We start from the raw sequence: 72,089 nt of genomic DNA on the forward strand, positions 1-72,089 counted from the left end.
TTAATTTGACAGACTGGTGGTTGGAGGTGCGGCAGTTGGTGTACAGGGAGAAGGGCATAGAAGAAAGAACACAGCCCTGAGGGGAGCTCGTGCTGATGGTCCGGGAGTCCAAGACATTCTTCCCCAGCCTCACTGGTTGCTTCCTGTCCGTCAGGAAGTCAGTGATCCACCGGCAGATGGGATCAGGCACATTCATCTGGGAAAGCAATCCTTGAAGAAGGTCTGAAAGGATGGTGTTGAAGGTAGAGCTGAAGTCCACAAACAGGATCCTAGCATAGATTCTGCAGGACAAAGTGTAGGGCCATGTTGATGGCATCGTCTACAGACCTGTTGGCTCTGTATGCAAACTGCAGGGGGTCCAGGAGGGGGGCCGTGAGGGTCTTAAGATAGGAGAGAACCAGGCGCTCAAAAGACTTCCTGACCAGATGTCAGAGCCACAGGTCTGTAGTCTTTTCGTCCAGTGATCTTTGGCTTCTTGAAAGCTATATATGATATAAAAATTATATAAAAACTGTTAATCAGCAAAAGAAATGATATCATAGTTCTTGTGTTGATATTTTGATACCATGGTAGCATTTACAGGATATTGTTTTGTAGTGATATTATACAGAAAAGAGTTACTCAATAAGGCCCATTTACTAGTTGTTTTTCTCTTTCTCTCTGACCCAAGAATTGATGTGTAAAACTCACAGGCTGGTACCCCAAGGTCGAAAATACCACAGAGACGAGACCACTTCCTTACTCCCATCCTCCCTTCTTTATCTCTTAGAAAAAGGCTCGTTAAAGGCCAGGTGGTTTGTTTCAGAATTCACTAATGAAAGAACTCTGTATTCTATGTCTAGGAGTGTATTTTGCTGGAATGATCATAAATTGTAGCTGAACTGATAAACTACACAAAGGATACTTCTTTGCTCACAAGGCAGGAAGACGTTTCCTTATTTGGTCTGTACCGGTTTGAACTGAGAACTTGCTGACACACGAACCTTTTTTTCCTCTATATAAGCTGTTTTGTACTGAATAAACCTTTGAGTTGATTTTGGAAGAGCAACCTGAAGCAGTCTGTGTTTCCTTGTTCTCCCAAGCTACTCCCGGCGCTGTAACTAACCCAGCTGAACGGCATACTTGAGTGTTACTTTGAATAATTAGGAATCTAATAAAGAAAGGACAGAACTCTGCTTATTGGTGCTCGTGCCTTGGAGGGAAACCGGGACGGAGATTTTCTCTTCAGTTCTTATAAAGAAAGCCTCTATCAATCAAACACCAGCAGTGTAGCAATGTTGTTCACTTACACTGTATATAAAACACTGATTTTGGCTACATCCAGTTTTTACTGTATTATAAACATTTTTTACCATGAAGAGTAAAGTGTTTGGCATTTTTGTCATTGTTATTGAGCTCAGAGATCAGGCCCAGCCCAGTATCTACCTGGTTATGAGCAAGGAGCTGGAGGTGATAACTCAACAATAACCAGGCCATGCATGCATGGATGGATGCATGGATGGATCAGTTTGTAGGCTGTGTGTGGTCAGCAGCAGGCTGCTGGGTGTGGACCAAGAGGGAAAGCCCAGCATGTGAAACCCATCAGCAGAAGGCCAGAACAAAGGTGCACAGACAAACGCAGCCCAGACACTCAGGCAGGACGAGTAAAATAAATGGCAGCAAACACAGTATGATGTGGTAAAATGTGCTTTCTTTCACAAACAGATAGCACAAACAAGAATCACAAGAATCTCCTTTGTGGTTCTTGTTTTTCTTTTGAGTACATTAATAAAAAGTTGAAATAAAGTGGCAATAAAATTCATGCACTGAAGACCACACGAAACCCTAATTCACCCTACTACCTGTTGCCTTCACATTCCATTTGCATCCCTTGTCCACAGAATCAAAAATGACCCTTCTTCACTAAAGATCGAACATAAAGCAATTGCATTTTAAATGGAAGCCCATTTTGCATTAAGAAACACTATCAGCAATCAGAAATTGTGTATATCAGAGTTCTCTGTTTTTACTGTCCTGAAAACTGCATTAATTCAGTGGATGCGGTTAGGTTCAAAACAACGTAATATAAGAGGGCAACCAATTCAATCTAAGAGGGATCCAATTTTTATCCATTCATGTACCAGCTACTGGCTTTTTGCTGTTATGTTCTCATATCGCGTGAGAGTTTATTTGCCAGGTGTCAGAAGTCTAATAATAAAGCTCCGGCACAACGTGGTCGAAGTTACCCGCATATCGGATCGCATCATGTCAGTGAAGATCGACGCCGACCCGACCGTCCTACGGATTATCTCCTGCTATGCACCACAGACCAACTGCCCCGACGAGGAGAAGACAGAATTCTGGCGCGCCCTCGACGACCACCTGCAAACGATTAGCCCTGAGGAACACGTGGCGGTAGGCGGCGACCTAAATGGACATGTAGGCAAGGGGAGAGACGGATATCACCGATTCCATGGCGGCCAAGGATTTGGGACCAGAAACGACGACGGTTGCCGGGTACTGGACTACGCAGAGGCCCACGATCTTGCCGTGACCAACACCTTCTTCAAAAAGAAGCCGGCACACCTCATCACGTACTCCAGCGGCGGCAGAGACACCCAAATCGACTACTGGCTAGTCACGAACGTAAAAGTCATACCATCAACCAATATTGGCCCTCAACATCGGCTACTTGTGATGGATCTCCGACTCAACCTTGGCCAACGACGACGAAGAACACCAACCACGACGGTGGAGAAGATCAAGTGGTCGCGCCTCCCTGAGGGATCCAATTTTTATCCATTCATGTACCAGCTACTGGCTTTTTGCTGTTATGTTCTCATATCGCGTGAGAGTTTATTTGCCAGGTGTCAGAAGTCTAATAATGAATAAAGTTCAGGATATGCTTAAAAACTCACCTCAGTATAGCCGTCATCAGAAGGAAGTGCGCTTCACTGACTCATCAACTTGTCTCAGGCTTTCCACAAAGTTTCACAGTTGACCTTAAAGTAAGATGCTGCAAGCTTACCTTGCAGTGTATTCCTTTTTAAGGTCTAAAGACCTTAAAGTGCGCTATAGATTGAAGTGATTTGAACTGACAACAGGGCTAATTCAGCACTTCAAGTTAACATCAATAAAAGTTTTTAAATTTATTCTGATTTCCGTTTGTTTTCATTGCCTGTGCTATCTGTTATTTAGTTCAAATTGTGGGTAGATAATGCTGTGCTGTCATGTGACCTGTTCTCTCATGTGTGCCTTTCTCTTGTTTTGTATGTATTTCTCGTTTGTTATTTATTCCTATTTTATTCCTGCAATTGGTATGGAATTCATTTAAAAAAAAAAAAAGATCAGTGTTTTGAAATTAGATGTGATGAAGATGTGACCTTAATTTACAAAATCAACATCATGTTGGATTCAATGAGACATGAAACTAGTGCATGAAACAGGTCTCAGTAAATGTTCTCATAGACTGCAATACACTGCCCCCTGCTGGTCATTATAAAGTCTGCAGATGTCATTTGACATGAATGTCATATTTGTGAAACAAAATAAAGGACTCTGTAAAATAAATGAAAATCAAATATTTATATACAGAATATTTATGTACAAATGCTGAAAAAGACATTTGAACAAGATGCACACCCAGTAAAATGTAAAAAAAAAAAGAAAAGTCAGTTTTATCATGTGACTATCATGCTGTCATTTCTGCACAATGCACTTTACACCAGATCAAAATAAAACACTGTGAGGTCGTTCTAACCGGAAGCCCAGAGAGCGTCGACAATGCAGCACAATGCCCTGAAGCATCAGCATCAAAATATACTTCAAGTACCAAAAAGTACTCATTGTGCAGAATGCCCTATTTTTGAATAGCTGGACATTTTAATTACTTTATCACCAGCTGTGACTACAGCTGATAATCAACCATGTTTCATAGGGATGTGACTACATTTAGAAATGTCACGCATTTTTAGGTATAAAGCAAAAGATGCAATGAAATAAATAAGCTATCACATATTAATCCAAATGAATTCACTGAAATACATCTGCACATTTCTGCAGCCTGACTTATTACACACGTGAACACAGTACACATTTGTTTACTGCAAGCTTGTTTCAGAGATATGATGCAGTTAAATCTGTATGCGTCTGTTTCCTTGTAGTGTTAGTAGAGATGGTGAACCTGACACAATCCTGTGTTTAGTGTGAAGGAAACCAGTTAACAGCCGGTTTAGTGAAATTCTCTTGAACACATGGAAAACTCATCGTCGTCTCGAAGTGAGCAGCTGAAGCGTCCCGTGTGATCAGAGGTCCTCGTCGTCCTCGCTCACCACGACGTCGAGCTCTTTGTCTTTCCGTACGACGCTCTCGGTGATGAACTCCTTCTGCTGCTCCTCCAGCTCACGCAGCTCCGCCTGCAGGCGCTCCAGGTGGAGCACTCGCCGGTTCCTCAGCAGCCGGCTGGGGAATGGGTTCATGTCGTTGAAGGCGATGCTGGTCAGCTTCCTGCATGGACACACGCAGGTGGAAAGGACTCGATCACCAACACAGAGGAACTGGAAACTGATCAGCTTGAGTGTTTCTGTTTTATGCTGCTTGATACTTCAGGTACTGCAGTTTGAGCAGGAAATACTGGACTGACTGGACCACATGTATCCGAGAGCTGCAGATACTTAAAAATCTTTAAATCGTTGTTACTGTGATCAGGGAAATTTAAACTTCCATCCATCCATCCATCCATCCATTCGCTACCGCTTATCCTTTTCAGGGTCGCAGGGGGCACTGGAGCCTATCCCAGCTGTCATAGGGCAAGAGGCGGGGTACACCCTGGACAGTTCGCCAGTCTGTCGCAGGGCTAACACACAAGGACAGACAACCATTCATACTCACATTCACTCGCAAATTTAAACTTCTCACAAAATTTCAGTAAAAAGGGTTTGAAGCTCAAAGATTCAACAGCTACATCCACTACACTTCTGAGAGTGTAACAGCTCGTAGATTAAGGCGGGTGGAGGCGAGTGCGTACCTGGCATTGGAGACGGTCTTTGTGAAGAAGCGTAGGTACTGGTAGATCTCCACGCTGTCGTGAATCTTCAGGATGTCGTCCTCTTTGTATTTGAACAGAGCCAGAGTGTATCTGAAGATCACCTGCAGCACAGACACGCATTTCATAACAGGACACTCACGCCACACAATTAATTGGAAACTTTGAGGAGGTGAGTCATAAAATTACTCTTTCAGTTGTGGTGCAGTTGGGCCCTTTACTCATTACAGCTCTGATCGATTTCCAATAAGCCACTTGGTTCCTCAGTTGCCAGATAATATTAACTTACTTGGTAGTTGAGCTTTAAGTTTAAATTAAACTTTTGGGTTGGATCTACGTGGCTGAAGCTGTTGTCAGCATTTATCCCTGTGTGGTATATATTTCTGTGTCTGAACTGTGATTTTATTTCCTGAGACAAACGATGTAAAAGCTGTGCTGCATTTGTCACATTGCAGAAACAAGCCCAAAGCCATTGTCCCGCTCATCGTCTGGATTTACGCTGTTTGTGGTAGACTGTGAGGTCGTTACTAGAATTATCTGCTTTCCCACTCCTATTTCATGTCACATGACAGTTCCCCATGCTTAGTAAACAATGTCTTATTACTCCTAAAATGTAAATAAAGACATCTAAAGGTGAAAACAAAATCATTTTTGTTTCCATGGACACTACTGTGGTGCATTCAAGTGTTGTCTGCATTTCTGTCATGGTGTGTTCGGGTGTATGGTACCTTGGTACCCTCATACAGGAAGGCGTCCCACAGAGGCATCAGGATGTCGCTCGGCAGACTCTCCACAAAAACCACCAGGAACCAGTTGAAGGTGACCAGAGAGACGTCAATGTTGTGATCCTCAAAGTGAGATGCCAGGCGAGGAAGCTTCTCCGCCATGAAGTCCTTCAGCACGCGCTGGTCCGCCTGAGCACAAAGACTCACAGAGATCAGCCTCACTGATCACTAAAACAGATCACAGCAGGCAAGCAGGTGAGTGTGTCTGCTGACCTGAGAGGCCACCAGATTCTTGGTGTAGTAGTCCTGAGGCATGATGGCTTCCACCACTGCCACCAGACACCAGAAGGCATCTTCTTCACTTTGGAGGACCAGCAGAGCGAGGGCCGCTAACCTGTGGACATTCATGGAAGGTGAGGTTCTGCCTGGAAGGCGGGCCCACATAAGAACTCAGATATAAAATTTATATTTTTGTTCTGACCTGTTTAGTCCCTGGCAGTAGCCAATGGCAGGGTTATGCCAGGAGAAGGCCAGAAGGATGCGGCGGAGCTGCTGGAGGGCGGGGCTGGACGGCGAAGAGAAGTGCTGATTGGTCGTCAGGGTTCGGTGAAGGTCCAGCTGGACCTGCCTGGAGGCAGGATTAGGAGCTGTCCGACTCTTCTCACACAGCTGGAAACAGAACAGGATTACTGAGTGCTCGCCAGCATTCCCAACAGGAAGAAGGAGGAGCCACCTGTGCTCAGGTGCGGATAAAGCACTCTCTCTCTCTACAGCTGTACCTGCTGATAGCGTTGCGGGTGGCGCTCTTGGCTTGTCAAAGTTCTGGCTCGGACCAAACAGCGCCACACTCTCTGCCGATACTCCCGAGGGACGCCTTCACGCACCAGAATTTTGAGCTCAGGTGTGATGATGAAGTCATCGTTGGACCTGCCTGCAAGGTACTGAGCCCAGCGGCTCAGCAGGGGGTGCTCTAGACACTCCTACAGGGACAAACGAGATCGCCAGTTACTGAACATCGTAGCTCTTGATCAAAACTGGAAAAAGTTTCTTTGTAGGAAACTGCTTTCCGGTTTTGGACTGTCGGTCGGCTCTGAACAGGACATGATGGGCAAATAATATAAAACATAATTAATAAATAGCATTAAACATACAAAATAATGTTGATTATGACTATAAAGACTAAATCTTTAATAGGGGACATGTAACCACGGTAACTTCTGACCCCACTTCCGCCAGTCCCTTTATTGTGGCGGGAATGAACCCTGTATAAGTTCCGGGTCAATCAGCTGCATGTCCCTGCTCCTCTGGCTGCTGTTGTCCCTGTGGTTGGCGTACTTGTCAGATATCGACAAAGTTTACACTACAGACCAGTTGACAGCGTGCAATAACCCGGCCGATTCATCCATCTTTACACTACCTTACAATCGACGAGGTCTTCACCTCCTGCCGGACAGGTTTCCACTGACCAGCAAGGGGCACGACCGCGTCAAAGCCAGACTGGACCAACTCCAAGAGTATAACTCACAGCCCATGATCTCAACCCACCACAAATACAAAGGGTTGTTGTTGAGCATGTGGTCCGAAACCCAGACATAGGCACCACAACTTCACTACGTCTCCGTGCTTTTTCAGGAAGGATTCCTAAGCCAAGTAGTGAAGCAGATTTTGAATCATGGCGTTCCCAAATTGATCTACTGCTTGCCGACCCCAGTTTGTCAGCTCTATACGTCGCCAGACGTATTATAGAGAGCCTGTTGTCACCTGCTGCTGATTTGGTTAAAGGTCTAAGTCCCAACACATTGCCTTCAGTCATACTAAGTGTACTTGACTCCGCTTTTGGAACAGTTCAAGATGGTGAAGAATTGTATGCTCAATACTTAAATATTCTTCAAAATCCAGGTGAACGACCATCCGCTTACCTCCAAAGATTGCAGCTAACCCTCAGCACTGTTGTAAAGCAAGGAGGACTTGCAGCTGCTGACATGAATAAACATCTGCTGAAGCAGTTTTGTCGTGGGTGTTGGGATAACACTATACTAACCAAGTTACAATTAGAACGGCAAAAGGACAACCCACCACCTTTCTCTGACTTATTGTTGTCGTTACGGACAGAAGAAGACAGACAAATTGCTAAGGAGTCACTTATGAAAAAATACATCGGTTCATCAAAACAAAAAGCCAACATCCAATCCCAAAGCACTTGTTCTTGTTGGCATTCTACAGCCAATGAAGAGCTAAAAGAAATGAAAAAACAACTCCAAACCCTCCAACAGCAAATGTCCCAACTTTTGTCCCGAAAAAGTCCAACCGAGTCAAAGTTTAAGCCATGACAAAACAAGTCCAGTCATTCTTCACCTCAGTCAAATACCAAACCCAAGCCATGGTACTGTCTTAACTGTGGAGAAGATGGCCATGTTTCTTCCACCTGCAACAACAGAGCAAACTCCAGTCTTGTTGAACAGAAAAAGAACCAATTAAGGAAAAAACAGCAAGAGTGGGACGCTAGAAATACTTCATCTTTAAAGTAGAAGGAGCTTCTGCGGTGGGACACACAGGAGCTGCGTGCACTAACAGTCCCAGAAACCACAAAAAATTTCCATTGCTGCCAAAAGGGCTTGTGGGGACCAAAAGCACAGGACAAATTCAAATCAAGGGCAACCATTTCAACTGTCTTCTTGATTCTGGCTCTCAGGTTACTACCATTCCTTATTCCTTCTATAACACCTATCTTTCAGACCATCCAATCAAACCACTGAATGATCTGTTGGAAGTAGAAGGAGCAAATGGACAAGCCGTACCTTACCCGGGATACATTGAGATTAACATGACGTTCCCAGCTGATTTTCTTGGTTCATCCATTAATGTTGATACACTTGCTCTTGTCGTGCCTGACGTCCAGCAATCACCCCCAATGATACTTGTTGGTACCAACACTCTTGACGTTGCGTACAGCAAACACTGTGATACCCTCTCTGAGCAGTCATTCCTGCCAACTGGTTCCGGTTACATTGCAGTTTATAAAATCCTCCAGTGTCGCCACGTCCAGAATTCGAATGACCAGTATGCTCCTTGAAGTCAGACCAACCACATACCATTACTGCCGGCCAAACCACTGTCCTTGAGGGATGCCTGGTCACAAGGCTATTCCAAGGTGAGAAAGCAGTTATTCTGGAACACCCCACCTCCAGTTCTCTGCCTGGTGGACTCCTAGTAAAAACCTGCCTTGTGGACTTACCTAAACATCAGCCATGTTTTCTGCCTGTTGTAGTGAGTAATGAGTCTGACCATGAAATCCACATTCCAGCTCGAGCTATTATTGCAGAAATCAGTGCCTTCCAGGAAGTCATTTCCAAAGAGCAACATATCCAGTATTCAGACCAGTCTATAGAGTCGTTACCTCCATCTCAACCACAATACAACTTTGGAGATTCCCCTTTAACTCCAGACTGGAAAGAACGAATTGTTCAAAAACTCAACAGTATTCCTGAAGTATTTGCCAAACACGATCTGGATTTCGGCAGGACCGACAAAGTTAAACACCAAATCAAATTGTCCGATCCAACTCCTTTCAAGCAAAGACCCCGACCAATTCACCCTCAAGATCTTGATGCTGTAAGGAAACACCTGCAAGAACTTCTTGACTCTGGCATTATCAAAGAATCCGACTCACCATTTGCCTCTCCAATTGTGGTTGCACGCAAAAAGAACGGGAGTGTACGTCTTTGTATTGACTACCGCAAACTCAATCTGCAAACAATCAAAGATGCTTATGCTCTGCCTAAACTGGAAGACATCTTCTCCGCACTTGTAGGATCAAAGTGGTTCACGGTGCTAGACCGCAAGTCAGGTTACTACCAAATTGAAATGGAGGAGAAGGATAAGACAAAGACTGCCTTTGTGTGCCCATTAGGATTTTGGGAATTTAATCGGATGCCACAAGGGATTACCAATGCACCAAGCACATTCCAACGGCTGATGCATGGGAGAATTAAATCTAAAAGAAGTCCTGGTTTTCATTGACGATCTCATTGTTTTTGCACCAACTCTTGAGGAACATGAAGCTCGCCTGCTGAAAGTTCTCACCAGACTCAAAGAGTTTGGCTTGAAGCTTTCACTTGAGAAATGCATGTTCTTCCAGACATCTGTGAAGTATCTGGGCCATGTAGTGTCCCAGGCTGGTGTTGAAACTGATCCGGACAAGAGTTCCACACTCACTTCTTGGCCAGTGCCAAATAACTTGAAGGAATTAAGATCTTTCCTTGGTTTTGCTGGGTACTACAGACGTTTTGTCCAGGGATATTCGGCCATTGTCAAGCCGTTGCATGATCTCACTGCTGGTTATCCACCTTCCCAGAGGAAACTGAGACGAACTGCAAAGCCAGAGAATTACCTCAACCCCAAAGAGCCATTTGGAGGACGATGGGCGCAAATGTGTCAACAAGCTTTTGAGTCCATTATTGACAAACTAACTTCTGCGCCAGTTCTGGCATTTGCTGATCCCCGGAAACCATACACACTCCACACTGATGCCAGTGCCACAGGTCTTGGTGCGGTGCTGTATCAAGAGCAGGATGGAAAAAACAGAGTCGTAGCATATGCCAGCAGAGGTCTTTCCCGGAGTGAGTCAAAGTATCCCGCCCACAAATTGGAGTTTCTTGCTTTGAAATGGGCGGTGACTGAAAAATTCCACGACTATCTTTATGGTGCTCAGTTTACAGTTGTGACAGACAGCAACCCATTAACATACCTCTTATCATCAGCAAAACTTGATGCTACCGGTTACAGATGGCTTTCAGCTTTGTCCACTTTCACCTTCAAATTAATCTACAGAGCAGGAAAGCAGAACTCGGATGCTGATGGTTTGTCTCGCCGACCTCATGGTGAACTGTCTGATGATCCTCTGTCACAGAAAGAACGTGAGCGAATCTGGAGATCTGCATGGCGACATCTCAATGAACAAGATCATGTCTCTATTGACCAGCATACCATCAAAGCAGTTTGTGACTGTCATCTGGTGTACAGTTCAAGCACTGATCCTGATCTTGCTCTGGTGTTATCCATGTCTGTCAATGTCAACAGTCTGCCTGACAGTTTCACGGACGACATCCAGTTCACCTCCATGGTACTCCCCCAAATCTCAACAGCTGACCTTGCAGCCAAACAACGCCTTGACCCTGTCATCCGGCATGTCATAGCTCAGGATGAGCAAGGAGAGTCACCACCACCATTCCTGAGGGAAGAACTTCCCGATCTACCTCTATTACTGCGAGAAGTAAATAAACTGGAGCTCCATAACACCCTTCTCGTCAGGAAGAGACAAGTGGGAAGTGACTTCACATACCAGCTAGTGCTACCCGAGGAATATCGACCAGTTGTACTACACCACCTACATGATCAAATGGGTCACATGGGAATTGACAGAACGCTGGACTTGGTCCGTTCCCGGTTTTATTGGCCTAAGATGACGAGTGATGTGGTCAATAAAATAAGACACTGTGAAAGATGCGTGAGATGCAAATCTCTATCTGAACGAGCCGCACCTCTCATCCCATGGAACTGGTGTGTGTGGATTTTCTCTCTGTGGAACCAGATCGTGGAGTCAAAGACATACTTGTCATAACTGACCATTTCACAAAATATGCCATTGCTGTGCCAACACCAAACCAGAAAGCCAGGACTGTTGCCAAATGTTTATGGGACAACTTTCTTGTGCATTATGGTATCCCAGAACGCTTGCACAGTGACCAAGGCCCTGACTTTGAATCCAGAATCATCCGAGAGCTTTGTGAAATGGCTGGGATCCACAAAATAAGAACCACTCCATACCATCCAAGAAGCAATCCTGTTGAACGGTTTAACCGAACATTACTGGATATGCTAGGAACACTCACAGCTCAACAGAAATCCCATTGGAAAGATTTCGTAAAACCCCTGGTGCATGCATACAATTGCACAAGAAATGATGTTACAGGTTTCTCACCATATGAGCTTATGTTTGGCCGCCAACCTCGCTTACCGGTGGACTTGGCCTTTGGACTACCCCTTGCCAAAGGAGGATCAACATCCCACAGACAATATGTGGAAAAACTAAAGTCCCACCTAGAAGAAAGTTACAAGCTGGCCATCGAAAACTCTGAAAAGGTGATGAAACGTAACAAAAACAGATTTGATAAAAATGCCACTGCATCACAGCTGAATGTTGGAGACAGAGTTCTTGTGAGGAACGTGCGGCTAAGAGGCAAACACAAGCTTGCAGATAAATGGGAGTCATCTGTGTACATTGTAGTGAAGAAAGCCGGCACTCTTCCTGTGTATACAGTTCGACCCGAAGGCCAAGACAAGCCCCTGAGAACTTTACATTGAGACCTCCTATTGCCCTGTGGGTATTTACCACCTTCTGAAAAGGAAAGGCTTACTAAGCAGAAGAGAAAAATGCTTGTCTTACCCGTGTCTCCTGTATGTGCTGATGATGCTGATGACAATGACGAAGAGGAACTCGTCTCATACCTACCTGTTCCTTTCTCTGCTGAACCGGTCACCTTCACAACAACCATTGACTTACCCAATACTCCGCAACCTGTTCCACTTATCAACCAGCCAGATGTCCCCGTAGTATTGGCTACAGAGTAAGAGAATGCTATTCTCCCAGAGGAACCTGTACCTGTTGAAGAGGAACAAGTTATTGCTAACGGAACCTTGGAAGCTGGCTTTGAGCCAGTTGATCTTGCAGAAACTTCTCACGATGAAGAAAGTCTGTCTTCTGATTCGGAAGCATCCAGAGGTAACTTGTCACAACACTCACCTACTGAATCAGAGCCTCTCAGTCCTGAGGCAGAACCACTCTTGAGGCATTCAACCCGCGCCAGGAATCCTCCTGATCGGCTGCAATACATCAAGCCTGGTAAGCTTCTGTTAAAGAGCGTTCAGACCTTTCTGCATGGGTTAAGTTCTGTCTTCTCCTTCGCTCTTCAAGACGATGAAGAAGAGGAGACGATGCCTTCACACCTCAGCCAACCAGTCATTCGGTGCCAGCCTAGTCCATGTACGAGGACGTCCATGAGATTGGGGGGGAGAGTGTAACCACGGTAACTTCTGACCCCACTTCCGCCAGTCCCTTAATTGTGGCGGGAATGAACCCTGTATAAGTTCCGGGTCAATCAGCTGCATGTCCCTGCTCCTCTGGCTGCTGTTGTCCCTGTGGTTGGCGTACTTGTCAGATATCGACAAATTTTACACTACAGACCAGTTGACAGCGTGCAATAACCCGGCCGATTCATTCATCTTTACACTACCTCACAATCGACTCAACGGTGAGTTATTTGTTTGTTTTGTCACAATTAATGAAAATGCGGAGCCGCGATCGCACATCCTAAAACGCCGGTAAGCTAATGCTAGGCTAGCGACAGTAAGTGCAATTACTAGTTTTATTTATTGAATATTGTTGTTTTTGTTTATTCCATTATGGCCGAATGTTGACTTAACGTATCTAGAGTTGAACGAGTGATTTGATTTTTGTAGTTTTGTCCGTTTTGGATGTTTTTTGTTACTTTTCTGATGAAATGCCAAAGCGGCCTATGAGATTTTGCATTGAGGTAAATTCCATTTAGATTATTGAATCTGTTGCGCAACACCTGTGATTAAATGAGTTTTGTAAATATATTTGATTAACTTTGGATAATGTTTATTAGCTTTATGGCTGATATACTTTGATGGGACCCATGAGAATGTTTTTCTATAATAGTATTTTGAATGAAATTCATTATAAGAGATGATGGTTTGTTGATTGTTGTGTGGAACATGGCATTAATTACTTGTCTTTGTTATTTATGGATATATGTATTTATTTTGTCACAGCAGTAGAATGCTGTTTCATTTTCTTCTGTGAATGATAATTTATGTTTTTGACCTTGTTTAGGTCAGGTTTTTTTTTTTTTCTCCCGCGATCAGCCCTGATCAGCGCAAGATGGCGAGCCACCCGACCACCGCTACGTTGCGGTAGGAATTGTGAACCTATGGACTGAATCACTGAATCAAACTGTTGACACATGACCTATCACAGGTCCATGGAACTAAAATAAATCACATACTGGACTACACCTCATTCAACCTCCTTTTGGAACCTAATAAGCTGTTTTGTATTGTCAACATTATTTTTGGTTGTGATATATATATGCATATTCTTCTTTTTTTTTTTGTACATCCGTCTATACATTTCTCATAACAAACATTATATATATATATATATATATATATATATATATATATATATATATATATTTTGAGCTCAACTTTGATTTCCTGTGTTTTATTCACACCCCCTCAGGCTCCACAGTCGAACCTTATTCTGATAGCTCATTGTCTATGAGGCTGCAGTCAGGCGCCCTGGTTCTTTAACCGCATTACAGACAGGTGGAGACAGATGATTGGCTCTGGCAACCCCCTTAAAGGGAGCAGCTGAAAGAAGGTTTGGGCTGATTTATTTATTTTTTAGCCCTGATTAGTGACAGCAGGCCCTGCTAGCCTGCTGGGGGGGTGTCGCACTGAGTTTATTTAACCTCCCCCGGATGAGCGGCTGTAAGCTTTGATTTCTCGGACCTGGTGCAGCAGGTTGTGGGAGCGAATCTCCAGTGCCTGGATCTTTGCCAACAGCTTCATGTCCTCTACCTCGTAGTCTGGGATGATCTTAAAGCCGTACTCATCATGATCCCTGAGGACACAGCAGATGTTTAACACATTCATCAGGTCTGGAGTAAACAGTGAAAAATTTGATCTATTTAGAGTTTCTTCTTCTGAGTTTTTAATTGTCATGTCAAGTGACTCTTGAATGAGAAAGAAGCAGGTTGTGTCTGTTATTTTGTCTACCCTGCTGTTCAGGTGCTCGTACCTGTGCACACTGAGCTTCGTGACTCTCTTCAGCTCTCCCTTCAGAGCGTCCTCGATCATTTTCTGCACGGCCTCCCGCTGGGCCGGATGCAGAGATTTGATCTCCTGCAGCCTCCGCAGGACTCCCAGGTAACGGCTCTCCACCTGACAGTTAGTGGCCTCCAGGAAAGCACACTGCAGCCAATCAGAGGGCAGGAAAAGGCATTAATCACTGTGCTGTAGGCTGTGGGCTGTAGCTGGCCCATAGCAGCTCTGTGTGGTGGTGGAGTGTTTAAATGAACAGAAATGGCATCAGACCGACCTTCACCATCAGGGTTTTCTCCTGCTCTGAGCTTTTCCTCCACAGTTTGGTCAGCTGGTAGATCTCAGAGTTCAGAAACTTGTTCTGAGTCTTATATGCCTCGATGTCATCCTGCAGACACAAACACAGACAACCTGGGAGGTTTAAGAGGTTTTAGACTCAGTAACATAATATCGGCTGTTTCTTTACTGTTGATAGCTTCAGCTCATTTTGGAAGGTTTTTAAACTTTCTTTAAAACACAATCACTTACACTCTGTACCTTCAAGTAAAACTGTAATTCGCTGTAAGTTATCACTGTGCTTCACCTTGAGGTTGTTGTTCTCCTGCCGAAGCTGTCTGAGAGTCTGAGAGTTGATGCGGCCGGCAGAGGACGAGTCGGGGCGCCGCGGTTCTGACAGACACGCTGTCACCTGATCGGACAGCTTTATGATCACCTGACAGGAAACAGTCGCACAGTGAGTACAGCTGCAGATAGACTTCATGTTTTACTGTCACACAAAGCTCACAGGAAGCAAGAAAAAGTAAATGAGTACATTTACTCAAGTAGAAGTGCTTGTAACTCTAAGCACTTTCTATTTGTCTGCCAGCTGCAGGCGGTGATTCAACAACACAAAACTAGAATAAAGAATCGTTCAACTTCATTTCAGCCGTTCTCATGTTGCGTGGGTGCGTCCTGTTTTGGTTCAGGCAGGAAGAAGAAGCTGAGTCACAGAGCCAGTTACTGCCTAGATACGATACGTGACCACTGGGTGGAGCAGTTGATTGAGCTATATGGTCATAATGCACGCCACACATAAAACAGAATTAAAATGAAACCCTGACAGAGTCAAATATGCAGCCCGGAGGCCGGATTAGGCCCACCAAAGGTCCCAGTGCAGTCTTGGGTGGCTTTGAATGAAGTGAAAATTTAAAAGTTCAGATATCTGGAAAATAAAATCATCTCCTACTCGCGGTGTGAGAAAGCCAGCACAGGAGCAGTCGAGCTGCTTGAATGATAACGAAATGCTATTTAAACCTGCGACAGCAGAAAACTGAGTGAAGTTGTCTGTTTTAGACTTCGTAAGCAGCTCGCAGCATATTAAACATGAACCTTTTCAGAATGTGTTTGGACTTAAAAAGACATAATTTCTTTCTAAATATTTGTCTTGGATTCAGAAATCTGCAGTAAACTAATTTCACGAATTTGAGATCAAACTGCAGTGTATGTGGCACTCAAACTGACACAGCTGATCATTTTAAATAACTGAAACAACTCATGATTATGAAGGACGAGCTACCTAAAGAACCCTACTCTCAGCACGTTTTTTTTTTATTTTTTTTATCGTCAGTCATAACTACTGCAGCCTCCTCTCTCCTCCTGATGAATTTTAGGAATTGAGATGTTTCAGTGTGGCGTACAACAATTCAAATCCAGGTCAAAGGTAGGCGGACGGTCCAAATAAGGAGGCACAAACTTGAAGAATCAGAAAATATTAAAAAAATAAAAAAAAAAACACCTCCTGAAGAGACCTAAGTAACATCACAGAACACCAACCTGCCAACCGCTCTTTAAAAGTGAAGACACGGAGCTCGCTCAATGAGCATTTTGCTCTGTGATCTTCCTTAAACGTTCCCCTTTTTTGTTCTTTTGGCTACAATTCTCAGTTTTCCAACGAATCACATGGCACATCCATCATCTGGGCTGGTCATTTAGGTGAAGCGTTGAATGCACAGGAGAGGCCCTCTGTCTGATCTAATCAACATCCACCCACATTCGGTTTGTTTTGTGCTTTTTTTTTTTTTTTTTTTTTTTCCTGAGCCAGCAGCAGCTCCAGGAACAGCTCCAGATCTCAGAGAAACTTTCAGTCATGGAAACAAACGTGCACAGTTTATTTTAACGTGACCAACCAGAGGTCAGTCTGACAGCAACCTCTGGTTTGTCCTCACCTCCTGTTTGGCGTTGTTCTTCTCCTTCAGCATCCTGTTGTTGTGCTGCAGCTCGGCGACCTGCATGGCCTTCTCAGCCAGACTCTTCTTCACCACCTCCACCTCCATCTTGGCCTCGTCGAGCCGCCCCCGGAGGTCGGCCGCCTGCCGCTCGCGGTGTCGGAGCAGCTCCAGACGTTCCTGCTCATCCTCCTCTGCCAAAAACTCGGCACAGGTTCGCTTCTCCAGCTGAGAAGCCTCCAGCGCTTTGTGGAGGATCCACACCAGCTCCTGCAGGAGGCGCTGTGTTTGTCACTTTTTTCAGTGGCAGCAGAGATCAATAAAACTTTATGATTACTGAACGACTGATCACCTTCTGAGCTTTGACCTCCTCCATCAGCATCTCTTTTTCCTGCTGCAAGCGGCCTATCCGGTCTGAGGACTGAGACGCCATGTCTCTGCGGCGGACAGGCAAGGTGGACGCGCTGCGAGCCTTCACCCTGCGGCTGCAACTCTCAAACAGTGATGGTGACTCCCTGCCATCTGTAGGGGGCGCCTGATCAGCGGCATTGAGCAATGGTAGGGGAGGGGAGAGGCTCGGGGATTCAGAGGGAGTGCTGAGGGTTGGAGAAGCTGAGAAGTGACAGAGAAGGATTAAAAGAAGTCACACGCCTGGATGCTGAAGCGGGTAAACTTCTTCACAAATAAAATTTTTATCATTAGAGAAAAAATTACCAATAATCATCCTACAGATGTAATATTATCTACAGCTACTTTTAGTACCATTGATGTTAAGTTAGACTCTTTTTCTCCAATTGATCTTTCTGAGTTAACTTCAATAATTACTTCCTCCAAACCATCAATGTGTCTTTTAGACCCGATTCCTACAAAACTGCTCAAAGAAGTCCTGCCATTTATTAATTATTCAGTCTTAAATATGATCAACCTATCTCTAATAATCGGCTGTGTACCACAGGCCTTCAAGCTGGCTGTAGTTAAACCTTTACTCAAAAAGCCATCTCTAGACCCAGCAGTGTTAGCTAATTATAGGGCAATCTCCAACCTTCCTTTCATATCAAACATCCTTGAAAGAGTAGTTGTCAAACAGCTAACCGATCATCTGCAGAGGAATGGTTTATTTGAAGAGTTTCAGTCAGGTTTCAGAGTTCATCACAGCGCAGAAACAGCTTTAGTGAAGGTTACAAATGATCTTCTTATGGCCTCTGACAGTGAACTCATCTCTGTGCTTGTCCTGCTAGACCTTAGTGCCACAGGGTTCAGTGCTAGGACCAATTCTGTTTACATTATACATGCTTCCCTTAGGCAGTATCATTAGAAGACATAGCATACATTTTCACTGCTATGCAGATGACACCCAGCTCTATCTATCCATGAAGCCAGATAACACACACCAATTAGTTAAACTGCAGGAATGTCTTAAAGACATAAAGACCTGGATGGCCGCTAACTTTCTGCTTCTTAATTCAGATAAAACTGAGGTTATTGTACTCGGCCCTGAAAATCTTAGAAATATGGTATCTAACCAGATTCTTACTCTGGATGGCATTACCTTGGCCTCCAGTAACGCTGTGAGGAACCTTGGTGTGATTTTTGACCAGGACATGTCCTTCAACGCACATATTAAACAAATATGTAAGACTGCATTCTTCCATTTGCGCAACATCTCTAACGTTAGAAATATCCTGTCTCAGAGTGACGCTGAAAAACTAGTTATTACTTCCAGGCTGGACTACTGCAATTCATTATTATCAGGAAGTCCTAAAAACTCGCTGAAAAGCCTTCAGCTGATCCAAAATGCTGCAGTAAGAGTCCTGACAGGGACTAGAAAGAGAGAGCATATTTCTCCTGTTTTGGCTTCCCTTCATTGGCTTCCTGTTAAATCCAGAATTGAATTCAAAATCCTGCTCCTCACATACAAGGTCTTAAATAATCAGGCCCCATCTTATCTTAATGACCTTGTAGTACCATATCACCCTATTAGAGGACTTCGCTCTCGCTCTGCAGGCTTACTTGTTGTTCCTAGAGTATTTAAAAGTAGAATGGGAGGGAGAGCCTTCAGTTTTCAGGCCCCTCTTCTGTGGAACCAGCCTTCAGTTTGGATTCGGGAGACAGACACTATCTCTACTTTTAAGATTAAGCTTAAAACTTTCCTTTTTGCTAAAGCATATAGTTAGGGCTGGACCAGGTGACCCTGAATCCTCCCTTAGTTATGCTGCAATAGACGTAGGCTGCCGGGGATTCCCATGATGCATTGAGTTTTTCCTTTCCAGTCACCTTTCTCACTCACTATGTATTAATAGACCTCTCTGCACTGAATCGTACTTGTTATTAACCTCTGTCTCTCTTCCACAGCATGTCTTTTATTCAGTCTTCCTTCTCTCACCCCAACTGGTCGCAGCAGATGGCCCCGCCCCTCCCTGAGCCTGGTTCTGCCGGAGGTTTCTTCTTGTTAGAAGGGAGTTTTTCCTTCCCACTGTCGCCAAAGTGCTTGCTCATAGGGGGTCATATGATTGTTGGGTTTTTCTCTGTATCTATGAAGCGCCTTGAGGCGACTTTTGTTGTGATTTGGCGCTATATAAATAAAATTGAATTGTAAAGAAACTGATGGTGGTAATTTACAGGACAAACACAGACTAACAAGCTCTTAATAAAAACCCGAGGACTGAAGCGGACCATGGCCCAAATCAGGTACAAAATACTCAGTACAGGTGAGTCACAGTTCAGGCTGATGTTTATGTGTTTAGTCTGAAGTCAAAATGAAAAAGTCCCAGTTCAAGTCCAATTTAAAGTCACAGGTAACTATAGATGCATCTTCTTCCTTCCACATCTGATGGGCACCGCAGGCCTCAACTTTATTTCTATATAACCCCAAATCACAAAAATGCTGCCTTATTATCTCAAAGTAAAGGCCTTACAGTATTAGAGAGACTTCAGTGATTACATGATCCTCCATGTGGAGCACTTTATGACAGAAGATGCCTTCAACAGAAGCAGGATCAGAGTGGGGCAGCAATCTGTCTCGACCAAATATGGGTGGAAACATTCATAACATGGTTTGGTTCACTGTCACCTGTCACCTACACAACACTAACTACAAGGTTTATTAAAAAGAGAAATCTAATAGGAAAAGTAGAGAGTGTTCCTGAATCCAAACTGGGGAGCTCGTCTGTTATATTCTGCAGAATTTCAAACAGCTGAAGGCTTTTCAACGAGCTTTAAGAACAACCTGACAATGAATTCCAACAGTCCAGCCTAGAAGTAGGAAATCTGTGAACTAATATTTCAGCATCACTTTGAGGCCATGTTCTTAATTTTGTTGATGTTGCATATATGAAACAAAAAAGGCCTACATATTTGTCTAATGTGCGCACTGACGGACATAAGTGACTCCGAGACTCCTCACAGGGCTGCTGGAGGCAAAGGTAACACCATTCAGAATAAGGATCTGGTTGGACACCAAGTTTCTGAGGTTTTTAGGGCCGCGTACAATAAAAAACTTCAGTTTGTGTGAATTTAAAAGGAGAAAATTTAACATCATTCAAGTCTTTAAGTTATGACTGTAGTTTAACTGATTTGCGTCATGTGGTTTCATAGATGAATAAAAATGGTATTACTGGTGTACTCTAAGCTCTAGCTAGTTACTGTAGTACTGCTGTAGTACTGTATATACATACTGGGGGTGTTGACTGTGTCGGCAATGTTCGGGGGAATCCAGGGAGGAGCTTCTACATGAAACACGCTCTGACTCCAGTCCTGGGATGACCTCTTACGCAGACAGTGGACTGAGTTTCTGTACTCAGAAAGAAGAAACATGAAGACCAACAACAAAACAAGTGGAAGACATCAGACTGTCTGAGCCGTTTAAATGTCTCAGATTTGTGGCCGAGGGGACTCACTGGATCTCGATGAGCGGATGCTTGAGCGACACGTTGGCGAGGGGAATTCGCGTCATCGGCACACTGGCGGCCCCCTCCCCGACCAGACCGATGGGGCTCTTCAACACTGGCAGGAAGTCATCTGCACAAACACACACAGACATTCAACACCTCAGACACACACGCAAAGCCTGTGTGTTTTCTTCTAGCTGCTTATTTTCAATGAATGTGTGTTTGATGTTTAAATACTTTTTATTTGACCTTTACTTATACACTCTCTTATATAGTCTCATTAAGACTCGGTGTCTCATTTACAAGAGTGACCTGTGTCAGACAAACATTAAAATCGCAGCAATAGAAGAAACAATAGAATAGCTAAAATTGTCTAACGTTTACACATTCATGTCAAAAACAGGAACAAGTTCCCAGGGATGATTTCACAAAGTCATTTGTACGTCTTTTAAAGTCTACAAGTGACATCAGCTGATGTCATATCGTGTATCCCACAAAGATGGGGCAGAAAAAGAGGAATGCCTTCTTTCTGAGTTCTGTATGAACTGATGGTGACTGTAATAAAATCCTGAGACTGCAGACTATGACTAAACTGTTTGCATGATGTGTACTCTGATAAATAAGAAGGGAGTAAACCATACATAGATTTACAGATAAAATTATACCAATGAACCATCCTGCATATGGCCAGTGAGAGCCAGTCAACCAGAGAATATAAGTACAGTGGCGTGCCAAAGGTTTACAGCTGCTTGTAAATCTTAGTGCCCTGTGATAAACAGTCCATGAAATGGAGAGAAAGAGCAGAGGCATTCATCTAAATTTTATCGCTGTAATCCAGGAGGGGTTAACAGGTGGTAACAACGAGCCTTTTCCTTGCTGTGAAAGAGAAACACGATTGATTTTTGGAAAAAGAAGCCCAACTTCAGCCTCAGTTTCAGTAATTTTCACATAAACTAGTTTTTTTTCCTGCATTCAAAAGCAGTCTGAGCTGACACAGCTGTGACTGTATAAATTCAAAACACAATAAATAATTGTATCATCTGTGTAAAAATTAACCGAAGCATTAAGATTTTGTCCACAGCCATTAACATAAATAGTAAATAGTGCAGGCCCCACTACATAACCCTGGGGCACTCTCTGGAAGAGAGGCCACTGAGCTACATGCACTGCTGATGGTCAGAAAAGTCATTAGTAATACACCAAACTGCTTGGTCTGAAAGGCCTACGACCAGTAGCCTCTGGCATAAAATGCCATGGTCAATAGTGCTAAAGGCTTTTGAAAAACCAATAAAAAGAGCAGCGCAGTAGTTCTTTGAAGGCTTTCAAGGCTCAATAAACATCATTAAGAACTTTTAAGAAAGCAGTTTCATAGCATTGCAATTTCCTAAAGCCAGACAGAGAAGGAGATAAAGAAAAACTACTATAATCCAAGAAACTCTAAGTTGATTATTTACCAGACTAAGATCCAGAGTTTGGAAACTGGTCTGTACTGTAGTTATTGACCATTGAAGAATCACCAGTTTTCAGTAGGGGAGTAAAAAAAAAGGCACACTTCCAAATCTCTGGTAAAGGGTTCTGTTGTATGGAAAGATCAAAACACATCAACACTGGCTCAGCTATGACTCTTGCGTCCAGGCAAAAAAAGAAAGGTGACAGGAATATAAAGATGTTCACTCTTTTTAAAACTGTTGAAAAAAAGCTCAGGCTAATTGTTTTACGAGTCTGAACCTTAGCACACTTCACTGACGGGTCTTAAATTGTTTAATTATTACACTGAACAAAAATATAAACGCAACACTTTTGTTGCTCCCATTTTTCATGAGCTGAACTTAAAGATCCGAAACATTTGCTACATACACAAAGGACCCATTACTATCAAATATTGTTCACAAATCTGTCTGAGGCTACGTCCACACGTACCCGGGTATTTTTGAAAACGCAGATTTTGCTGTGCGTTTGCACCTTTCGTCCACACGTAAACGGCGTTTTCGGTCACTGAAAACGGAGATTTTTTGAAAACGCCTGCCAGGGTGGATATTTTCGAAAGCTCCATTTTTGCATTTACTTGTGGATGAGGAAAACTGAGAAAACGCAGCGTCAAAGGTGTGCGCCATGTTATTGTTTCGGTGAAATTAATTTCTACAGTGGGGGACAAAATACTGTTAACTGTACTCTCTGCAGTGTTTAAATGCTTACACATACACACACAGTTACTATCCCTGCACACATAGGTTCTGCTTCTTTGTGCCATCTTTGTTTACTATTTCCCACCGAGGCTTCTAGACTTCTGATTGGCCAACATTTCTACACGTTTAGGAATATATCGCCACCTGTTGCTTTGGCATGTTCCTACCAGCGTTTTCCTTCACTTTTGCGTTTACGTGTGGACGGGATTATTTTTTAAAACGGAAATGGAAAATCTCCGTTTTCAAAAATATCCGTGTACGTGTGGACGTAGCCTAAATCTGTGTTAGTGAGAACTTCTCGTTTGCCGAGATAATCCATCCCACCTCACAGGTGTGGCATGTCAAGGTGCTGATTAGACAGCATAAATATTGCACATGTGTGCCTTAGATTGCCCACAATAAAAGGACACTCTGAAATATGCAGTTTGATCACACAGCACAATGATACAGAAGTCGCAGCTTTTGAGGGAGCGTGCAATTGGCATGCTGACTGCAGGAATGTCTACCAGAACTCTTGCCTGTGCAATGAATGTTAATTTCTCTGCCATAAGCCGTCCTCAAAGGCGTTTCAGAGAATTTGGCAGTACATCCAACCGGCTTCACAATCGCAGACCACATGTAACCACACCAGCCCAGAACCTCCACATCCAGCACGTTCACCTCTAGGATGGTCGACCAGGTGGAGACCAGCCACCCAGACAGCTGCAGCAACAATCAGTTTGCATAAAAAAGAATTTTTGCTAAAACTGTCCGAAACCATCTCAGGGAAGCTCATCTGCATGCCCGTCGTCCTTATCGGGGACTGGACCTGACTGCAGGTCGTCACATGACAGCAGTTTGTCACATGAAAGCGTGTTCCAGTTCCTGCTAATGTTCAGCAACTTTACACAAGTATTGAAGAAGAGTGGACCAACAGCCCACAATCAACAACCTGATCAACTCTATGCCCATTGCGCACCATTTGCCTCACACAGTGCAACACATCTATATGTTGCACTGTGTGAGACAAATGGTGGCCACACCAGATACTGACGGGTTTTGCGACTTCTGTATCATTGTGCTGTGTGATTAAACTGCATATTTCAGAGTGGCTTTTTATTGTGGGCAGTCTAAGGCACACCTGTGCAATATTCATGCTGTCTAATCAGCACCTTGACATGCCACACCTGTGAGGTGGGATGGATTATCTGAGCAAACGAGATGTTCTCACTAACACAGTTTAGACAGATTTGTGAACAATATTTGATAGTAATGGGTCCTTTGTGTATGTAGAAAATATTTCAGATCTTTAAGTTCAGCTCATGAAAAATTGGAGCAAAAACAAAAGTGTTGCATTTATATTTTTGTTCAGTGTATTTTTTGTCCCCCTTATGTAAAATTATTTGCACTTCTACCTCCATTATCTTTTTCTTTTAAAATTTTCCATACTAGATGTCCAATAATGTGATTAATGTGAATTCTAGATAGTTAGCTAGATTGCTAGATAGATAAAACGATAGCTAGTTAGTTAGATGGATAAGATAGCTCGACAAATAGGTATTATATGCACAACAGTGATAAAACAAAACAAAAAAATAAAAATACGTTTAAGTTAAAGAAAAGTAGAAAGCATGACTAAAATTGTGAAAGAGTTGCAGATTGTAGTAATAAATAATGTTTAGACTATAAATAAAAGAAACAGCTACAAAAAGGTATAATCCAGAAATGTGTGTGCCTGAAAGGTGTTTTATAATATAATAGGAATGATTTACTGAAGTAGTTGAGTAATTCTGATGCCTAAACAACACAAACGTAGATAAAAACAATTTTAAAAAATGATTCTTTTAAAAATTAAGAAATTTTGCGATTTTCACTGTATATATTGGGATGAGTCTGGGAGGATCTCCAGGCCATGTCATAAAGACCCTGCAGGGGGCACTGAAAGATCTCCACGCTGTCAGATTAGGCTCTGAACACCTACATGAAGGATAATTAAAAACAAACAAACAATGGAGCCGTCTCTGTGAGCTGAGCTGAGACGTAAAAGTGCTGAACAAGCTGGGACATGTACTGAATACCTGAGAGCCAGGTGAGCTGCTCCAGTAGTCAGACTGATAAACAGAGGAGGTTCAATGCTTGTTTTATACAAATTTTATCTCACGATAAAAAAATGAAAGAATGAAGCTCTGAGCTGTGCCACTCTGTTTTTTTTTCCTTCCAGCAGGTGTTTGCTCGCCAGTTTATATTTAGTCTGTGGGGGTTTCCTCTCATTCAGTCGCATGCAGCTGATCTGCAGTCAGAATCGCTTCCTGTCCAGATGATGATGTAACTGAACCATAACAGGAAATGATCCTCAGCTCCACAGGGCGACATCACAGAGCATATCGAGCACCACCAATATTTGGTGAAATGAGCCGTGATGGCCTCTTAAAAGTCAAATATTTTCAGAGGTGAAGTATTTGACTGCATGCTACATGAAGTACTTGGACTGATAACACTTTTTAGTACAAGCTTCATTCATGATTTCATTTAATGACATTTGCATAATTTTTGCTAAGTGAAGATTAAATTTTTAACCTTTTTAACCCTCTAATGCGCTTACTTGTTAATAGACAACAGTAGAGGCACACAACAGAAGTAAAATCACACTTTTTACTTCATCCGCAAAAGTATAATTTAAGATTAAGCCATGGGTGATTGTGGCTCAAGAGTTGGGAGTTCGTTTTGTAATCGGAAGATTGCCAGTTCGAGCCCCGGCTTGGACAGTCTCGGTCGTTGTGTCCTTGGGCAAGACACTTCATCCGTTGCCTACTGGTGATCTCAGAGGGCCTGGTGGCGCCAGTGTCCGGCAGCCTCACCTCTGTCAGTGCGCCCCAGGGCAGCTGTGGCTACAATGTAGCTTGCCATTGTGAATGTGTGTGTGAATGGGTGAATGACTGAATGTAGTGTAAAGCGCTTTGGGATCCTTAGGGACTAAGTAAAGCGCTATACAAATGCAGGCCATTTAAAAATGGTTTATTTGATCAAACACAGAAACTCAAAAGGCTGAAAGAGCTCATCAGAGTGCTTAATATTTTCAATTAGTTTGAGTCAGTGAACACTGTCACCAATTTTAACCTCATCTGTCAGTTGGAGGCTGTCCAGCATTGCACCTAAACACAGCATGACTGTGTTTACCACTGCTGTCATAGGAATGCTGTGCTTAGCTTCAGCTAGTCTCTGCCTGCTTAACACTGACGGATAACTGCCCGTAGGCTGTCTGTACAAGAGGATGTTCAACTAAAAGCTGATCAGTGAATCCCGACATAATGCACAGAGAAATAAAACCAGACTGGATTCATGTTTAGTGCCTTTCAGTGGGGAGGGAGCGGTGAATTTCCCCACCTGCTCCTCTGCTTAATTTTTAATGGCCCTGCTGGGATTTTGATGATCTCCATCTCCAAACTCAGGTCCTAATTAGGATGATAAGGGTGTAAGAAGCACAGAGAGAGACCCTGTAAACTCCTTCATGCTGACCTAAACAAAAGAAAAACAGCCACATATATGAAGACACAATGAAAGGAAAAGCAGCTTCTTCTCTGTGACAAAAGTATAACCTGAAATATTTCTATGAAAAGAGGAACAAAACCAGTCAGTGCATGCTAAATGACTCGCTCGATCCTTTATTCTGACGCAATTTTAGACTTTCAGGGAACAGTGAGTCAGTCTGAGCCCCTCCCATGCCTCATGGAAGGATTTCCCAATTCTTGCTGGGACACAAAGGAGGAAGAGGAAGATAAACCACAGCAGTCACTCACTTCCTGAACATGAGAGACCAAACATGAACATGAGAGGGCCGATAAAGACAAAAGGTCTGAAGAAGCTTCTGGTGAGAGTCACGGGAAAAGCAAGTTAGAGACTGAAAGTCTGTTTCAACCACAGACTGGGTATAAAAATGAGATGGGAAACTCACAGCTTTGTAGCTTCTGCATTCTGAAGCCTCAACATTAATAGAGCTAGAAGTGACCACGTGTGGATGAGAGGCATACACTGTACAGGTGCATCACACAGACACAGAGATCAGACTTCTTCTGGGACCACAACTCATTTGGACAGCAAATGCTGAAAGTTTAGTTTTAGTTAGTGATGTGACGTTCTGTATCGAGGCTTCGAAGCTTGTGTCGAGTAATGGAGGGAGCGTTTCCGCGATGCGCGTATCGAGGCTTGCTTCATTTATGGGAGGAGCTGAAAATGATGACGTCCAAAGCCTCGCTGCCCGGCTGTACCACGTGACTGGTTCATGAAGTGGTTCGAACTTTGCCGCGAGATATGACAGCGATATAAACCCCTCAGACTTCATTCAAAATGTGGGTGTTTGATGGAGAGTTGCAGTTAGTGAGAGTTTGGAGACAGTTTGGAGGTTTATGAGAGTGAGGAGAGAAAGTCAGGAGAGAATGGAGCCAGCTAAGAAGAGCAGGATGTCCTCCCCTGTGTGGGAACATTTTGATCTTATTCCTCCCAACAAGGTATGTAAATTTCTACAGAAGATGTATTTTCATAATACTGATGGTGCAATACAATATATGTTAAGCTGTCTTTACTTTTGTACAAGGTGAAGTGTTTGCTCTGTGCCAGGGAGCTGGGATATAACAACAACACCTCATCCATGCTTAGGCACTACAGAGCTTTGCATGAGAATAAGGGGAACACCGATTGTGGAGCAAGACCAGGTGAGCCATCAAATGTCATGATAATATAGCATGCAGTAATGTTACTAAATGATATAACAATATTATACAGCTGTAATAAGTTACGTGTGTGATATTTATATTTGTGCTTTGTCTTTATTGTCTTTCCTCAGGAGAACAATCTCAAATAGATGAAGACCTGGTTAGCATGGTGATTGAGGACTCCCAGCCATTTAGCATTGTGGAGGACAAAGGATTCAAAAGATTTGTTAAATCATTAAATCCTAGCTATGTTCTCCCCACTAAAGGTTATAAAAGCAGTGAAAATTTAGTTTTTACTGAATAAAATATGGGCAGGACTGACGCCTCAGTGTGTAGCTGTCCATACCTCAACGTTACAAAAGCACAACCACTGTCCACACCCCAACCACACCTCACCTCACAGTAAATGATCATTTCCATTTCAAGCATTTCCAAATAATCATTTTCCATACTGCCACTATAAATATACACAGTATACTGCCATCAATACAATATACATGTTTTACACACTCCTTTTGTTGTTGACATTTACAGGCTGTGTGCAAAAGGCCACACTCTTCAAATTCATGCCAACTAATATTTTTACGTCCAGTAGGTGTCCTACTAGAGCAAATGAAGCTTCAAGAAGCTTTGCGCTGGGGTGAACCAATTGGATGAAAAGCTTCAATGCTTCATGAGGCTTCATCTGCCCATCACTAGTTTTAGTCAACTGAACATCATCAGACTAGGAGACTAAATCAAAAGTTGATTCAGATTGGATCGCTGCCAAATTCGTCCTGACGAAAGTTATGATGCAAATTATGAGTTAACGAAATTAATAATATCTGTTAGCATTAAAAAGGCTCCCACAGCACAAACGCAGTCCACAGGTCCAGTTCAGGGACTCCAATTAGCTGAGGTGAATACTACTAGCTACAGCCACCTGGCAGTCATAAACGGATACGCCCCCTTTTTAAAAATCAGGCTGTAAACATGTTTTTCTTTCAGGAGTGACTCACTATGGCAGGGGTGGGCAATTCCAGGCCCCGAGGGCCGGTGTCCTGCAGGTTTTAGATCTCACCTTGGGTCAACACACCTGAATCACATGATTAGTTCATTACCAGGCCTCTGGAAAACTGCAGGAGCTAATTTAGCCATTTAAATCAGCTGTGTTGGTTCAAGGACACATCTAAAACCTGCAGGGACACCGGCCCTCAAGGCCTGGAGTTGCCCACCCCTGCACTATGGGGTCTGCTGGAGCCTCTAGTGGACGGTGGTTGAAGCTCACCAAACTGTAATTTACTGATATTTTCAAAATAAGATTAGACGAAGCAGATCTTCTGTCAGTGTTCAGGGCTTTTGTTTTAAATAAACTTTTATTGTTGCTCGCTGTAACTACATCCTGGAGAAACTTTAAAACAGTTAAGTTCATGTCTCAGCGTTCCATGTAGAAGCTCGAGCAGCAGCTCGCGCTGGTTTCTCACCTGCAGTGTTGTTGTTGTTTGTTGGGTCTGAGCACATGGACATCATTCGGTGCTGCCAGCGCTTCACCTGTAGTTGCTGCAGCCAATAGAGCATCAGCTCCTCGGTCACAGCCTGGAGAGGGTGCAGGTGGATTAAGAGACTCCAAACACTTGCGACTCAAATCCAAAAATGCTTTAAGCAACATTTGGCCTCCTACCTTCAGTATGAAAGTCCGTTCAGGTGTCTTAATTTGGAAGGTACCCGGCTCTGACTTCAGTGGGTAGGTGAAGGTGGCACCGCTGAGCTCCACCCACCCGAGCGGCATCACGTCGTTTGGTGTGCGGTAGTAGAACAGCTGGTTCTTCTTCTCCTCGTAAGTGAACCAGCGCTGCTTCCAGGCCCTCAGAGGCCCACCCTGCTTCATCAGGAAGCCACACAGTTTGGGCTCCCCGGAAGGAAAACCTGCAGGGCCGGGCTGCATCTGGTCACAGAAAGCCTCAATGGTGAGAGGTGGAGCTGGTGGAGCCAGGGCGGATCTTTTAGCTGGAGGATCCAAGTGTCTTTTCTGGTCTGCAGGAGAAGGGGGAGGAGATTTGTGGGTGTTTAGGTGAGGAGGATCTTGGAAATGCTGAAGCCTCTCAGGTTTTTTCTCCTCTATGGACTCAGAAATATGGAGCTTATTCTGGACATCCTTTTCATCTGTTAGCAAAGTTATAAATGAGTTTCTTTTCTCATCTTTAGTTTTCTGATCTGCACAAAAAAGATCTTTGTGGTTTTGACAGTCCTGAGAGTCACCCGGTTCTTGTTCATGTTTTGGTCTGACAGAATCTCCAAGGTTCCTCTGATCTGCCCCCAAACCAGAATCTGTTGATTCAGGAAGAGGATCTAGTTCGGTTTGGTCTGGAAAGAGGTTTTCTGGTTGTGGTCGATCTGGTTTTGATTCATTTTTTGAAGAAGTTGAATCTTTAGCCTTTAGCCTGTTTGTCTCTGGAGTATTTTCTGAGGTTTTCTCCGTGTGAGGATCCCGCCGGTCTGTTTTCTCTTTAGCCTGTTTGTTCCCTCCTGGCCTCTGGTTCTTCTGTGACCCAGGCACACTGGCAGACTCTGTGCTCTGGTGGTCCTTCTTCGGAGACTCTGTCTTCAGCGTCCCCTCGTTAGCGTGGGCAGGAAGTGAGCAAGACGAGGCAGAGCTGGGATTTCCTGCTGAGCCGCTTCCATTCATCCTGCAAAAAGAAAGACGGAGGAAGGAAATTGAGTTTAATGATGTTTGTGAGGAGACGTTTGGCGGTAAACCATCAAACTGGATTCTGAGAATTTCAAATCCAGGCTAAGTGCCTTTTTCCAGACAAGGAGTATAAATAAAGGCTGCATTTGGAAAAAAGAAAACATAGCCAGCAGGAGAAGAAATGCAGGGACACAAATTCAAAGTAAACCAGTTACACATTCAGATACACATCAGTTTGTGTTGAAATATGCAATATCACCTGTATGCAGTAAAATCATGTGGACAGCCAAGGTTCCTCAAACTCATTTATTTATTAAATGATTTTTTAAAATTGATTTGCTTACTTTCTGAGTGTTTACCTTATATAGACTGTAAATAAAAGATGACTATACCCACCTTAATGCCACTCATTAGTTTTAGTATCTGTCTTCAACCTCAGAGATAGCATATAGACCATATCTGTATGACAGGGTGGAGTGTTATGTTATGCTAGCTAGCTTGACTGTCAAGCTGCATTCACAAACAGTACAACAGCATCACACAGACACATACCTGCTAATTACTGCACAGTAACATCTAAATAAAAGTTTAAGTTTAGAAATGGACTTACTGAATGGTCTGTTAGTACGATTACGCACACAGCAGCCATATTGTTGGCTAGATAATAATAATAATTATTAAAATGACAACAAAAGGCTCTAACAGCACAAACATGGCCCTGAGGTCTCCAATTAGCTGAGGTGAAGCCTAGCAGACAGCTAGCAGCTGCAGCCACTTCTGTGAACTATGGCTGTATCTCATTTAAGGGACGCATTTCGAGCAGCCTTCGAATTGGGACAGCCTTCATCGCGTCGCGGTGACGTAATTGGCCTTAAAATGCGGCCTTTAAGGCTGCAGACCCTGAATTGGGATACAGCCTTTCTGCAGGTCAGCCAAAGAGGCCACACCCCTTTTGAAGCACGCTGTAATCAAGAATAACATGGGCGTCTATGCTGTAGCCTCTAGTGGACATTAGAAGAACTGCATTTTTTTTCTGTCTTTTTTTAAAGCCCTGGGGTTGGTGATGAAATTCTATTGGTTCTATTTCGAAGTTCATGCTTTAATTTGTAAAACTAAAAACCATTTAAAGAGAAAAGAATCCATAAATAGTAAGAGCGTGCTGCAAGCGGACAGAAAAAAAGAGAGTTGTATTGTTATTTCTAAGTGCTGGGCTGACAGTTGAACATTTTCCTGTTTAGAGAAACATCAGCTTTGCTTTGGGTGTGGATTTTGTTGTGCGTGCAATGGCAAGCGTAGTCAGTGTCTTAATGTACAGTATAGTGCCTACTGTATATGTATATGAAGGTATACAGTCTGTGGATCATCATTTTAAAATTCAGCTGAGAATGCTAAAAGTTTTTTCTCTACTGAGAAATAAAAATCAAATAGGACCAAACCTGTAAATAATTATTTTTCCATTCTTTCTTCTTTTACTGAAGTCACGTGTTTGTATATAGTCTAAAATGTGTGTTCGACTCTTTATTCACCCGTTGGTGGTCCAGGAGCAGAGCACCATGATGCGTGAAGCTCTAAAAACACGTTTTAGTGTTTTTTTCCCGCAGTGGAGGACCTGAATCCTTCTTCTACTGAAGAAAAGCACCAAAATAAGCACAAATCTGATGAGTTCTAAAGCAATGGGACCTAATTACAGGAAGTGGTTCAGGTCCAGGGAAGCAAAACATCTAAATGACAATCCATATCTCTGCATCTCTATACACACAGATATGAAGGGGGAAAGCCAAACTAGAGTAGGGGCTCTTGACTGGTAAGCGTGGCATGACCTTCTCATGTGGCAGGTCAGCCCACACGTATTTGTGGAATATCCAGTTCAGCTTAACTGCAGACCTGTGCTGTGCAGATCATGCATGTTACTGACTGCTGTTATATTCATGGATTTTTCCAGACAGCCTTCAATGAGTTTGGAAGGAGGCCGCGTCCTGTATGGACTGTTGGCTTTCAGTTAAACGGGTTTCAGATAGGAAAACCAGCTGCCCTTTAATTTTCTATTGACTACTAGACTCATTTTATTCAAACAGCTGAAAGGGGAAGATGGTAAAGGTTCCCCACATTCTGCCTTTGTCTGACAGTGTTTGTAGAGCATGTGCTTCCAGTTCGAGGTATTTGACATTTAGTTTGTGTAAGCAGTGGTGCGGCATTTGGTGTCAGCGCTGATTCACACTCCAGAGACTTGAATTCATTCAAAGAAGCACTAAGTTCAGAGATTTTCCTTTCCTTTAATTTAGTCTGACCGATCCCATCATTTAATGCCTTCCCTTTCCTCTGTAGGTGTTTCAGCTACCTGGAGGGCAGGGCTGACTGGGTTTTCCAGTCTATAAAGCTGTTGCTAGTACTTGCTCTGAGTTAGTTCTTTGTTTTTCTTCCTTGCACCTCTCACAATCCTGATTCTCCCAACTTTCACTTTTGTTGACTTACCATTCATTTAAGTTACTTCACTTTGTTTAATGTGTAATATTTTTAAAATGCTTCAGAATAGTGTGTTTGTTTTTTATCATAACTTTCTGAGAATCACTGTGACAGACTGAAGATCTTTTTTTAAAACAAATTCTATTGTGTTGTCACACTTAGTGTCAGCTGTTTATGAACACCTGCTTGGGATTTTGTGGGTCATTGTACGGAAACTGATCTAACTGCGCTGATTCAGAGTGTGCTTGATGCAATCGTCATCATGGGACAATGGCTAACACTAAAGTGTGAGATAGGTTGGAAACCCTTAAAAACCACAGATTTAAAGCAAGAGTGCTCTGTGGCCATTTTAAAAGACATTTAGCTTCTGGGGGGAGCTTTTCCCTCAATGCTGTTTTGTACATGTCAGGTTTTGGATCCAGTTCCAGATGAAACTACCAGGCTAATATTAGACTGGCAGGAAGAGTAAGAAAGCTGAAAAGGTTAGATCTGCATGACACTAAAGGGTGAGAAAAGAAAATTGCTTGAAATCAAATTAAGTGTTCAACAGGGGGGGAAAGGATCCAAGCAATGCTAAAGAAGACGTTCATGGGAAATTCTTCACCTAGGACAAATTCCTTTCAGCAGTGGTGTGTCTCATGCCTGTATTTCCTCTCATGCTATTTAAGTATTGGTGTGTGTTCAGAGCGTGCTAACTGGAAAAGCTGAGACAGTGCTGATTTAAAAGCCTAAGCGCTGCTTCCAGGAACGTAATGCAAGCATTTTAAGTGCTGAAGAAAAAACAAGCGATGGTCTGCACGTGACTTGTTTCAGTTGGGGCTGCTCCGCTGCAGGTGTGACCGCTTTTAGAGTTCACCGTGTCGGTCCCACAGCATACTGCTTGTCATCTGAGTGAGCATGAAATGATTCATGTTTGCGGCAGCAGCTTTGGCCAATATGTCTTGTTATCTAAATGTTTGTTTGACTTGGAAAAGTTTTGGCATTCTCACAGCTCACTGCACTGCCCCCGAAGGCCCAACCCAAAGCCAAACCCTCAAGCACGTCAGAGGTTTATGACAGTTTGAGCCTACTACTCATTAAGCTTATTTTACTCCTGTTGCTCTATCCTTTGGTAATGACTTACAACTGTGAGATATTTATGAGTGACTCCATGTTATTTCATCTAACAGAAACAACAGACACTGTCACCTCTCTGTGTGGAAGTCATGTATATGATGTTTATCCATCAGTGTGAACAGTTACGCCATGGCAATCCCAGGCTGCAAAGGAAAAATCAATATTCTCTGATTGATTTACAAGTGGTTGCAGAAAGTTGCTGTTGCAAGGTGAAACTGCTTTGGTTGCTGACAGATTGCTGCAGTTGCCTGTAGTTTGGGTGGAAGATGCCATCTTGTTTGCAAACATTTGACAGCTGCTAGCTAAGTTAGTTAAAACAAAGACTGTGCCTTCAAAGTAAAAGTCATTCATGTCTTGTGGAATGTGTCTGGCAATGAGGCCCAACCTTTACTTTGAAAGTTATCTGTTTCCTGTTTGGTTTGCACTACTGCTAGTGGTTAGTTAGTGAGTGTTTGCAGACAAGTGGCAACCTTGCACGCAAAATATGGGTGACTATGGCAACTTCCTAGTAACCACAGCAATTAAAAGGAGTTTTTCTGGTGCAGCACCCTGTTTGCAACCAATATCACCCCAAAACGGCCAGCAACCTCTAGCAACCACTGTAAGGCACCAGGAAGAAGTGCTAGTGGCTCTTGTCTAATTTAATGCAAAACTACAAACTTAGCCAACCTATAGAGCACCCTCTGCTGGTTGATTTATTAATATAATTCTGCCTGTTTACTGGTTTTTAGCCATGCTCAACTGAGATGCTCTGCAGACAGGTGTTGTGCCAAAAACTGATTTCCAATGTTTCCGTGTGTTTTTTTTTTAATGTGTAATATCATTATATATGTTGCTAAATAGACTTTGGTGAACAGGTATTACAAAGGGGTGTATATAAAATAAAAAAAAATACCTGTGTTATTGTACTTACATTATAATCAATCAGCTCCCTTTTGTCCACTTAAAATATGTTTACAGAACTATTTTTGCATTTGTTGCAATTTCAGCTGTCCCCTTGGCCCGATTACTCTTGAAAGAGATCTTTTTAAAGTCAACAAGAATTTTTTTAACTGCATAAATAAAGGATACAAAAAAGTCACTGCCAAAAACTGATTGCGGCTTCTACCTTGTTACAGGAATGTTGTTTGTTGCTTAAGATGACTTGATATCATTCATGAGGGATACATTTGACATATGTTTCACATATTATAGACCAACAAGTTAGTTATAGCAGTTTAAATACAAACAATCAGTTTTTGGCAGACAATCACTTTTTGACACAACACTGGCTCTGACTTCGGGACATTTGTTTCATTTGTCTTCTAGAAAGACTTTTTGTTTTATGACGTTAGTACAAACAGCTCGTCATAACTGAAATCAGATGTGTTTTTCTTGTTCGTTTTGGAGGTGGATCTCTGACTGATGAAGAGCATCACTGACTTTGCTTTTTGAGCATGAAGTGATGGAAACATGAGCAGCAGGCAGGAACGCAGTTGATCCGGTCACAGAATGCAGCACAACACCGGCAGCCTGATAGGAAGTGAGCAAATACTTCATGCTTTTAGGAAAGCTGCTTATGCTCACTGATCCCATTCTCTCTCGCTCTCTCTCTCTCTCTCTCTCTCTCTCACACACAAACACACACACACACACACACACACACACACACACACACACACACACACACACACACTGGTAATTACTGCAGTACTTCATACAAAACTGTAAAAAATACTTTTAAATCGTCCTTCCTCTCAGTACAAAGTCTCTACACGTGTCTACTCCCGCTCATACTTACACACACATTAAAGTAATTTTTCCACTCAGCGGAACTCCACTGTTACTTTGATTACTTATTATTACTTTGATATTTAAGGACTTCTGTAACAGCAGAAACAGTTGAGGGTTTACCTGAAGGGGCGGGGCCTGAGCCCACCTGGCGGGTCTGTTCGTGTTTGACTGACAGCCGCTGCAGCTGTTAAAGAAATCACACTGAGTCACTCCACCAGCTCCTCACTTCTTCTCCTCTTCTGGACTTCTCCCTCTCCTCGTTCCTCTCCTCCTCCTAGTCTTCTTCTTCTTTTCTGCTTTACGTCCTTTTATTCTGACTTCTCTTTCTTCCGGCTCCTTGCCATCCACCCCTGCGGCTGGGAGCGCTCCTTTCAGCGCCACGGCCCAACAACACGGAGCGAAGACGTAACTTCCGGTAAGACATTTCAAAATAAGACCAGTTTTGGAAAAGTTCCTGTGATCTTCAAAATAATGTGTACTTTTGTAACATCAAAAGAATTCACGCTACTTAATAGCTAGACGAGGAACTTTTTAGGAACACTTGCACTTGAAATATTTTATTTCACTTTTTTAACTTCACTAATTACAGAACTGTTTAAAAAGTTTTAAGCCGCCCATCATTTTTTTTATTTTTTGCTTCCAAGCGTCCAGACCTTCTTGAGCAGTATTTCTTCATACTTTCTGAAGAACTGTCAATGCTTTTCTTTGGACATTGGCTCCTCTTTCATTCATTTTCAGTACACCTCCTGTACTAGACCATTTTAGAGCAATGTTTTTGGTTTGTTTATAAGCAACTTCAATGCTCACCTATGAGTCATTCAAACATAAAAAAGGCAGATAACGAAATGAATCAGTGTTGTGTCTACACACAACTTAGCAAAGAGCTAATTTTAAACTGTGTCTTTAGGCAGCCTGTCATAAAATATATCATTTGTTCCATTCCTTTGGTTACATCTATGAAAAATATCAAAGATTAGACAGTTTGACAGCATAAAATTGTATTTTTGAAACGACAAGGCGAATCCTAAAAAACTATTAGCTGGCTGTAAGGAAGAGGACACCCTTACTATATTTATTGGTCCATCTCACTGTGTTTCCAGCCGCTAAGGGCCGCCCTGTTACACTGGCATATCTCAGCATGGTGTGCAGTGTGTCTTTAAAAAGACTGACACAGGACTTGAGAGAAGCATCTTGACCTTCAGGTAATCCATCTACTGATCACTGAAGTCTCATCAGGCTGTCAGGAAGTCATTCTTAATGAAAGGGAAAAGGGAGAAGGGGCTGCAGTATGTCAAATTCCACAACAAACTCATCTGAAGATCAGTGGCAACGGGTCTGATGGAGCAATGAATCCAATTTTAAAAATTTTGTTCAAATCACCAGTAAGTATGGAGTGGGTTAGGAGAGAGGTACAACATGAACACTGTTTAATTTATTTTACCGAACGAATCATATGTGCATACATGTCATAGTCATAGCATATAATCACACTTATTATTTCCACTACAGAAACTAAGCCTGACTAAAAACAGAGAACATGAAGTTAAAGTTTGTCTCCATCTGCTGGCAGCAGGAAAAACAACAGTGTGGGGGATCGCATCCACAAAGCAGTCTTATCTAGATCCCATTTTCCCAGTAGAGGATGGGGAGCCAGGCATAATTTTATGGAACACAAGAAAACTTAAGAAACAAACATGTGAATGATAAAATAAAATAGTCTGGAATCAGGATCCAGTTCTGGCAGTAACTGAGACACCTGTGATCTCCTTTCAATCTGCTGGTTTTAAAGGAGGTCCTACAAGCTACTGAATCAGGAGATGTTTTTAGTTTGTCTGTATAAAGACCTGTGACAAAGTGAGAAGTGATCTCATCTGCACCAAAGCTGCATGAATTTATTTTGTTCTTCATTGTAAGTGTGTTTTCTTAGATATGAGCCTTAAGCATAAACAGCTCTTCTCCTCTGCATGGAAGCTGTTAGATGATTTGTTTCTATTTGGTTTTGATGATGATGGATGAAGGATGCATGAGCAGCTCATTCTGTTCTACAGAGGGCACAGAGGAGGGAGTCCATGACTAACTATCCATGACTTCTGTCCATGTCCGAGCCCCACATTCAGATCACTCCACCTTCATCATTCACAGCCAAAGTTTTAGTGTGTTGTGTTGAAGAATAAAAGCGGTGGCACACTTTTCAGTCTGCTGGACCTGGAATTAAAGCACCAGCACCAGTGTGGCCATGAAGAATCAGTGGGAAGAATAATTTGGTTATTCACATTTCTAGTTCTTGTCTCGTCTCTGTCTTGTCATCAGCATCTCTTTTGGAAGTCAGTTGTGTTCCCGGGATCATTTCTCTGTGTGTCATACCTTTGTCTGTCATGTCTGTTTGTTGTCGGTCCCTGTGTCAAGTTCACACGCCTCAGTGTGTGTGTGCTACTTTTTACAATCCCTCGGCTCGTGTGTGTGATGTTCAGCTCTGCCTCCCCTATCTCATCAGTTAGTTGTGTTCAGCTGTGCTCCCAGGTGCGTCCATTCTGCTCTAGTCTCCGTCTGTGTCTCGCTCTGTTCTTTGTCACGTCCTCCCTCATGCATTTTACTGCCTTTGTCATAAAACTAATTACTGTAGTCCAAGTGATGCATGAGCTGGTTTTGCAGCATCACTCTGAGACAGGATTCTGATTTCAGTCTGAACAGCGCCACATTAACACACCTACATCAGGAAAATCAAGAGTAACAAACTACAATTTTGTTTCAGTATCATTAGAAATTTAATGAAGACATACAAAATTTTACCTTTATCTTCATTTTACATGAAAACACAATTATTTTTTATTAAAAATCAGCAAGAAAGTAAATTTTGCATTCATTCCAAGACAAAATGCTCACTTTTTCTGTACTCTGTACTCCAGATGTTTGATCTATTTTCTGATGATTTACTGAAGAAAACTTCAGAAAGTGCATTTTCAGGTAAATGTTCTATGCTCATATCAACATGTGAGATATATGGCAGCTCAAAACAAGTCAGAGCATATGATGGGTCTCCTTTTTACACGAGGATTATCTTTTAGCTCTGAGTCATATTTTCATCCATCCATCTTCGTCTGCTTATGCGGGGCCAGGTCGTGGGGGCAGCAGCCTAAGCAGAGAAGCGCAGACCTCCTTCTTCCCGGCCACCTCCTTCAGTTTGTCTGGGGGAACACCAAGGCGTTCCCAGGCCAGCCGAGAGATGCTCTCCACCGTGTCCTGTGGGACATGCCCGGAACACTTCACCCAGGAGTCATCCTTGTCAGATGCCTGAACCACCTCAACTGGCTCCTTTCGATGTGAAGGAGCAGCGGCTCAACTGGTAAATTGAGAGCTTTGCTTTTACACTCTGCTCTCTCTTCACCATAACAGACCGGTACAGCGTCTGCCTCACTGCAGCCGCTGCACCAATCTGTCTGTTGATCTCCCGCTCCCTTCTCCCGTCACTTGTGAACAAGACCCTGAGATTCTTAAACTTCTCCACTTGGGGCACTCCACCCTTTTCTAGATACATGCAAATCTTATTATTATTGTGAAATAGAGAAACACCAGAGATATTCACATGTTCTGTATAATATTCTGGACAGATCATATTGATCAAACAACCTTTGCATGCAAGAATGTTTTCCAACTACTTGAAGGGCATGGATCATTTGGATTTGCTTCAAATAAGTTTGGCTGTAGTTTTTAATAGAGCTATCTCCTGTGCTTTTGTAGTTATGATGGAATTACCTGATTTTCTAACAAATGAAAAGTAATTCGGCAGCACGGTGGCACGGTGGTTAGCACTGTTGCCGCACAGCAAGAAGGTCCTGAGTTCAATTCCACCATCAGGCCGGGGTCTTTCTGTGTGGAGTTTGCATGTTCTCCCCGTGTTTGTGTGGGTTCCCTCCGGGTACTCCGGCTTCCTCCCACCATCCAAAGACATGCAGCTTGTGGGGATAGGTTAATTGGATAATCCAAATTGCCACTAGGTGTGAATGTGCGAGTGAATGTGAGTATGAATGGTTGTCTGTCCTTGTGTGTTAGCCCTGCGACAGACTGGCGACCTGTCCAGGGTGTACCCCGCCTCTCGCCCCATGACAGCTGGGATTGGCTCCAGCACCCCCCGCGACCCTGAAAAGGATAAGCGGTAGCGAATGGATGAATGGATGAAAAGTAATTTAAAATTGCACTAAGGGCGACCATGGTTCAGGGGCTTGGGATGCTCATCTTGTAACCGGAAGGTTGCCGGTTTGATCCCCAACTCTGTCTGTCTTGGTCATTGTGTCCTTGGGCAAGACACTTCACCTACAGCCTACTGGTGTTGGCTGATGGCGCGATATGGCAGCCTCACTTCTGTCAGTCTGCCCCTGGGCAGCTGTGGCTACAACTGTAGCCTCCACCAATGTGAGAGTGAATGAATAGTGGAATTGTAAAGCGCTTTGAGGGTCCTGAAAAGTGCTATATAAATACAACCCATTATTATAAAACAGTGTGAAAATCTTCAATTAACTTAAATAAAATAGAAAAAAGAAAATGTAAGGATTTTTAAGAATGGGATTTTACGTTGTCTCAAATGTTTTTACAGAACACTTAAACTCGTAACAAACAAATAAAACAAATAAAGAAACAAATAAAAACTGAACTAAAACTCATTCTGGAAACTAAACTAAACATACAACCATTTAGTGATAACTGTTTTGTATTAACGGTTATTTATATGTTGTGAAACCATGACATCTCCCTGTAAGAGATATTACAGGATGCGATGCTGTGAGTGAACAACAGGTGGCAGCAGACTTTTACGTTTCTCTGCAGAGCGTCTTTAGGTTTGCTTCTCCAGAACAACAGACGATCCTGTCCACAGGTGCAAGAATAACAACCTCAGTACTTTAAACAGGAGTATGAGAATTAAAAGTCAAACATCTAAAATCTTCACAGTAAAAACAAAAACCCCAACAAGAAGTAAAACTGAAGAAATCAACTTTCTCTCTGCAGGGCAGGAAAAGTCTCCTGTATTGGTTACCTGTGTCCTCTGGGCTTCGCTGCATGTATTTACTGATCTCATGCGAACATGAGGATCAATTATTGTCCCGTGTAGGCCCCTGTAGCTTACTGAAGCAGAGAAAAACGAATTAAAGAGGCGAGAAGAAGCTGCCAACAGGAACAGAGCCGGCGGGGCAATGAGGCCAAACAAAGAGGATGGATTTCGGACTGAAGCCTAAACCTTCCTAAATCAGTTAGTCCTGAGCCCATCCTGACCTCTAATCTGCTCATCCGGCCTTTGAAGCGTGCACTTCAGGGGGAGGAAAACCGATCAGCCAAATGTCCCACTCTTAAGTGACAAAATGCCCTGAGGTGACACACACACACACTGTGAGGCAGCTGGATGAGGTAGAAACACTCCTGACTTTGTCTGTGATGTGTGGACAGCTGCAGCGAAGAGCAGCGCTGTGTCTGATCAGACCACCTCAGTCGAGTTCAACACAAGTCCAAGAGCAAGTATGATGACCGAGTGTCAGCAAAGTCAGGAGGCTGGAACGCACATTTACAGGCTTTTCATTTCAAATGTCAAACACAGACAGACTGAGTTTCAGCTTTTACGAGACTAAAACAGAGTAAGGACATGTTGGGAAACCAATGGTGGTCCATCAGAACTCAGTGCCACCCACCAGACCCCCTCACAGTCAGCTGAGTAGTAAATTTAATGAAACCATACAATAAATGTTTCCACCACACTTTCAGTAATTTCAACAGTAACAACGTTAATTTAGAGTTTTTTAACTCAAATCATTTTTCCATCATTTTTTTAGCCTTGAGATGTATGCGTGTCATTTTCAGGACTGACATTTTAGCTCTTGAAGATGATCCTGGTTTATAAATGTAGGTAAAAATTCAAAGCTTTGTGTCTTTTCTCCAAAAGTGAGGAAGAACATATTTAATGAATGAATGTGTGAAATTTTTACTGACAGTGTGCTTCATTAGTTTTCCCTTCTAATCAGATCCTGGAAATCAGCTAACAGGTCTCAGAAACACAGGCACACATGTGCTACACATTTCTATCCCCGCAGGTAGTTAGTTAAATGTACCTCCTAAGAACCTAAAAGTGATAATGCCTTTGTTTTTGAGGACCAAAAGAGTTAAAATCTGCACTGTTTCTCCTAGATTTAAAGTTGTAGGATCGGAAGACATTGTGTATTTGGGCAAATACAAAAATAAAACAGGTAAAACATTATTTTGATCTTTAGATTTTAGTGTATGCTGAAGTTACCAGACGATCAGTACTGGACAAACACGGTCTGCCCCTATGATGGGGGTTGCAGAGGAACCGCCACTTCTGCACCTCTCTGGACCAGTTTTCCTGGCTCTGCTCAGACTCCAGCAGGTCTTGTTTGGGTTCAGGGAGGATGGTAGTGGTTTATTTTTCTCCAGAAGAGTCCAAAGAGATGAAATTACATTTGCATTAAAGCAAAAGCTGATCTCTTTCTAACCAAACCAGCAGTAACAGGGTTACAGCCTTTACAAGGTGTTAGAGTGTTATTACTATAAGTATGAACCACTTTGCACTTAACTTGCTTGCATTTAAACTGAGGCTTCAAAATAACCTCCTGGATTTGTTCCAAGATGGCTGCCAAACAGGACTTTGTGGACATCCATAACTTTAAGTTCAGTGCTACTGAAGGTGCAACATTTCCTTTTCGAGTCTTCTTTCACGCCTTCAGTAAACAGCCTGTAACTCAGAAAGTTGTGGAAATGTTTTGGGGATTTTGTTTTTAAAGTTTCACTGCTTTAGTTTTTTTTTCTCTTCTTGCTTTATTGAAGAGAACGAGGACAAGCCCCGACAAGAGCTTAGAGGATTAAGTTCATTCTCACTGCCAGCCTGAATGAAAAAGCATCTGCACAAACACACTTCGCTCACGCGCACATTAATTCAAACACACACATACGTGGGGGGGGGGCTCAGGACTGAGCCCAGTCAATGGAAAGACCTCATAAGGATGGAGATCCTGCACTCGTGTGTGTGTGTGTGTGTGTGTGTGTGTGTGTGTGTGTGTGTGTGTGTGTGTGTGTGTGTGTGTGTGAGAGAGAGAGAGAGAGAGAGATCCAGTCCAGTGAACCCTGAAACATCCTGAGGCGTCAGACTGCAGCCAAAACTGAAACTGAATCTGCTTCGTCTTCACGTCCACACCCGGCTGCGTTCACAGGTTCAGCAGAGTTTGCAGCAGGTTCACTGAAGATGGAGAAGCGCTACCGGACCTTCTGCTCTACTCTTATATGGGAGAAAAGTATGGAAACTTGTTTCCACCTCTGAAAAAAAAAACATGTTTTTGCCATCCATAACTCAAAATTTCAACCAGAACCAGAAAAAGTAGGTGCACTGTTCCCACAGACTGTATATCAAAGATGGACACTTCACATTCAGAACCCTTGACTATGGAGCTTGTGACATCACCATGTAAGATTTTTGTTGTCAGAAGTGATGCAAGGGTGGAGTGATGCTGTTACTAAGCGTCAGTAACATCCAAATAAAATCCTAGAATTTCACTCACCAAAGCAAGTGGTGAGAAAATCAAGCTGGAGGTGGCGGAGGGGTAAAAGGCAGAAATATGGAAAATAGTGGGAGGCAAACAGGGAAATACCAGAGGTACCAGGAAAAAATGAACAAGGAAACACGAGAAAGAATATTAATTAAAATCTAAAATCTAAATAAATTTCTCTATAAACTCTACCAAAGAACCCAAAACTGTGACAGCTACAGACTTTCTGTGCTGTGTGTCACATGTGAGAAAGGAAAACTGTGAAAATATCCCAAAAGTAGTCATTTGAATACCTATGTAGCCACCATAACACCATCCACTATTTTTCTATATTTTTAGCCTTAGCGTTACCATTTTACACCATGCTAAGTGCTGAGTAACCTCCAAGTAAAATCCTGGAATTTCACCAAAACTGGAGCCCAGACTTCTTAAACGTTTATTTGTACAATTAACTGCCCAGCAGGCACATTATTGGTCAGATAATCGCATCAAAAGGCTCCAACAGCACAAACACGGTTCAGAGGTCCAGTTCAGGGACTCCAATTGGCTTAGTTGAAGCCAAGCAGCTACAGCCGCTTGCGTGACCATCCAGCTGTCAGCCAAAGAGGCCACTCCTCCGTTATATAACAACATATTTAGAATGTAATTATAATGTATTCACTGTCTTTAAAAGTAGGATCAGTGCGAGTGCTTAAAGTTCATCAGCAGTGTCTTTGCTTTCTGATGGATTTGAGGTTTATTTGTCTTTATTTTTCTTCATGTTCTCGTCTGCTACACACCAGATTTCTGTGATTTCAAAAATCCTCCAAGAATGAGCTAAATGAAGATCAAATATACGTAAACCTGAATCATTTCTTATCTTAATGTTATTTGGTTTTCTGGTAAATGTCTTTCTTTCTTTGATTCCATCAGTTGTCCAAGCACCTGAAGCTCGTCAGTGACCTCAGCTGTTTGCCGTCTGAGGAGCATGACTTTGAAAATGTTCTTTAAGCCATCAGAGTTTTGCTTCGACGTGATGCTACTCTTTGTCTCTGCTGTAGAACCTGTTCAGTTTTTCCTGGTCATAAAAAAAAAGGTTTCTCAGTGAGACGGTCTTGGCCTCTTGAACCCGGCTCCGTGTCCTCGGACCACCCTTCAGCACAATACGCCGACTCTCCACCAGCAGCCTCCATCTCATTAACAGCTCTTCACTCCCAATCAGGCCGGTCCTTTCTGTGTGCCGTTTGCCCTCGGTATTATCTCCGAGCTGAGAGCAGATCATCACGCCGGAGCCTCCTTCATGAACAAACAGAGCTTGTTAAAACCTCCTCGCTCCCACCGGCTCCTTTACAAGTGTGAAAGGATCCCAGAAGGATTCATTAAAGCTGCTGCTGAGCAGAGTGAAGCTGATTTAGCTTCCAGAAAGTCCCCTCATCTCTTTAAACCACAGCACATTTCTGCAGAGACCTCGTTGGTGGTAAAACACCTGCTTGGTTTATCAGTTTTCCTCTCCCGGGCTTTAACATGTCAAACTGGTAATTTACAGTTAATTTGGGGCAAAAGCTTTGTTCATATGACGAAAAAATGCTTTGAGAATTGAAAATGGAAAAGGTTTGTTCTCAATACAGGTAGAAGAATGAGGTGTAACGTTTAAAAAAACTGAAACTTAGGGATCAGTATAAAAAACTGACCTTCAGAGAGTTAACATATAAAAGCATCCATTTATATATAGGTAGACTGATTTATCAAATATCAAATAAAGAATAAACACACAAAGAAACCAGTTGATCAATTAGTTCATCAAAAAGTTTAATTATCAAGAAATCGACCGAGAAGGCGATGAAGAAATCTATCAAGATCGAGATGTCTATCAAGATGCATGAAGGGATCTATTGTCAAATCAAGCTAGTTAAAAAACCTGTTGTAAAATCACCTATGAAGAAATCTATTTAAGTGTATTGATCAAGGAGTCTATGAAGTTTTTTAATAAATCAGTCAATTGAATCTATCAAGAATTTTGTATTTTTTATTAATCAATAAGTCTAGCATTAAAAAATGTATTAAGAAATCTAGCAAACTATTTAAGCACTGAGAAATCTACAGCAGAATACAAACATTTTGTAGTTTAATCTGTTGAAATTATTTATTTAGTGGATAGATTATCAATCACCATGAAGTAAGCTAATTACTGAGTGCATCCGGTGCTGGACTGAAATATTTAGCAATGAGATTTAATCGTAAACAGGAATGAAGCCTTTTAATTTGTGTTAGCAGATGATTTTTCATTACCTGCTGCACTATCAAACTCACAGGTGTAACTAATAAAAAGGTTAAAGGCATTCGGGGCTCATGTGTTTCCTGAACTCAGAAGTGAACCACCGGATTTGGTTGCACTCGGCTCGCTCTTATTCCAGATCTTTCTCTGTGATTCTGGATTAATGGCACAGTGTCTGGAGAGAGAAGTGATCCTAGCTCGGAGAGTTAATATCACCTCTGAGTCCGTTCACAAAAGCTTCCTGTGAGGCAACACGGAGATAACAAAGGGCTCTTATCTCTGGACTGAGGAGGAATTCTCTCCTTTCTTTCTGTCTCTCTCGACACCCTTTTGACTCCAGGGTTTGTGTTTTGTGTCCCCACGCTCGGAGGTGACTGACCTGCTGGGAAAAGATGTGTCAGACGAGGTGCTCAAGCCACCAGATTGGAAGAGAGAAGGGGGGCGCTTGGTATCGTGATCCAGATCATGCGAAGGAAGTTCTGGATATCTGCAAACATTCATCACTTTCCAGCTGCAGCCTTTTCAGGAAGTACGAATGGCAGAGTATCATGCACCATTTTCACATTTCACTTGTGTCTGATCAACAACTGAAAGCTTTGGGCTACTCTGTATGTGACAGTTACAGATAACAGAGTTTGAGGGTAAAGCAGAGCTCCCCGGGAGGGTATTGTGGCAAAGATGGGGCCGTTGGGTATGTGCATGGGTGGCAGGAGCGCGAACAAAAACTAAAGCCACGGTTCATCTGAATCAGTGATGAGCAGAAACCTGGTCGAGGCTCTTGACTTGGATGATAACTTTTCATAAGGATGTGTCTCAAAAGTGTTTAAGAGTGCAGAGAGGGTTTACAAGAATGTGGGAGGGGTTTAATGGTTTAAAATATTTAAAAATAATGTAAAAAACATGGTTTTTACTTATGGATTGTCACCTATCATTGGGGTACACTACAGGGATACGGTAGTGTTTCTGGCTTCCTCGTGTCTTTGAATCTTTGCTTATCAGATTTATGTCTGGCTCTTCTTTTTTGGAAACTGTCCGTCCTGCACTTTGTCTCTTTCTTATCTCACAATCCAAACACACTGCAGTTTGTGACTCTCGTTACATTCAGCTCTGTCACTGTTTGATGATCTAATGAAGGAGACGGGGAAATTGCTTCAATTTGTTACTGGATTAAAAAGAAAAAACATTTACTGACTACATATGAGTTAGCAGCCGATTATAACCCGATTTTTGTGCATCACCATCTGAATGCGTTCAGATTTCCTCAACAGAATGAGGCATTTTGAGATGCCGTAACTTCACAGCTGGGCTTCATTTGGTTGTTTTAATAAAATGAAGGGCAACAGGTTGCAAATATAGCATGCTTCCTGCAGCAGAGAGTCTATATCACACTTACAGGCCATGTTAAAAATGAAAAGTCAAAGAGTCATTCAAAATGTGACCCTTACAGCCAGTGTAACTAGATTACATGTTCAGATTGATGGTAAAAATCCCATTAGGAGAGCAACATTGTGAAAACTCAGCACCTAATAAAGCTGGGGCATTCTGTAGTTGATGATTTACAGTGTTTTTAGAAGTGAGTGTGTGTGCGTGTTTAGACATTCTGGGGGTGGAGGGGGCTGTTGTATTGTTGCTCTGCTGACAGTGAATGAAGAGGCTCAGGCCTTGTTTGGGATTAACGATTCAGCAGCAGAGATTCAGTCTTTGTTCACGCTCGTGTGTCAGTCTGCAAACCTACATATGAAACAAAGGAGAATTCATGAGTTCAGACTGTCGGACCCACTTTACAACAAAAACAGTGTCATTACAAAACACGCAGAATAACTGATGGCTTAAACTTTATTTTGAAGATTACCCTATGGCTAAGGTTTTCTTCTTCTTCCGCTGCTGCTGCAGCTCCAAACGGTCCAATAAGAGCAGCGTCCGACGGCTGTAATCCTGCCGATGACCTTGCTTTGTCACACAAGGTCTCCAAGTGTGTGCGCCAGTGGAACAAACAAAACAAGCAGAGACAAAAAGGGAAGAAAGCTCACATTAAATCCAGCACACTGCTCGCCTATGCTGCGACTGATCGCTGCAGAGAGCTGAGCTGCTCCTCTCTTCCATCACTCTCCTCCTGCCTCTTCTGCTTTTCTTTTCACAAGACATGCAGGTTGATTCATTTAGCTTTGCAGCTCTTTTTTTAGTAGTTTGGTCATCTTTTCTGACACAAAACAGGAAGTTCAACAGGAAAGAGTCACAAGAACTCACAAGAAGGTCAGGAACAAACCAGCAGGTCTAACCACATGACTTTAAAGGGAAATTAAACCATCACTAACTTCCTGCTTCAGCTCTGCTGCACTTACTGTAGCTGGAAGAGTCCAATTAATGGTTGCAATATTAGGGGCGTGGCCTCTTTGACTGACAGCCAGCTGTAGCTGCTAGCTGTCTGCTGGCTTCACCTCAGCTAATTGCAGTCCCTGAACTGGACCTCTGGACCCCTTTGTGCTGTTGGAGCCTTTTATCTGACCAGTAATACGGCTGCTGGGAGGTTAATTGTATTGACAAATCATTCAAAAAGTCTGAGCTCCAGTTTTTGTGGTTGAAATTCTGGGATTTTATTGGGATGCTACTTAGCACGGTTAAAAATGTTAACTCTGTTGCTGGACAGCATTGTGGCGGTTTTCCTGTCTCACACCTGACACACAGCAGACAAACTTCTGTAGTCACTGTGATCTCAAGGTCTTGTCGTTGAGATTTGATTGGTATTTTTATTTTTAGTAATTCTTTTCTTGTGTTGTCTTGTGTTTCATTTTTGCCAGGTGCTTTGGTGTATCACTTTCCTTGCTTCCCTTTTTCTCGTCTCCCATTGTCTTCTGGAGTTCCGCTCTCCACCACTTCCAGCTTGTTTTTTTTGACCACTTATTTTACTCCATTTATTTTCTGGGTGATAGAGTTAACTTGAAAGTTATTTTAAGGTCCTTTAAAATTATGAATTATAATCATACCTCATCAAGGTCATCTTTAGATGCACCTCCAGAAGGCTCTGAGGCCAGCTGCAACTTTGTATCTCTCAGTGGACATCCTGTTTTCACCAGCTTTACCCCAAATTTGAGATCAGAGCTTCAGAAAAAGTTAAAAGGAAAGTTTTCACAAATTTCCTGCTGTACGCTCTGAGAATTTCTTTTTAGAGACCGACTTGGTTGCGGATTTACGCTGAGCTTAAACCTCCTGCAGGTTTTTAATTTATCAAATCTGCTCAAAAGGTGCCATGGTTTCACACGTTTATACATTCAAGATTTATAAAATGTAACTCAAGATTTCAGCTTGTGATGCTTTCTTCTTGGAAGCAAAGCTTGTGTGTTTGTGAAAACTGAAATGAAATGAATGAATCTGAATCCTTTCACTGGATTGAGCTGGAGGAGATGCTGTTGCTCCCGGCCAATCACGGAGCAGGATTTTCTGTTGCTGTGGTTTAAAAAAAGGACATGCAGACATTGCGCAAGAACAACGTCAACAAGTGTGAGAGATGCAGAGATTCAATCAGGCTCACATTACAATGGAGGAGTGTGTGTGTGTGCGCACGCACCAAGAACACAAAGGGGCAGAAAAGCATTGCATCTAATATCAAAATGATCGAGTTATTATAATAATACATTTAATCATAAAGCACCTTTAAAATCTGAGTTTCAAGTTTCATGGTTATTAAATTTAATGCAATTAAAAGTGAAAAATTATACAAGAAACTTTTAAAAATGATACACAAATGATTAAAAGATTGTTAGATGTGATGAAAAGGACGATGCCACATAAAAAAGTGTGTGATGTGAAGGAAGTCGTTTAAGGTGATCTCTGAAGTTTTCCCATTAGTTGGACGTTTTACTCTAAACTCTTTTTATTCTGGACTCTTTGAAGAAGAAAGCTGCACACACACTAATGAATTCCATTTCAGACTTTGCTAAATGAGTTATTTGGACAGCGAGGAAAACTGCGAAGGGTCAAAGGCAGCTAAGCTCAGAGTCACTCTCAAATAAGGCATTTTCAGAATTGTCAGGGCTGTTTTTTAAATTTTTGCATAAATTTGCTGTTTTCTTGTTTCAGGGTTTGACTGTGAACTGAACGTATTCTCACTTGTGGAACGGACTCTCTCTCCTCTGTCTTAATTGCCTTGGTCGGCCACTCCGTCTCTCTGCAGATGTCTCGCTCCTTAATTTGCGTAAAGAGCAACAATCAGCCCCATCTGTCCCAGTTTTTACTTTCGTCCTCCTCCTCCCCCTGAAAAATCACCTCTGTGCCCCCCTTGCCCTTCACTAAATCTCCTTAGTAAGCCCACCACACACACACACACACACACACACACACACACACACACACACACACACACACACACACACACACTCCTCCCATACAGAACCTTGTCAGTGGTGTGGGGATTGAAAGCCAATCAAAAAGCTATAGAAGAGTGCTTTGGTGCACAGGAACACAATCGGGGGTCTGCGGGGTGGGGTTTGGTGGGATGAGGTGTGTATATGCGTGTGTGTGTGTTTGTGTGTGTATGGGGGGGAGGGGGGGGTGGAAGAGAGGTGAGGTGGACCCCCCTCCTGTCAGTCGCAGTGAAAGAGGCTGAGGCCAGCAGAAACGGGGACAGATGGGAGGACTCTGAGGGAGGAATAATCACTGCTTCGTCCTTCTCCTCCGTCCGTCCGTCCTTGCTGACAGGACGCACAAGAAAAATGTGCTGTTTGTTTCCAAAACAAACGACCGCTGCTTCTGCAAGCGGTGGACATCAACATACTTCAGGCTGGAGCAGAGCAATCTCCAAGAGTCCCTCAGATTCGCGTTCTTTCAGATAATTACACACAAAACGTTTTGTGCTGAACTAAAATGATCTCTCAGGTCTTATCCATGCGTTTTGCTGTGCCTGTGTTTGCAGGTTTATCACACACTCTCATTCCCTCATGCCGACTCATGGTCTGACCTCTTTACGAATGAGTTTCTGGGTTTTTGTTAAAAATTTAAAATGTGGTCCTGGTTTTGATTTTACTCTTTTTTTTCCTGGCTTTGAGTTTTGGGATCTTATTCTCTCCTCTACCCAGTGTCCCTCTGTCTCTGTGCTTCTATTACTTGTTATACTCTCAAAGTTGGTTTTCTCTTGTGCATCTTCTTTCAGTTTTTACTTCCTGTCTGTTGGATCGATGTGCGCCTGTGTCTCTGTTTATAATTTCTATTTAGTCCTCTGTCCTCAATTTACTCCTCAGTGTGTTTTTACTAATATGTCTTAGTTTATTAGTTTTACTTTATATTCATTCCAGTCTTCGGTATGACGGGTTTGTCACAAGGCTACTCAGAAATGTTCACATTTTTTATTATTATAATTATCAGTGTCTGATTAATATTCAAAACCTGATTCACCTGTTCAGGACTGAAACCACATGGATGTGTTCAGTAAGTCTCACTGCAAAGCATCATTATATCAGCAGCAGTGAGGAGGATAGTCACATGGTGCCTTCACAACTAAAGCAAAATAAATAAATAAAAACTTTAAATTCTTTTCTGTTTTCAAATATATTATAATTGTGGATAGGATGTCATACATACAACGCCTAATTAATGTAAGTTTACATACACCACAGAAGAAGAGAAAAGTGTAGCTCACGGGTTGTTGCATGCCACATGAAACGTAGTAAAACCTGGAAAAACGTTTTGCACCATTTTCACACTAACTTCAGCACAACATGGTCGAGTTGGTCTCACCACAGCACACCGGTCAAATGTTTGAACTTCAATAGTGAACCATGCGCTCGGTTAAAGTGCGCTTGGCTTCACATCACTTAACAGACACAGCTCCAGTAGCAAACTAACAAAACTAACAGACCAAAGCATGTGGGATTTAAGTGTCACCAATTAATTCACAAATTTCATGTAACTTAGCCAAAATTTAGCTGAATTTAAAATTTTAAGATTCTTCTTTAGTTTAACTGGACATTTTCTTTTAAAAGTTTATTCCTGAACCACTTTTCTTTGACTGTCGGCCAGTGTGTCACAGGTTAGCTTCCTCTGTGTTTGTGAGGCGCGTCTTTTACCTGCAGTATTTGAAGATCGGCACATGTGCTCACGGAACACAGGCAACACTTTTCTTTCCTCCTGGCTCTACTCGTGCTCCTCGTTTGTCTGTCTGCAGGTTTCCACCCAGCCCCTCCTCTGCCTGCTCGCTCTCCACTCATCATGTCAGCTTTTTGAGTGGGACTGCTCCGGAAATAAAACGAAAGCCACTGCATTAGAGATCTACCCAAAGCAGGGATATCTCATCTCAGTCTGGGTTCAAACACATGCAGAAACATGTAACTTTTTGGTCAACTTTCATAGGTTAAACTCAGACACTGAATGATCCATAAAACGACTCTATTAGAAAATTGCTTTGAGCTAGAAGGATTTAGATGATCTTGGTGTCTAAATGTAGGTGAAAGGGAGGCCTTTCATATGCTCTAACCTCTTGTGGGCTACTACTTATGCAACATGATAATACGAGCCTTGAAAATTTACCCAAAATGCACTTTTTAAAGTTTTCTTCAGAGAACGATCAGAAACAGATCAAACTTGCAGGATATCAATGTTTGTTTCTGTTCAACGACACCACAGACATTAAACTGGAGCATTTAACTGAAGCTATGATAGATCCTGTAATACTGACACTCAGAGCTGATTGTTTAAAAAAAGCTTGAAAGCCTGAGTGACAGAGGAGGATGCTGGGATATGGTGAGCTGGATGACCCACTGTAGCGACCTCTAAAGAGAGTAGCCAACAGAAGAAGAAGACGACTTGGAGTGGGTGTAAAATTGATTTGGTTTGAGTTTCAAACGGAGCTTAAATGTGTTCTTCAGCCCTGAAATTTCCATGTGCATGTCTCCTGTGCTTATGAAGTCATCAGGGCTCTGCTGGAAAACATAAGGAGATAAGAAATACCACCCTTATCTATTGTGATTGTATTTTTTTTAAAATACTGTCATTTATCCTGTCAGATTTGTAATTTTCATGCACAACAGGTCTAACCAAGCCGTCTCCTGCAAACACTGACCAAGACTCAAAGTGTGGGATTTGTTTTCATCCTGAACGACATGTCCGCTTCGCTCCTGACAACATTTTAGCGCTTAAACGCACCACAACCTCATGATGCTAAGTGAAGGTGGCAGGTCAGGTGAGGTAAACTTTCCCTCTCAGCTTTTTGGGAACACTTCTGCAGGTTTGGGATGATTGATGCTTCTGTGTGAACATGTAAATCAAGTCAGCCGGAGCACGACTGATGGGGTGATTGATGGCGTCTTTAACAGAGAGCACAATCCCAGATGAGTCCCTCAGATTCGAGTGGTGCTTCTCTTTTGGAGCCTCTATCTGTGTTTTTTACGCCTTTGTCTGAGCTCCCAAAGTGAACCATTGAGACGAGTGAGTCTTGTGTTCCCCTGCAGCCGCCTTTGTGAACCTCACAATGACCATTCAGCTCTGTTGGTGGTGGAGCGGCTTTTCATCTCACACGCCAAACATTGCAGCAGTGGAGCATGAGGCTAGAGAGAAGATCCTCCACAAAAACATGGGTAAAAGGACAGCAAGGAGCTGGAGAGGAACGGGTAAAAATGCAGAAGGGTCACCGCAAGACTGCAGGGAATCAAACCTGTGGAACATTCACCTGTTGAATAATACAATCCTGCAGTCACACAAGTGTCCAAACACAGGTTAAATTTACCCTTTTCCCCAAATGAACAGTAAGAAGAATTAGCCAGATACCCTTGATGTTGAGTCTAGTTTGTAAAAGAGCTAAAACAACAATTTATCATGATTCCGATTCAGGCATTAAATTCAATATTGTTATTTTCAGAGCTACAAATATTCTCTATACAATTACAAATGTGTTTTTAAGGTTCAAAAAGAGTCATATTTAATTTCAGGAACCCAAATTATTCTGGACACACATTCCAGAAAACTGTTTTATTTTCAGCACACTCCCAGTCGAGGAAAAAATCATCAAAATAAAACCACCTTGTGTTTTTGTTTTTTAAAATCCAGAGTTATTTTGTTCTTGGACAACGTTCAAACAAAAACTATGGCAGGCTCTAAAAATCACTGAGGGTTTTTCATGTATGACCTTCACTATCGACTTCAAACTACTTCCTTTAATGAGGATGAGCTGCAGATGTGCAGAGTCGCTCTGATTTCAGGACCCTGCAGAGATGCGTGCTCCCTCCTTTTCCTAAGACCTCACACTTATCTGTATCCACGTCCTTTCAGCCTCTCCTCCTCTTCACGCTTGACAGTCGGCTGAGTTTGGACTGTGTCTGCTCTGAAAGGCCTTTGTGTCGGGCCGCTGCGCGTGTTATCCTCCGTGGCCTCTTGTGTCAGTCACAAGAGGTCCGAGGAGCCCGAAGGGGCCGAGGCCCGGCGATAGACTGAGCCCGGGGCCTCCGGAGCTGGCCTGCGGCCCGGAGCGGCCCCCTCTCCGGTCACGGTCTCGTCTCTTTCACTGACAGTTTGTTCTCAATTAGATAGCTTTTGTCCCAGAGTGAAAGCCTTCAGCCGACGGACTCTGCGCTGCCAGCTGGGGAGGGCTTTCTGTGCGGCTCAGGAGATGGCATCCGTGCCATAATGCCGATGTTTCGCTTCTCCACAAACCCCCGCCGCGACGCTCTTTACACTCTCGTTTTGGCTTTTTCAATGCTTTCCCTTTGAGGGCAGCTGAATAGCACTTAACTAGCTTTTTAAAACTTCCTCGATATCTAAATCTCATTGAGAAGCCATGCAGACAGTCAGGAACAGAGGCGCTGGCGCAAAGTGTCAATTGAAACTTTATTATATACAAACTTGGAGCTGGTATCAACAAGGCATTCAGTGCATTCAGTTTTCCATTGTGTTGAGTTGCTGATCAGAAATCTCAGAAAAGCTTATGCTAGTTAGAGATAAATAAAGCCGTTTTCTTGGGCTGTGAATTTAGTCGTGTTTGTATCAAAACACTAAGGCATAGGCTTAAAAATGCAGAGGAGAGAAACTACTGGGTGGTGTCTATGGTTTTGTTTCATATTTAATTGTGATGTATCGAGCTGAAACTTATATTTAACTTTAAGTTTTGTGATTTGTTCTGTTGGTTGCCTGTTTGTTAACATTTATCTACAACATAAGGACAGATTTGCATGAAAATGCTCCCAGGGGTGGGGCTTGGCACAACCTTGGAAGTCAGTCCAGATCTGGGTCCAGGAATGTCAGGAAGAATGTCTGTTTACTGTTTTAAGACCAGGCAAAATTTGCATCACATCTTCATAAGTACAAAACAATTTTATGAGAAAAACTGAAAATATTACAAACTAATCTGGGTCCACATGTCCTTCTGGTCCAGGGCTTGGTGTGGAGGCAGTTTTAAACCTTTTGTGTGTTTGTTATTGTTACTGTTTTTTATATCAGTTTTTGTTATGATGATGACATTTCTAATCTGCTCATGACTGAAAATGAGTCTTTTTGTGTTTTTGGTTCTTTCTTAAATTCACTCAGCCAAAACAAAGGAAGTCTCTTTCCAACAAGGCTATTAATTCTTCTTCGAATGATTCTCTCATGCGGTTTTGTATTTCAGCATCACCGTTGTGTGTTTTGTTGTGTGAAGGACCCCAGGCAGCCCTCAGCGGGGCCTCGTGTGGCCCTCCGACCACATTTGGAAACAGTGCTGATGTATCTGAGCGGCAGATGGCTCAGTGTGTGCAGTTTGTCATCATGGTGTTTTTCAGGTCAAATGTGTGTGTGTGTGTGTGTGTGTGTGTGTGTGTGTGTGTGTGTGTGTGTGTGTGTGTGTGTGTGTGTAACCATTCATTTGTTGTGATAATTCTCTGGTTAAATCTATTGAACAAAACATGCTCACTGCTCATTACTCTGCAGCATTGACTCAACTCTGCTGCAGAGAAACAACACATCAGACAGAGCATCACTTAAACTGTCATTCACACCTCATCTAGACGTATAAATGCCCCATTATGGATTAAAGCAGACACAGTTAAATGAATGTGCAACATGTGCAAATGGGAGGGGGTGAACCCCAGCAGGTCACATGATTTTAATCATAGGAAATGTTCTCTTGAATGAAAACGAAGGATAAAGAAAAAAAGTACAGCACTCAAGGATTATTAAAAAACAACAAAATCACAGAGCCCATTTGATAATTAGAGTTAATTACATCAATGTTTTAAAAATAAAAATACATTAATTGTGGTTTGAATCTTTAATTTTTGTGTCACATGCACTTTGGATTTGCATTTCAGTTTCATACGCCTTTGATAACATGAAGAGTCCTGAAGTCGGTCTGTAATTATAATATCCTCACATCAACACAAACTTCTTCAACTTAAAGCACTTATTCCATGTCTTAATCAGAACATCCTGCAGAAGTGAAACATCGACTCGGCGCAGCTCAACATGATGGCTTCTGTAGATTAATTACAGGGGTTAAAGTGGGAGATGAGGGAACCCATAGGATCAAGTGTTACGGTGCATTGTGGAGAAAAGAATCGCCAAGAAATAGTCACAAAAACTGTCACGGCTGGCTTAAAAAAAGGATAAAAGGAAGACTTTGGTGAGTAAAGCTAATCAGCATCATGAGCTTCATTGTAAACTGATGTGTGTTACCCCTGGTGTAACCTAACACTGACCATGGACACCATGTCTGCTCTGCACCAGTCCAACATAGTGGATCACAGTAAACTTAAAAAACTTTATTTACACCTGAACCATGAATGCATCATTATGAAATATCTCCATACTGTCCGCTGAAAGCAACACCAAGCTGCAGTATGCAAAAAATAAACTCAGCTGATTATAACATATATTGATGTTATTTTTAATGGCAGGTCTTCAATTTCCGATTAAATATGAGAGTGGCCTTTTTTGGAGATGACACTTTCTTGTCCGTACATGACTCTTAGTATTTAGTATTTGTCATGGTCCTGGGTCATTTTGACCCAGTGTTCTTAGTTTTTCGGTAGTTTTGTATTTTGTTTCTTATGTCCATTGGATTGTTTGGTTTGGTATTTGGATTCCCCCTGTGTCCATGTTTTTATTGTGGTGTTTGCTCTGGTACCGTGTTCCCATCCTATGTGTTCTGTGTTCTCCTCATCCCCTCGTATTCATCCTTCTTCTCTGCCTCTCTCTCTGCCTCTCTCTCTCCGTGCTCATCTCTGTGTACTGTGTTGTGTTTAAGGTCCACATCTTGGTGTCAGTATCGTCAGTTTCGTGTCCTCCCTGCTCGGCCATGAGTAATTGTCTTCAGCTGTGTTCCCCGTGTGTTCCCACTTCCCTCGTTACCTTCTGTGTATTTATGTCAGAGTGTCCCTTTGTTCTGTGTTGCGTCGTCCCTCTAGGTTGTGTGCATTTTCCGTGTCTTCCCAGCGCCTCAGCTTTTAGTTGCTCCCAGTATAGTTTTGTATGACTTCTTATGTTCCTGTTAATAAAGACCGGCCTTTGAGTTCATCCCCGTGTGTCTAGAGCCGTGCATTTGGGTCCTCTCTTGCCTTCACACAGCCGCCGCATGACAGTATTAGTATTTATTTATTTATTGTCATTGTCAAGAACAATGAAATTGCATTTGGGGCTTCCATACAACCCCAAAAAAAGAAGAAAATAATAAATACCCCTTAAAACCCAAGTGTACATATTTAACCCAGTGTGACTCCAATGCAATAAGACAATCCTTAGCAATAATGTTCGTAGAAATTCAGACAAAGACCTGAGAAACATGACAAAATACAACAATGCAACCCATTCAATATTATTGTACTCTTCTGCATTCATGCATGTGCTGAATTGAAACAGTTCTTTGGTGTAATCTCTGTTTTGTTTTGACTGAATGTTCTGAGCCTGAAGATGAATGAATGTTGTCTAAAGTTCACTTAGTGTAACAGAATAACAGCTGCAGGACAAAGGTGCTCATAAAACATTTTTTACACAGTATTAATGCAGTTTTGTTGTTGTTATTAGCCAAATAATATAAATGTACCAGTTAACTTTCAATAGTATGTATTAGAGATGGCACGATACCACTTTTTTATGTCCGATACCGATATCATAAATTTGGATATCTGCCGATACCGATATGAATCCGATATAGTGTTTTTTTAATCAACAAAACTGTTTTTTAAATATCTTGCTGCATTTTGTATAAGTTCATACTCAAGTTTAAAACAACAACTACACTAAAGCTATTCTGTTATACCTGTATGCAAAAAAAATTTTCATAGTTCAGCAATACTGATCAATCTAATAAACTCAAACCTACACCATCCTCCCTATTCTGGTATTTTAAAGAGTACTTAGTGTAAATATTAAGCAACCTAACTAATAGGGTTCCAACTCCCAGCAACAAAAATAAATAAATAAAAAATAGGGAACCACCCCTCACGCTCCACCTCATGATGCTTAATCGACGTAATCAACCTTAATTTGATGCAGTGTGAAAAAAAATGCACAGAAATCAATTATTTTTCAATATATTAAAATATTAAATAGATTCAACATCTTTCTTCAACAAAATTGCAGACTGCACAGATGGTACCTTCCCAAAGGAAAAAGTACTATAGCTTACATATTAGTACTATAGCTTATATATTAGTTAGGTATATATATTAGACTTAATAGTTACTATATACAGTAATGGACTTCTATATATTTTACATCAAATTAAAACTTTGGGTGTCAGATAATTATTTATTAAAAGCTAGACATTTTAAATGAGAATAAGAAAGAAAAGTATGTCTTTGTGCCCCCTTTTCCCTGTTCATGCCCTATCGGCCCCCCTGGCTAAACTTTGCTAGATCCGCCCCTGCACAGTTACAGCCGTCAGCTACGTAGAAAAAGATCCTGGTGTAGAAATTAATATTAAATAAATGCTAATAACAGCTTATCAAGCTTAAACGTGCTGCTGTTGTTTATCCACTGGTTTCCTCTTTCTGGTGCAAAGTGGGCCAAAAACAAACAAGACAGACGGACTCGCGACAGAAAAGCCGATCAGCTGATCATTGATCAGTTTCATGAATGAAGTAGCTGCAAGAAGAGGCAGTCGCTCCATATATCGTTTGTTAAGCTTAACGCAGGAATGCTTTACAAACATTCAGAGATGGACTTACACACTTGCTTTACTTCTCTCGGGATAACTTTGTTGGAGATGAAATGCCGGGCTGCTAGCGAAGCTCCACATGCTATCCAGACCACCGACAGGTCCCGCATACCACAGCCGCTCTATCACGTGATGCATACTGCTCCGACGTGCTAACGTTCTGAGGCGAGTTACGGCGTGTTGCAAGTTTTGTGAGGTGCTTTCGTGATATTTAATGGATCGGATTACATTTTTTATTTTTCTCCGATATCCGATCCAGTAATTTAGGTCAGTATCGGACCGATACCGATACGTAATATCGGATCGGTCCATCTCTAGTATGTACTCTGTGATGAATTAAGAGATCAGAAACTCATCATTTGGACACAAACCACTGAAATGTTCGTGTCACAAGCTTATATTTGTTTACCTGTCTTTGATTTAGGCACATTATGTATATTCCACATACAATAGCTTACATAATCATGAGTGTGGGAATCATTTTTGGTCATTATTATCTTTGTTTTAATTCATCATAGGTGCCACATACTATTAGTTTGGAATACACCTGGTTTTGAAACAACTCCCATCTAAAACTGAGACATTAATACCCAAGAGATACATGCAGTGAAATGTGAAATAGTTATTTCCATTGCTGTTCTACCCGATGACTCTGAAAGAGTCTCAGCACTCACCAGCTGCCTGACGTGCCTCATGTGAATGTCTTTAAATCAGTTTTTTTTTTAAAAATATATTTCTTTGTCTTTTTTCCAAACATGTTTATCTGCAGTTAATTTTATTCAGCAGACACAAATCTGTCAGGGGCTGGGACACAGCAGTTTCAGTTTGTTTTGTATTTCTGTTTCCTGATATTGTTGGAAATATGTTGAGTTCTTGTGTTGCCACTGTTAGTTTCATTCTAATTTTACTACTTTTATAACTCCTGATTTATAAGTCTTTCTCTTGTCTTCTCAGTGTCAATATGTCGTGTTTCTTGTCTGCGTGTTTCATGTTATCAAACTTGTTTGTCGTGTCTTCATCGCTCCATGTTTCCTGTTATATTTTGAAAGTCTTGTGTTTCTGTGTTTAGTTTTACTCTTCCCCGGTGACGTTTTCATGTTCATTTGTGTCAGCTGTTTCACCATGTGTTTCTACTTCCGCTGATCACCTCCTGTGTGTACAGTGGGGCAAAAAAGTATTTAGTCAGCCACCGATTGTGCAAGTTCCCCCACTTAAAATGATGACAGAGGTCAGTAATTTGCACCAGAGGTACACTTCAACTGTGAGAGACAGAATGTGAAAAAAAAAATCCATGAATCCACATGGTAGGATTTGTAAAGAATTTATTCGTAAATCAGGGTGGAAAATAAGTATTTGGTCAATAACAAAAATACAACTCAATACTTTGTAACATAACCTTTGTTGACAATAACAGAGGTCAAACATTTACTATAGGTCTTTACCAGGTTTGCACACACAGTAGCTGGTATTTTGGCCCATTCCTCCATGCAGATCTTCTCGAGAGCAGTGATGTTTTGGGGCTGTCGCCGAGCAACACGGACTTTCAACTCCCGCCACAGATTTTCTATGGGGTTGAGGTCTGGAGACTGGCTAGGCCACTCCAGGACTTTCAAATGCTTCTTACGGAGCCACTCCTTTGTTGCCCGGGCGGTGTGTTTTGGATCATTGTCATGTTGGAAGACCCAGCCTCCTTTCATCTTCAAAGTTCTCACTGATGGAAGGAGGTTTTGGCTCAAAATCTCACGATACATGGCCCCATTCATTCTGTCCTTAACACGGATCAGTCGTCCTGTCCCCTTGGCAGAAAAACAGCCCCATAGCATGATGTTTCCACCCCCATGCTTCACAGTAGGTATGGTGTTCTTGGGATGCAACTCAGTATTCTTCTTCCTCCAAACACGACGAGTTGAGTTTATACCAAAAAGTTCTACTTTGGTTTCATCTGACCACATGACATTCTCCCAATCCTCTGCTGTATCATCCATGTGCTCTCTGGCAAACTTCAGACGGGCCTGGACATGCACTGGCTTCAGCAGCGGAACACGTCTGGCACTGCGGGATTTGATTCCCTGCCGTTGTAGTGTGTTACTGATGGTGACCTTTGTTACTTTGGTCCCAGCTCTCTGCAGGTCATTCACCAGGTCCCCCCGTGTGATTCTGGGATATTTGCTCACCGTTCTCATGATCATTTTGACCCCACGGGATGAGATCTTGCGTGGAGCCCCAGATCGAGGGAGATTATCAGTGGTCTTGTATGTCTTCCATTTTCTGATGATTGCTCCCACAGTTGATTTTTTCACACCAAGCTGCTTGCCTATTGTAGATTCACTCTTCCCAGTCTGGTGCAGGTCTACAATACTTTTCCTGGTGTCCTTCGAAAGCTCTTTGGTCTTGGCCATGGTGGAGTTTGGAGTCTGACTGTTTGAGGCTGTGGACAGGTGTCTTTTATACAGATGATGAGTTCAAACAGGTGCCATTCATACAGGTAACGAGTGGGGGACAGAAAAGCTTCTTACAGAAGACGTTACAGGTCTGTGAGAGCCAGAGATTTTCCTTGTTTGAGGTGACCAAATACTTATTTTCCACCCTAATTTACGAATAAATTCTTTACAAATCCTAACATGTGGATTCATGGATTTTTTTTTCACATTCTGTCTCTCACAGTTGAAGTGTACCTCTGGTGCAAATTACTGACCTCTGTCATCATTTTAAGTGGGGGAACTTGCACAATCGGTGGCTGACTAAATACTTTTTTGCCCCACTGTATTTAGTCTGTTTTCATTCATTCCTTGTCAGGTTGTCTGTTGTTTCTTGCCATGTTTCCAAGTTTCATGTCCAGGTTCGTCCAGGTTCTTCATATTGTTTTTTTAGTTCTCCCAGTTTAGGTTAATGTTTAGTTTTGCATCAGTTTGCTTGCCTTTTGTTTGCACTTTTTAAAAATCTGCCTCATTACCTCATGCTGCCTCATTCTTTTGTGTCTGCATTTGGGTCTACTATTCACAATTCATACAGTCTGCTTCTGCATACTGTGACACAAACCAACAATAATAAACATCAAATATCACATCTGTACAGAAGTGAGACGGGGGGGGGAGGAAATACTAGTTTGTGTTACAAAAGTCAGTGTCACAGCTGTGAAGAAAAACAATCACACAAGACAAGCACATACATTTGAGACAAATAGTTTCCTCCAGTTACAAACAACACGACAACTAATATTTGAATTGCCAGATAATTTTCATCAATATTTCTGCTACTTTACATTCTTTGAAAGTGAAGTCACGTTTGATGAAAATGTTATTAATCCCAGCACACATAAATGAAACTTTCCTCTTCCAAATTAATCAGAGTTACAATAAATAGTTCCCAGCAGCAAGACCCAAAAGTCAGCAATTACTCAATGAAAGAAAATGTATTCTGTTGGCTACAGAAGGTGAAGGTGTCGAATCAGGATACTTTAAATGTCTTTAACCTTTCAAACATAGAAATGTGACTTGTTGAATTAAACACACGATCCGACAGCAAAGCTGCAGTTTGGTCACACGACGGCAGCGATGGCTCATCATCACACCGCTAAGCTGATCCGATCCCCAAAGAGTAAGCGAGGCTGAGAAAGAATAGAGTTAAAGAGAGGGAGTGTGGGGAGACTATAGAGAGGGGATTAAAGGCATGTAGGGGTGAGAAGAGAGGATGAGGGGGGCGAATCTGGTTTTAAATACACAGAATGAGAAAGAAATTAGATGTCTGGGAAAGTTTGGAAAGATTCAACAGGGAAAAAAAGATGCAACGAATGAGAAAAAAATGTAAAAACTAAACTAAAGATGCTGTAAAATGTGCTCAGGTGAAGCAAAGTCCACAGAGAGACTGGTTAGTTCAACATGTTAAATATTTTTTTAATGAGCAGGTGAAGAAGTAAACAAAGAAAAGCAGGAAAACAACAAAAAAGACAGAAGGAGAGAGAAAAAGGAGATAAAGTCTTGCCAGGATTTGAGTTAATCCTCTCAAACTCTTTAGATCCATGGATCCCAGCTTTGGGGTCAGGACCCCCCTGAAGGTCCCACAATAATCCGAGGGGTCAAATGATGATTAAAAACGAGAAAAAGCCCAAACCAAAGTGACAGGTTCAAGTTTTTAAAGCAGCTATCAACAGACTAGAAAGCAGGCAGGACCCTTTTTGTTTATCAGCTGACCCCAAGTTGGGTCGTAACCCTTTGGTTGAAACACTGTGAGAAGCTGAATGCCTGGTAATTAAAAATTAAATTTAAGTCTAAATGTTTTCATTGAATTAGAAACTATTTTGTGAACTTTGAATCTAAAGTGTCTACAACAAACTGGTTTGTAGTAACAATGTATGAACGAAACATTGATTTATAATGAAGTTAAGCTCTGAGTGTGTTATTGTTGCCAGGAAGAGTAAGGCAGACAGATGGAGGAGAAGGTTTGGGGGGTAAAGACAGAGAGGTGTCACTAAGGAGATTCATCAGGTGGGCATCAGGTGCTTTCCCGCAGAGCTGGTCTGCCTCTTCTCTCCCTCTCTGTAACTGTAGCTAGTTTCTCTCATTTCTCAGTTCATACATCCTCCATTTGTGTCCTTGCCTCCTCTCTTCACGTTTGTTCCTCCTAAAGATCTGAAAGGAGGACGAGCCACGAGAAGAGAGGAGATGAGGCAACAGGCATTTTAACCAACTGAGACCTCCTCACCTCATTTCAAAGTGATATCAGTTAAACATGTGTGACTCTGATAGTCAAAGTCCAGAAGAGGTGATGCAAAGGCAGTTTGAAGGCTTAAGTCTTTCCTGCAAACAGGACTGTTTTAGCAGAACATGCTAAGTGGAGGTTGTGCTGACATCAGAGCGCTGCTCGGCTTCACAACAAAGACTCGATAAGCAGGAATCCAAAGACGGCCGTTGAGCTTTGTGTTTTCTACCTTTAAAAGGATTCAAAATGAACAAAGGAGAGAAACAGAACTTCTGAAAGTAGACTCAAGGGAACTCGTAGCCATGGGGGGCTCCCTCAGTGGCGGCTGGGCTCTGAAGCTCCGCCTTTTGTTTGCCATTTGTTTACCTTTGGCCGGCCGAGGTGTGGAGGAGAGGACAATGAGCTGGTAGATCAACAGCTCGGCCTGAATGAGGCGGCACTCCTTTATCTGCTGCCCCCTGAACGCAGCGCACCTCAGAGGGCCGGTGATTAAGAGCCCAACAGGCCACCTCAGGCTCCAAGGCACAAAGGAAGCCGCTCCACTTATCCAATAAAAAAAAGTGTCCCACACAATGAGCGCAGGCGACGTCCTGCTGACATCACACTCCAGTGATCAGTGGAAGGACGGAGGATAAAGAGGGAGCACTCGAACCGACAGACTCTCCTCCTTTCAGGCCGAGGAGGGTGGGGGGTCAGCTTGTTAACTCCTCACTGAGGATACTGAGAAGCTTCAAGTGTGTCGAAGCTTTTTAACTGGCTGTTAGAGGACGAGAAGCAGAGTCAGAGCGGTTTACAGACCGAGGAGGAGGAGGAGGATACGCACCCATGTAACTAACATGTTAGCTCATTTAAATCCTCAATTTAACAATCACTCCCACCATTAAAATGCATCTTAATGGCATCGTTACTGTCCCTGTGAGAGGAAGAAGAACTTTAGGGAAGCATTAAAAGGACAAGGAATCACAAGAGGGAAAGAAGGGGTCATGAGCACAGACTGTATATAAAAGATGGATGAAGCCATCCATTGGTTTGTGAAGCTTGAATTGTGACGTTGGCCACCTCTGAACTGCTTTCTTTTTTAAGGCAGAAGTGACCATGTCCACAACAAGATGGAGTGCAAAGTTAAAAACACCTGCTAATTATGCAAAGAATCCAATCCAAAGAAAATCCTACAATTCACTGCACAGAAACCAGAAATCCATCCACCTGTTCACCTGTCTTCCCACCTGGGTCCTGCACTACCAGGACAGTTTTTCCTCGTCAGTCAGGCAGTTGCATGAAGGATGTTATCCTCTCTATAACTCAAGTCTTTATTTCTAAATCTAGCTACAAGTGCATTAATATGAAAGTTGATCAATGTGGATGGGTCGAAGCTTTACAAAGGAAACAAAAATCCAGAGAGCTTAAACACTTAAAATTAAAAAACACTTTTGGATTGTAGCTGTGATGCTTTCAGTGGATGGATTTGTGACAGGAAAAGAGACTTTCAAAAAACGAGACCTTCTGTGGTCAGGAAGAAACGATCGGCAGTGATGCAACCAGAGACTGTGACACGTCAGTGAAGTTTAGCGACTTCAAGAGCTGGCAAGCCAAGTAACCGTTGGGAACATGAAAAATTCAAACAGGTAAGTCATCTTCAGTGGCAGGCTGGCCAATCAGGACATTTCCTGGTGGCTTGAGGGTAATTTTGGATTGTCACGAATTTGAGCAGCAATGTTATAAAAGCAGGGATGAACAGAAGGACGCTCATCTCCGATAGACTCTGAGCTCTCAACACAGTATCCCCAACACCTTCAGCTCAGGCCAGGATTATACTTTCCAGCATCTGCAAGTCTGCGGATGTCCATGTGCCTGCCTGTTTTTAGTGTATAATTGAGGCCTTAGAGCTACACCTGCTGGTGTGGGATGATCAGACTAACTGGTATTTAAGGCACGATGGCCACATTCAACTACACCCAAGATGCTACATCCCTTTGTTGAGTTTACTTAAGTTTATCCTCCCAAACAACCTTCACAATGCTAACACACCCACATTTACACCGCTGCTATTACACACAAACACGTTATATTTAAAATAATGTTTCTGTTTTAAATCAAAGTTTTCACAATAAATGTTCAAATTATGCTGCTGTGTCTTCTTCTATTTTTCTCACAGCCTGTGGGAAAAATTTCTGGAAGTTTTTAACCACGTAGGGAAAATCAGTAGAGTATTTAACTATTCGCATAAAATAATTTAGAGAAAAGAGAAAGAAAATGTATCATCAACAAGTTAAAAAGTCAGAAAAATATTTTTCCATGCTAACCTGTAAGTTTAGAAATTATAGGAAACATAAAACGATGAACGATCACATGCTGACAGTCCTAAGAAACATACACAGTTAATTTGGCCCGAGTTGTGTGGAACAAATGAAGTTTAAAACAACAGGGCTTTCTTTGTATTACCTGGCTCAACAAAACCTGAAGCCCCAGTCAGAGATAACGGTATCACAATGGTGGTTATTAACTTTCTGTTAACCCAGGTTCTCTGCTTCAGGCTCGGTGCACACTCACATAAAAGAGAGTGTTTCACGATCCCTATGAGTGCCACCTACTCCAATCAGAGACACAGTCAGATGATAATGATAAAATTGTGACTAAACTCTATTTAAAAAATAAATAAATAAAGTAAAATGCAGCACTGTTGCAAATAAGATGATAATAAAAATGCATTAAGCATAAAAAAATTAATAATTTGTCGATTTTGCACAAACAGCTGCAAAATAAACATTTTAACTCCAGTTAATTAATCCCTGAGTTCACTCTCTACCTTTCTAACATGATGGTTGCACTTCAGTGCTCTCAAACTTTAAACTGGACCCATTTAAACATTAAAGCTTTCGGTCTCACAGCCTCATAACAGGGACGTGGAAATCTTCAACAAGTTTCATGTCTAGTCACCTATGTTCCTACGTCTTCCCAGTTACTGTGTTAAGCTTGTGTGTCCTGAGTTTCCGTCTGTGTTTCCAGTTTTACTTTGATAATCCATGTCCTGTGTGCACTGTCTGCAGTGGCGTGTCTAGAAAATTTTTGTTGGGGGGGCCAGGTAGGGGCACAGATTTGGAGAAGGGTGGCAGATGTAATTGGCAGATAATGTTTAAAAAAAAAATTCTACCAACCCTTAACCATAATTCAATAACCCTGTAAACCTAATAACCAAATGCACTTTTAACTCTTATTAGAATGAGATTTTAACCACTATGGTGCAAAGTTTTTAGATACTGCGTTGATAAAGTACAAGAGATACAATCAGTGCTTTGTCAGTGTTTACTCAGCAGTCAAGGACATCAATATTTGCATAGTATTTTTACTGACACATAGTGCACATATGTTTTGGGCAAAAACATTTTTTAATATTAAAATACGAACATTTGTAACAAACAATTGACAAATTAGCCAATGCCAATGAAAACTTTATCTGCCTGTTAAAAAAAGAAGATAATCTTCTCACAAACTGGTGTTTGATTTTGAAACAGGAAAAAAGTGGGGAAACAACTGAAAAGACTAACATTTGAATAAAACCTGAAAGCAAGTAAATACTTTCTATGCTGCCTTATGGTAAACTTTGGTAATATTGATCAAGAGCAACACTGGCTGATGGTGAAATACAGTCAGCTGGCATGGTGACACTGCCAGTATTAACCTGCAGGGCTGGACTGGGACAGAAAATCTGGCATTTTGACTACAGACCGGCCCACCAGGTATTAAAGCCATAAAGCCTTTGAATGAAAACAAATGCTGTTGTGACAGTGATGTACACTGTCTTTTTGGTATATGTATGATTTCTATACATTTTACGTCAGATAAAAACTTTGGTTGTAAGATTTAGATAATTATTTAATAAAAGCGAGATATTTTAAATGAGAATAAGAAAGAAAAGTATTTCTTTGTGCCCACCTTTCCCTGTTAATGCCCTACCTGGCCCCCTGGCAAAAACTTCCTAGACCCGCCCCTGCACAGTTACCAGCTGTCAGCTACATAAAAAAAGGATCCTGGTGTTATTTGTCTCTCAGAAACAGTTCATAACTTCCCTTCAACTCATTCATGTCACCTAAAAGGTAAACCTGTTTCTCCATCACCTGTTCAGCTCTGATGGTTCAGTAAGGACATCTCCTGGTTTCATCTTCATGTTTCCCTCTGACCACATATCTAAACAGACATCATGACCAGCAGCTTTACAGCTGTGGCTCCAGCAAACATCAGCTGATACTAGAAATTAATATTAAATACATTCTAACAACAGCTGATCAAGCTTAAACGTGCTGCTGTTGTTTAGCGCGACATCTGCAGGTTTCCTCTTTCTGGCGCAAAGTGAGTGATAAACAAACAAGAGAGAAAAGCCGATCAGCTGATCATTGATCAGTTTCATGATTGAAGTAGCAACAGGAGAGGGAGAGGGAGAGAATGAGAGAAGAAGAGGCAGCTGTGCAGCATAAAGACAGAATAAATCCAGCTTTGTGTCTTTTTTCCATTATAGCTAAAGTCCGGGACAAACTGCGTCTCTTCTCAGCTCAATACGAAACGTGTAATATTTTCTCTGAATGAGGGACCATTCCATTTTTTTAAGGAGCCGTTGGCAACTCTACTAACCTTATGAATAAAATAAAGTTCACTATCAGTAACATCACCCACCTAAAAACTCCATCAAGCTGGCTAGAACGCAGTACGAGTTATTGCAACTGACAGTAAAAAGTCAGCACAACGAAAATAAACTCCACCTAAACTTGGTTCATATCTGACCCAGAGAGACTGCAGGTCATAACTTCTTACCTGAAGTTCAGTTCACCTGACACTCGGACTGGCGGCTGCTTCGGGTCTCTCCTCCTGCCTCCCCTTCCCTCATCCACCTGCTGGCCTCTGTGGAAGCCCCGCCATAGACACCACCAAACAACTGAGTTATTTTTACACATCTGCCAGCATCTGGCCAATCCACCACCTGTCATTGTTCATGCCATTACAAAAAAAATTTAAAAAAAATAAGCCACCGGGCATATGCCCGGTATGCCCGATGGCCAGTCCAGCAATGTTAACCTGCAACCAAATCTGCAGCTCCATACAGCAATGTTACGACTTAGATGATATCTTATAACTCATGACTCTTATGTTAGCTGCCCTCAGTAGCATACTGTCTGAAATATACGACGGCTGCAATAATTCTTTAAGTGTTATTTTCTCCTTGGGATTCTAATTTCACCGAAGTTTACTAAACTCAACAAACTTAATATTACTTACCGGGACATTTATTCTGTCCTCATTTTCTTTCACCGAAAAATTGTTTCCAGCAGTGCCGTCTTTCGCGCTTGGCTCTCCTACCTTTGCTAACGTGATGCGCATAGCGCAGAAGCGATGCTGCATTCACTTACACTCGGATATCTGAGCGTCACCGTGAAAACATAATCGTACATTTGATTGAATTTTATTGTTTTACCTTTGGGGTGGCACCTGGGGTGGCCAGTCTGGTTGGGGGGGTGGCCTGTGCCCCCCCAGGCCACCCCGCTGGACACGCCATTGACTGTCTGGTTTTGCTTCTCTTGTCTCGTTAGGTCTGATTTGTCCCAGCTGTGTTACTACCTGTTCCCCATCCTCTCGATGTCCTGCTAATGTATTTAAGGCCTGTGATTCTCTCTGTTAGTTGTTGTGTCATACCCTTACTCTGCTATGTTTCTTCCCTCCTTTTTCTATGTAATTCCTAGTTCCCAGTTCGTGGTTTGTCTTCTAGTGTCTTAGTTTAAGTTTTGTTTTGTATTCGTAGTAGATATTTCCAGCAATAAAGCTTCCGCTTTCAGTTAAATTTCCTGTGTGTGATTCCTGCGTTTGGATACTGCATCCTGCCTGCCTGCCGCACAGCAAACCATGACACAGACAAATAAGATTTTAAGGGTTGTTGGAAGCAAACAGGAAACAAATGCGGGAATAAAGTTTCTTAATTAAGCTCCTTAGTGAATGTCAGAGTCTTTAAAAACTTGTGCCCTCATGCCATTTGCACACTGAGGCTGAAGGCTCTTCCAGGAGGACAGAGGAGGAGGAGTTTTCCAGCGAATCAGGCAGCAGTGACATGCCTGTTAATCTCCAGTGCAGGTTACGTAAACCAGCGAGACAGAAAAAACTGAACTGAACTGAAGTTAGTCCAGTAACCACTCTCATCCCCACAGCACTGATGATGATGATGATGATGATGTGAAGTGAGGTGAAGTTCAGAGGAGGATGAAGACCTAAAGGCGTGTCCTGGTCTTCTTGTCCTGGGTGTAATCCTGAATTGTTGGGGGAGGAGGGGGAGGCTCTGCCAGCTGCATGGCAAAATCAAAGCCCCTCCCCTTCCTGCTCAGTGCCACAAAGGATGAAAGAACTGAGTCCCGCTGGGTGGCACCAGCTCCAGGTGACCACAGCAACCTGACCAGCTCACTGAGCTGCTCCCTAATGTGTAAAACCATCTCCCGTCGTTGTATAGAGCCCATTTAAAGCGCGGGGGTGGGAGGATTGGAGGGCGGGGGGCTCTTTCTCTTGTTTTCTAACCTGACGACATAATCTCAGCCTTGGAGCGTCCACACAATGGAGCCGGTGTGAAGGTGGCACCTCAGAGGCTGGGCTCTAACTAGCAGTTTGAGTTGTCCAGGTTCGATAATAATACGGCGGGCTCGAGTTACATATTGGGCTGAATGGGGGGTCGCCTCGCAGGACATTTCAGACCTGCTTTTTATTCTGTGTCTGTTTTCACAGGACCAATTAGAGAGGACTGAGGACGGAGGGGGGGAATCAGATTTACACCTCAGCATGTTGGCTTTCATTTGATTTATGCACACGGATAGCAGAATCATTCATATGCTCTTGTTCTTTGGCCACATGTTTTTATTTTAAAACAATTAATAACGGCTCAAAGATACACAGATGACATGTAATGGAGCCTTTTTTTTCTACAGATCTTTTTAAATCAATGAGATATTCCAGAAGCTTTCCTTCAGGAAGATCAAAAACCATTAAAAAGTAAGAGCTCATTTAAATAATTTGATTTTAATGAGTTTGATCTGTACAGTTATCCCTCGTTATAATGCAGTTAACCCTTCACGGCCTCGCTGCATGCTTGCATGCTTTTTTTAAACCTTTTTTATTGTGTTCTGTGTCCTGATTGGCTGTAGACCATTGTCAATCACTCTCCTGCCGTGTCCTGTACAGTACAGAATGTGTTCAGCTTGTCAAATTTGCATGAATCTTCGATCGCTAGCAGTGTGACTCTGAAGTGCGGCACTGTATGTTTGTAAGTTTGCTCCCCAACAAACATAGCAATGTTGACGAAATGCTGTAGCACCGAAAAGGCGGAGGACGATTCTAACCATCACACAAAAAATTGGACTTCCTGACATCCTTAAGGAAGGTAGAAGTTACTGTATTTTTCGGATTATAAGGCACATTAAGTGAAACAAAACAGTCAGATAAGTCAAACTTTACTCAACTCATTCTTCTTGCTTCCTCCACTTCCGTACCATTGATTCATTAATGTTGAATTCTCTCGCAGCTGCTCTATTCCCATGTTCTGGAACTGAAAAAAGGATTTGATCTTTGGTTTCATTCTTTAAGACTGAATTTATTTTCTACGAAGGTCTGAACTTTGAGGGTGTTTAAACAAAAGAGAGAAGTGTGAAAATGTGCATGCCTGTCTGCAAAAAGTGTATAAAGTGTGTAGTGAGGGGTTTTATGGCCTTAATTTGTAAAAAATGAAGTTGGCTCCTTTGCAGATTTCACCTATCGCAGGTGATTTTTAGAACGTAACTCCCACAACAAACGAGGGACCACCTTAATGATGCTTTTTGTAGCAACACTTTATGACCAATACATTTTGAAGTCATAGTTAAACTTTATTAGGTGGTCATTTGCTGTTAATTAATCATGTTTATACATGAGGTGTTTTTTTTAATGGTTCTATGTCATTATTTTGTGTAATTAGCTTTACCATAGCCAGTGTTGGGTAAGTTACTTTAAATTAGTAACTTAGTTACATTACTAGTTACTTCTATCCAAAGTAACTCAGTTACTTCAAGTTACTCGTAACTTTCAAAGTAACTAGTTACTAGGGAAAGTAACTTTGGTTTTACTCAGAATTCTCTTGTTAATGTGTTGCTTCCGTAACTGAATACCCAGCAAGAGTGCCAGTCTTCTAGCTTGCTTACATGTTAGCACTATCCTGCCACAAGTGCACTGTGCCACCTACCAACAGAAAGGAAAAAATAATGTGCGTATTTCCATGACAGAAATCCCACGCCTGGACCGTCGTTGACCGCCGCCATGATTCTAGCCTACGTCACAGCGTCATGTGCGCCTTTTACATCCAACACGAAAACTGCAGTCGTGGTGCTTTCAATTGTACTCAGAGCTCGGAAATTCTGCCTTCTGAATAGGAAGATGTAGGCAACACCAGACTGCAGATGAGCTGCATACAGGGCTGGACTGGGCGTTTTGTCAGCCCGGGCATTTTGTCTAGAGAACAGCCGCCATTATAGGAAAAATCATAAAGCCTTTGAATGAAAACAAACACTGTTGTGACAGTGATGTACACTGTCTTGATGGTATATATGCATCAGTCTATCAATTGTTTGTTGTAAGATTCAGATAATTATTTTTTAAAAGCTAGGCATTTTAAATGAGAATAAGAAAGAAAAGTATATCTTTGTGCCCCCCTTTCCCTGTTAATGCCCTACCTGCCCCCCCTGGCAAAACTTTGCTAGACCCGCCCCTGCACAGTTACCAGCTGTCAGCTACCTAAAAAAAGGATCCTGGTGTTGTTTGTCTCTCAGAAACAGTTCATAACTTCCCTTCA

General features: G+C 42.3%; 1 protein-coding gene across 2 annotated transcripts; it reads right to left on the reverse strand.

Annotated features, from left to right (window-relative positions):
- Nucleotides 1-3,577: 3,577 nt before the first annotated feature.
- LOC101483873 (TBC1 domain family member 2A) lies at nt 3,578-36,037 on the reverse strand. 2 transcript variants are annotated; one of them, XM_076890004.1, is made up of 18 exons: nt 35,761-36,037; nt 35,290-35,379; nt 29,281-30,286; nt 29,084-29,195; nt 20,756-20,876; nt 20,534-20,649; nt 17,212-17,471; nt 16,860-17,129; nt 15,239-15,367; nt 14,933-15,043; nt 14,633-14,805; nt 14,344-14,455; nt 6,528-6,728; nt 6,230-6,417; nt 6,022-6,142; nt 5,752-5,937; nt 5,006-5,127; nt 3,578-4,485 (listed from the first exon to the last, which is right to left on the reverse strand). In XM_076890004.1, the coding sequence occupies exons 2-18, from the start codon at nt 35,319-35,321 to the stop codon at nt 4,284-4,286; spliced, it is 3,462 nt and encodes a 1,153-aa protein (XP_076746119.1). In that variant the 5' UTR covers nt 35,322-35,379; nt 35,761-36,037; the 3' UTR covers nt 3,578-4,283. The 2 variants fall into 2 exon arrangements, with proteins under 2 accessions (XP_076746119.1, XP_024659872.2); XM_024804104.2 differs by lacking the exon at nt 35,290-35,379 and having other exon boundaries at nt 3,582-4,485.
- Between the last annotated feature and the right edge of the window lie 36,052 nt (nt 36,038-72,089).

This window comes from Maylandia zebra, linkage group LG2, assembly GCF_041146795.1.
Source record: "Maylandia zebra isolate NMK-2024a linkage group LG2, Mzebra_GT3a, whole genome shotgun sequence".
NCBI classification, from domain to species: Eukaryota; Metazoa; Chordata; class Actinopteri; order Cichliformes; family Cichlidae; genus Maylandia; species Maylandia zebra.

What these genes read in the sequence shown, in the direction of transcription:
- LOC101483873 (XM_076890004.1), bottom strand. Translation starts at nt 35,321, where the DNA reads ATGTTTCCATCACTTCATGCTCAAAAAGCAAA. An exon ending in AACGGACTTTCATACTGAAG is followed by an intron (nt 29,196 to 29,280) that starts GTAGGAGGCCAA and finishes CACCCTCTCCAG; the next exon opens with GCTGTGACCGAGGAGCTGAT. An exon ending in ACGAAGCTCAGTGTGCACAG is followed by an intron (nt 14,456 to 14,632) that starts GTACGAGCACCT and finishes CTGTGTCCTCAG; the next exon opens with GGATCATGATGAGTACGGCT.